At 38.3% G+C, this 72,089-nt stretch overlaps 1 pseudogene; it reads right to left on the minus strand.

The window, feature by feature from the left end:
* Positions 1-16,508: 16,508 nt before the first annotated feature.
* On the minus strand, positions 16,509-58,905 carry LOC119511723 (annotated as a pseudogene).
* Between the last annotated feature and the right edge of the window lie 13,184 nt (positions 58,906-72,089).

Here is a 72,089-nt window from a genome sequence, read left to right on the forward strand (position 1 = left end):
AGGCACAGAAGAGATTCTTCTTTACAGACTTCAGAGGCAGCCTGACCCTGCTGACACCTGAACTTCAGAACTGAGACAGTAAATTTCTGCTGTTTTTAAGCATCTGGTTTGTAGCATTTTGTTATAGCAGCCCTGGGGACCTAAGACACCTTGACAACTACTGATTTTACTGTGTCTTTAGTTTTGACTTGCCAGAATGTCATATAGTTGGACTCATACAGTCTGTAGCTTTTTCAGATTGGTTTCTTTCATCTAGAGATCTCTTTGTAGCTTGACAGCTCATCTCTTTTTATTGCTGAATAATACTCCATTGTATTGATGTATCGCTATTTATCCATTCACCTATTAAAGGACAGCTTGGTTGCTTCCAATTTTTGGAAATTATAAATAAAGCTGCTATAAACATTTGTGTGCAGCTTTTTGTGTGGATATGTTTTTAGCTCACTTGGATAAATAGCTAGGAGCTCAACTGCTGCATTGTATGGTAAGTCTTTTTTTAGCTTTGTAAGAAATTGCGAGACTGTCTTCCAAAGTGCTGTACCACTTTGCATTCCCACAGCAATGAATAAGAGTTCCTGCCACCCCACATTCTTGTCAGCATTTGATGTTGTCAGTGTTTTGGGCTTTAGCCATTCTAATAGGTGTGTAGTGGTATCTGGGATTTAAAAATATGTTCTTAAGAAATAAAACCACTAGGATGTGAGAATGGGAGAAGATAGAGCATGTGAATGCTGGAAAGCAGAAGGATGAGTGACAACTGACTTGACAGACTCCAGAAAGCCAAACAAAGCATGGAAAGCTGAGAGCCAATCAGATGTAAAATCCCCTAAAGGCTCAGGAATTCTTACTACTAGGTACCGCTGGAAATAGGAGCAAAAATTCGTAGGATGCTAAAGTAAGGAGAATTAATTAAACACTGTTTAAGAAGTGGTTAGATCCCCAGATGCCTTTTCCACAGTTTGCTGCTGGGTGACTGTCCTTTTTCAAATCCCATAAATGTTTTGAAGCTCATCCTCTGGAGAGGGTGAAATCAAGGCTCTGCACTGAGAATCCCAGGCCTAGTTGAGGGAATGGGTCCTTCACCGTCCCTGGGGATCCAGTGAACCTGGTATGCCCTGAATGCTGACATTCCCAGACCTCCTCAGCTGACTTTGGTTCCCAGAACTCTGGCAGCCTAGGTGTTACCCTCCAAGGAGGAGGTTGGAAGAGTCTTTCTCAGACAAGACCGAGAGGAAAGACTTGAAGTTTCTATATCAAAGGGTCTCCTCCAAATAAATGGATCAGCCAATCACCCTAGAGTAAAACTCATAGATTACAAATAGCACCTCTGGCAGTTTATTAATCCTCTATATGTTTTTTTTTTTAAACCCTTTATTTTACTGTGAAAGATAATGTAAATGGCAGAGTGCATTTAAACACACACACACACATATATATATCTGAAAAAATTATTTAAAGCAAATACCCCCCAAAATATTGCCAGTACTACAAAGCTCCCTTTGGGATTAGGATTATCCCTTCCTAATCCCAAAACACTCTTTTCCACTCAAGTTAACCACTATCCCAACTTTTAAGGGAATTACTTCTTTGCTTTCCTTTGCCAACTGTGGTAGATTGAATTATGTACCTAATTTAGATGATCTTGATATTAATCTGCATTCCTGTGGGGGTGAACTCATTGTAAATAGGATCTTTGGAAGATGTTATTTTTAGTTAAGGTGTGGCCCGACTGAACGAGATTGGATCTTAATCTGGGTTTCTGGTGTCCTTTATAAGCAGAAGAAATTCAAACAGGAAAAAAAAGCCATAAGGAGGAGCCGGAAGCCGGGAGTAAAGGGAATCTGGAAGAGAAAGGAGAGAACATTGCCATGTGATGTGAGGCAAGGATCGCCAGAAGCCAGCACCAGAAGGTTAAAAATTTGGTGGAAACAACACCGCCTTGCTGATGCCTTGATTGTGTGCTTCTCCAGCCTTAAAACCATGAGCAAATAAATTCCCATTGTTTAAGCCAACTCATTTGTGGAATTTGTCATAGCAGCTGGGAAATAAGACACCAACTAAATGTGGATCCCTAAAAATTATCATTTAGTGTTGCTTGCCTTTGGACTTATGGAGTGCACATTATTTTGTGTTTGGTTTTAGCTGTGAGATTCAATCACGTTGTTGTGTATAGCTGAGGTTTGTTCATTATTATTGCTACATAATATTGCAATGGTTATGAGTATTCCTCAACTTATTTAACCATTATACCATTGATGGATGCTGAGGTTGTTCATAGTTTTAGACTATTATAAATAATGCTGCTGACAGTCTTGTATGATCTTCTACTACATAAGCACATGCATTTCTTTAGGGCAGGAGTTGGAAAGTTTCTTCTGTAAAGAGCTAGATATTAAATATTTTAGGCTTTGGGGGTGGGCCATACAGTCTCTGTCACAGCTGTTCAAATCTGTAAGAAAGCAGCCATTGATAATATTTGAGTAAATGGTTGTGTTCCAATAAAACTTTATTTATAAAAACAGACAGTAGGCTATATTTGGTCTGAGAGCCCCAGTCTGCTGACCCATATTTTAGGGTATATATCTAGAAATAGAATTGTTTGTAATAAAGTAAACATTCTTCAACTTTATTAAATAATGACAAATTGTTTGTACCAATTTATATTCCCACAAGCAAACATTTCTACTTCAACTCTTGGTATTGTTAGGCATTTTAATTTTAGCCATTCTGGCGAACTTGTAGTAGTATCTCATCATGGTTTTAAATGAAATTCCCTGACCATTTTTGACAGTGAGTACCTTTACATGTTAATAGGCCAGTTGGATTTCTTCTTTTGGGAAGTGCCTGTGTACAGTTTTTTTCCTTCCCATTTTCTATTATTTTCATATTGATGTATAAAATTATTTAAATATTCCAGATATGGGACTTTTGTCAGTTATTTGCATTGAAAATACCTTCTCCAACTTCATGGTATGCTTTTATGCTCTTTTGTTTCATTTTTTTTTTTTTTATATATATATATTATTCAGATTATCCACATACCTTACAATTATCCAAAAATCAAAAGTTTACAATCAATTGCCCATGGTATCATCATACAGCTGTGCATCCATCACCACGATTAATTTTTTTTCAATTTTTAGAACATTTTCATTACTCCAGAAAAGAAATAAAGACAAAAAAAGGAAACTCAAATCCTCCCATACCCCTAACCACCCCCCTCCATTATTGATTCATGGTTTTGATATAGTACATTTGTTACTGTTGGTGAAAGAATGTTAAAATTCTACTAAATGTAGTATATCGTTTGAAACAGGTATATATATATTTTTCCTATATGCCTCTCTATTATTAACTTGTAGTTACAGTGTCGTACATTTGTTCTAGCTCATGAGAGAGAATTCTAATATTTGTACAGTTAATCACAGATGTCCACCACAAGATTCACTGTTTTATACATTCCCATCTTTTAACTTCCAACTTTCCTTCTGGTGACATACATGACTCTGAGCTTACCCTTTCCACCACATTCACACACCCTTCAGCACTTTTAGTTATTCTCACAGCATACTACCATCACCTATGTCCATTTCCACACATTTAAGTTCACCCTAGTTGAACATTCTGCTCATAGTAAGCAACTGCTCCCCATTCTTTAGCCTCATTCTATATCCTGGTAACTTATATTTCATGTCTATGAGTTTACATATTGTAATTAATTCATATCAGTGAGACTCTGCAATATTTGTGTTTATGTGCCTGTCTTATTTCACTCAGTATAATATCCTCAAGTTTTCTTCATCAACCCATTTTTTTAAAGATGGTTTTGTTCACACACCATACATTCCATCCTAAGTAAACAATCGTTGGTTCCCTGTATAGTCACGTATTTATGTATTCAGCACAATTGCCACTATCTATATCAAGACATCTCCATTTCTTCACAAAGAAGGAGGAAGAGTCAAAGAAGGCAGAGAGACAAAAGAAAAAGAAAAGAGAGAGAGAGAAACATGACAGCTAGAAAGCAACCTTTTATGCTATTTTAATGAAGGTGTTTTTTTTTTTTTTAATAAACAGATGTTCTATATTTTACTGGTACTATTTATCCAAATTTATCCAATTTCCTTTAAGGCTAGTATTTTTGTGTTCTGTTAAAAATTTTTTTTTTCCTATCACCAACTCTTAGAATAGTGAATATTTCATTTTAAACACTTAATTGTCCTGTCCTTCAAATGTAGGCATACAATCCATTTTAAATTGCTCTTTTAAAAAATATGTATTGTGAGTTTGTTGTAAAGTTTTGTTTTCCATTTGGATACCTAATTGGCTGAGCACCATTAATCAAAGATACTGTTCTTTCCACATTGCTCTGTAATGCTAATTTTATACTAAATCAGGTATCTCTCTATATATGTATAGGTCTGTCTCTGCTTTTCCTTGTCTGTTCCAAGGTCTATTTGTTATCCACGGACCAGTCCCGCACTGCCTTCACACTGCAGTTTTATAATGAGTCTTGATATCTGGCAGAACAATTCCTCTCACTTTGTGTTCCACTCACTGCTGTCTGGATCAACTGAAGGCACTCGTTTCACCTCCCGGACTGTTCTGATCTGCCCAGCTCCTGAGAGCTGAAGGTTGGCCACAGTAACTTTACAAGCAGGAAATACAGAGCACCTCCTTCCCTCTACCATATCTTTGCTGATATCCAGTACTTGGCCCATACTACATCACTGTTGTATACCTTGATTGTGGTGAGTCCTATTTTCCCCAGTATTTCCCTGTAGCCTTGCTCACAGAATTTCCCAGAAAGTGTTCTTATAAACCCTCTGGGGAAACAAAGCCAGGCTATGACCTAGGGCCTTTTAGCTTAGCTTTTCCTGGAAACCTTTATCTAATATTGCCAACAATGCCTCTTGTGTAGCTATTCTTGTGCTTGCTACTTAATTTTTATATTAAGCACCTTTCACTTTAATTATGGTATAAATAGTAATCATTACAATTATGAATATTTTATTAATAAGTTAATATTTATTGTGCAGCGCTTCTGGCCTGCTGTGCACATGGGCAGAGCAACTTTCCCTCGTTGGGATGCGGGGAGCCCTCAGGCATGGATTCAGGTACTGGTAGTTGGAAGTTAGTCCGAGTCCACTGAAAGATCCGAGGAATAGCAGAGGAGCACTAACTGCATCTGCCACACTGTACGTGCTTACAAATTCATTTATACCCTTCTTTTTTATTAATAAAATAATGATGGTTGTCCCATATCCATTCTTTCTTGGGTATAGGAATGTTTTTCTGCAATTATATATTTTTTGTATTTTTTCTATTTGTCTTTTTCTTTATTGGTAGCACCAATTATGTGTAACTTAGACCTCCTATGCTTTTCATAATTATTACTTCTCTCTATTATTTGTAAATGATTTCTCTCCATTATATTTTGCTTACTTTTAAAAATTTATGCCCTCCATATCACCTACCATATTTTATGTAGTGCATATTTTCCTATGTTTTGTTACCAGTGTAACTTTCATTTACATAACAGATTTTTGCCTTCCAATTTTTCCTGAATTCTGAGTACTCATCTTTTATCTTCTTGCTGTGTCTTCTCTGAGTCCTGCTTTAGTGCTTGTTTAAAAAAAACTATATATATATATATATATATATATATATAGTTTTTTGTCTTTATGTTTTAGAAATATAATGGGTCTTAATTCTCATCTGTGACATGCAACATGTTTCTGGTGAATTATTTTTCGCTACCAATTGTTTTGCTGCTTCTTTCCTTCATTTTTCTTGTATTATCTTTGCATAGAGACATTTCTTCTATTATTATTGTTATTATTATCATTGTTAATCTTGAAATGAGGTGAGCTCTTTCTGGACCAGTTCTTTGCAGGAGATTTGCAGGGAACAGTCTGGGGTAGGTTCACTGTATTCTCCCTGGATCTTAAGAAACTTTCTTGTGGCATAAATTTATGTGGTTAAATGAGACTTACTTATCCACAATTGATGGAGATCGATCATTATTTGACTGCTGTCCACCCAGAGGCCCTCTCCTCATTCCTGCCTAATGCACCTTCAGCAAAGCCCAAGCATCTGCTTGCCCCTGTTGAGCCCCACAGCCTCTGCTTCTCTGTGCTGCTGCATGTGATTCACAGAAGCTCCCTCCACTAGTCCCCTCAAATTCTCTTTCAGGGTAGGGGTTGTTGGATTTACCTTTCATGTTTGATCACCTAGTTTCAGAACTGTGCTCTATAGACTTTCTCTGAAATCTGGACCTACAGGTGTCTTTTTTGGTATCTTCCGACACAGCTGTTGGGCCTTTGCTGCCCTTCCTTTTACTGTGGTTACAGGGTCTCATCGGTTCATGGGTGATGGAATTTACATTTCAGCCTTTCGTTTTCATTGTTATTTTAGGATGATTACTGTAGGAAGAAGGGAGCATAAATATCTTTATTTCTGCCATTTTAAAGGTGGAATTTGATAGTTTGTTGGAAGAGAAGTCCTGCTCTTCCTCTTTTATCACAAATATTTCATCTCTACTCTAGTCCGGCACTGTCCAATACAACTTCTTTTGATGATAGAGATGTTCTATATCTGTGCTGTCCCAAATGGTAGACACATGTGGATATCAAGCACTTGAAATGTGGCTCATTTTATGGAAGAATTGAACTTTAAATTTTATTTGATTTTAATTAATTTTAAAGTAAACTTAAATAGTCAAACTCTAGTTCTTTACGTTGCCCTGAAGGTAGATGCTTTTAGAACTTCCCAGGTTCAATTTTTTCTTTTTGCTCATTGTTACATCCCTTCCCTGAGACAAAAAGCCCAGAGCCCAACTATGTGAATAGGGAGAAGGGAAAAGGGAAAATACTGGGGGAAAAAAAGAACATGGGCCAATGTCTGGGAAATACTATCTCCACAGTAGCTGATGTTCAGTTTTCCTCCTTAGATGGAGACAGAGATCCTGGATTAGAAGGAGGCATTCAGCAGCTAATCTGATGTCCAGTACCTTTCAGCCTCAGCTGCCATATTTGGTACCTAAGGCAAATACTAATACAGCTTTCTTTGAAATTTCTAATCAATCACGGAGAAGAAGTTCATGGCTGGGTTGCCAAGTCTAAAGCAGCAAAACAACAAAGGGGAGGCAAGATGCGAAGTCCACTACACTCTTACTCCTAGGAGTGGGTGGCCCACAACGCCTCACATGCAGTGTTCACTACCTCATCTCCAGTGTCCTCTCACAACTTCCTCTTTTGTTCTCTGAGATCTGCCTCCAGAGGGCGTCTTGTCTTCCACTCATTACAGGATTTTTGCGTATCTTGTTTCCTATGTCTGGAAATCCCCACCGCCCCTTTGCCATATTTCACATTTAACTCTTAGTCTTTCTTCAGCTCGTGAATATCACTTCCTCAGGGAAACCTCCTCAGTTAAGGTCAGTTTGCACTTGGATGAGTAAAGTTGTTTAGAAATCTGCCCTGGAAGGGTGACCATATTTTAGAGTTGAAGCCACAGCTGGAAACACATTCTGTCATAGGATAGAAATTTGCACCATTGTATGTGTCAAAATAGACACAATTATGGACCCACAGTTAAAGAGGTTGTATTTCTTCTTCTAGTTAACAAACGACCTCTTGTTCTTTATAAGATAAAACATTATCCAAGAGTTTCTGGCTAATGTTAGGATCAGACAGTGTATTGTAACATTTAGATGTGATGATCTGTAATGTCAATAGGGCAGGAGTTGCAAAACAACAGCTACTACCTTCTAAAACAGATTCAGGGAGAAGAGAGACTCCAGTATTTCACTCCTGGCACCACTGATTTATTTCCCTCTTGAAACATGCAAAAAATGCATGTGAAAACTTTTTATGCTGCAAAATGATATACAAAATTCTAGTCACTTGTTTGTAGAACATAATTTATAGAAAGGCATGATATTTAGGGAGATTTAGGGAGTCTGAGTATATTACCTGAAATCAAGAGAAGAAGCACATCCTGTTTTGTGGTATGGATTTTCTAGCCAAACATGGCTGGGCTAAATACTGCTAGGACCTGAGGAGGGCAATAGAACTTATGTTTCTGATGTGAGTCTTCCTAATTGGTTTCCAATCAAGAATGACATTTCAAAATTCCTCAGGAAATGTCACATAGCTGTGGCTTTTATTTGCAAATGTTTAGGATGTGCAAACATTAGAAAGGGACTGTCTCCCATTTCCTCACAGGCAGCCCATCACGGGCAGACAGAGCTCGGTGATTATTCTGATATCATGGTCACTTTCCACTGTAAACAGTTTCCTCTTCCCTTTCATGGAATTGGAAATTGGCTCAACTCCCATACTTCAGCCCCAGTAAGTGGGAAGTGGTAAACTAAGGAAAATATTAATTATGAATTTATTCAGCTGTGGTTAGCCAAGATGAGGTGAACTGGCTGGGGAAAGAGTTAGCTAAGTTACAGAGTGCTTAGTGTGATTATTTAAAATACTTGTGCCTTAGTCTGTGATGTCTTTTTTTTTTTAATTTTTGAACTTTTATTTTGAAATAATTTTAGACTTACAAAAATGTTGCAAATAGTAGAGAGAATTCCCATATGCCTTTCAACATATTCTCCAAATTTTAGCATCTTGCATAAGCCTGAGACAATTACCAAAATCAGGGAGTTCACATAAATTCTACATATGCATCTTCAGTCTTTATTCAAATTTGGTAATATTCCCATTAATGTCCTTTTTAGGGTCCAGACCAAGATTCCACCCTGCATCTAATTGCTGGATAATGACTTTTTAAGATTGCTGTAACCCCTACCCTTTTCCAGCCACCAGGAGCCTTGAGTATCTTGATGTTATAATTACAAGACAAGCTCAGTAAATTCTCCAAGCCTGTTGACTATGAATTCTTATTACTGCTTTGATGTAGGTATTCCAAGTAAAGTGGAAAGAAAAAATGCCAGAATTTTCTCAGGCATCTTCACTTTTTGCCCATTTTAAACAGGAAGTGTTATTATAGTCTTAGAGGCGGTTTGCTAAGTTAGCACTTCCCCTGGTCATCTGGGTCAGTAGCCGAATTAGAATTGTCTCCTATTTTTAAACCATCTTGACATGAGTTCCAACATCATTACTAGATTCCCAAGTTTATCCAAAATTAGCATTTGATTTATCCTTTCAAATAGCTTTTTTGCCCTTTTACTCCAATGAATAAACTTTCAAAATTTTTCAAAATTCCATTTTAAGTTAATGTGGTGGGAAGTTTTTGGTGCCAGTTGTGTGACATTATGCCAAAGAGTATAAGAATGGCTCCAGTCTGCAAGAGTTCATTCTCTTGTTAGAAAAGTAATATATATTTTGCTAAAAATTAATGAAAATATGGTATAGGGGTATGTGCCAGTTTGAATGTATTATGTCCCCCCAAACGCCATTATCTTTGATGTAATCTTGTGTGGGCAGACCTATCAGTGTTAATTAGATTGCAATTCTTTGAGTATTTCTTTGAAATGTGCCCCACCCAGCTGTGGGTGATGACTCTGATTGGATAATTTCCATGGAGTTGTTGCTCCACCCCATTCAGGGTGGGTCTAAGTTGAGTCACTGGAGCCATATAAATGAGCTGACAGACAGAGGGAACTCAGTGCAGCTGTGAGTGACATTTTGAAGAGGAGCCACAGCCAAGAGGGACAGTTTGGAGAAAGCACAGGAGCTGCAGATGAGAGACAGTTTGGAGATGGCCATTGAAAGCAGACTCTTGCTCCAGAGAAGCTAAGAGAGGACAAATACCCCAAGTGCAACTAAGAGTGACATTTTTAAGGAACTGCAGCCTAGAGAGGAATGTCTTGGGAGAAAGCCATTTTGAAATCAGAACTTTGGAGCAGACACCAGCCATGTGCCTTCCCAGCTAACCGAGGTTTTCTGGATGCCACTGGCCATCCTCCAGTGAAGGTACCCAATTGCTGATGTGTTACTTTGGACACTTTACGTCCTTAAGACTGTAACTGTGTAACCAAATAAACCCCCTTTTATAAAAGCCAATCCATCTCTGGTGTTTTGCATTCTGGCAGCATTAGCAAACTAGAACAGGGTACAAAAAAGGGAGGCCACTGTGGACTGGAATAGTGAACTTGACCTGAGCCTAAAAGTATGGGCAGTATTTGGAGAGGAGTGGAGCTGTTTAGAGAGAGGAGAAGGGATTAAGTCAAGTTGGAAGAGGTAAAAACAGTAACAAAACCCTAGAGACAAAGGCAGAGGGTTTGAGAAGAGGAGTGGTGGTAAACAGAGAAATAGAGCAGCATCTACTGTTAGAAAGTGGAACCTCAGAACAATAAGCTGAGTCATGCTATGATAGGTAACTGGGCATAATGTTAGTTTTCTTCTCTTTTTTTTTTTTGGTGGGGAATGATCTGAAAAAAGTGATAATTTTGAAGATTAATCTCATGGTATTATTAGTATGAATTTGGGTAGATTAAGGCACAAAAACTGGTTGAGAGACAGCTTTGAAAATAATTCAGGCAAGAAATGATAATATCTTAGATGGGGAGCATGTGACTAAGGAAAAGAAGATAAATCCAAGAAAAATCACAGCCACTAGTTGGCTGATGGAACAAAACGATGAAGGAAAGAAAGGATCCCAAACTTCTAATTACAACCATTTATTGACTGCTGGCTCTATGCTAGGGGTGGTGACTTATCTTACAAGACATCACAACAACTCTTAATGAGTGTTGCAAATCTCTGCAGGGTAAAATCTAAACTCTTTATTGCCTGGAAAACGGCTGTTTGTGATGGCCTAGTTTAAGTGATTAATTTCATCTCTGTCCAGAAAGGCTAACTCCAGGTTTCAGACTTTTGATCTATTCATAGATACATGCACAGGCTATCTTCTCACATTATTCTGTTTCTTTGACTGGCATGCAAACCCCTAGTTTGTTCCCTTGAAATATTACTTATCTTTCAAATTTCAGTATAAACATTACTTTCTCTGGGATGCCTTCCTGGCATCCTTCACCCTGGCTGAAGTGCCCTTGGATGCTGTCTCACTCACTGGACTACTGGATATGTGAAAAGTGGGGCTGTGCTTTTCACGTTCTATTCCTGGGTTCTATCAGTGTCTGCTAAAGTAGGGTTGCTAGGTAACTATTGCTGGTGGATTAACTACTGAATGAATGATGTGTGTGTTGGTTAGCATAACACCATGAGCTCCTGTGCTGGTTTGGATGTATTGTGTCCACCAAAGCACCATAATCTTTGATGCTGTCTTGTGTGGGCAGATGTATTGGTGTTTATCAGATTGTAATTCTTTGATTGAGTCTTTCGGTGGAGATGTGACCCACTCAACTGTAGGTGATAACTCTGCTTGGATGGTTTCCACGGAGGTGTGGCCCTGCCCATTCAGCATGGGCCTTGATTAGTTTACTAGAGCACTATATAAGCTCAGACAGAAGGAGCGAGCTTGTCACAGAGAAGATGGACACTTTAAAGAATGCACAGGAGCTGAGAGAGGAACTGCAGTTTACAGAGACATTTTGGAGATGGTCTTTGAAAGCAGACTTTTGCTCCAGAGAAGCTAAGAGAGGACAAATGCCCCAAGAACAACTGAGAGTGACATTTTGGAGAGAAGCTGCAGCCTAGAGAGGAATGTCCTGGGAGAAAGCCTTTTTGAAATCAGAACTCTGGAGCAGTCACCAGCCATGTGCCTTCCCAGCTAACAGAGGTTTTCTGGACACCACTGGCCATCCTTCAGTGAAGGTACCCAATTGTTGATGTGTTACCTTGGACACTTTATGTCCTTAAGACTGTAACTTTGTAACCAAATAAACCCCCTTTATAACAGTCAATCCACTTCTGGTATTTTGCATAATGGGCAGCATTAGCAAACTAGAACAGCTCCCCACTCAATGATTTAGTAAGTTAAGTGCTTAAGCCACTTTCTTCCAATTTTTTTCTTTTTTCTAATCTACAAATCATCTTCATTTTCCCCATCAATCTTCTCTTGTTTGTAAGCACCACTCCAAATTCTATCTGGAGTAACTGTATTACTGACAAAATATCTCCCTCCCCCACTACCTCACTGTCAACTTGGACACGTTCTTCTGTTTGGCTTCTACCTTTTGTCATCAGAGTTGAGAATGAGAATTTATCCCCCTTCAAGACTTTTTGTTAAGGAGGAGTTTATCTTAAAATTTCTGTGTTCTTCATTATCCAGAGATGGTAAATTTTGAAACATTATGTCAGAACAATTTTCTCCATCTTTTCCATAACAGCAGTTGTCATTTATTGAGCTCCTATTGTATAATGTTTTCCCATTTTTATTTATTCTCTAAATATTTATTGAGTATATACGATATGCTAAATACTGTTTTAATTGCTAAAATTGTTTTAATTTCAGTGAAGTGAAGAAAATGGCCCCAAATTTACATGTTCTCTATTTTGCGCATATTGCTTTACATGCAGTAGAGTCATAGAATCCTCATAATAGCAATTTGAATCCAGGAATATCTTGCTCCAAAGCTAATACTCTCCTCTATTGCATGAACCTCCTTAGTATGACGTGGAAATGCTCTGGACTCATGATCAGAAGACCAGGGGAGCAGAATCCCAGCTCAGTCACTTGCTGTGTGCATGACTTTGGACGTACAATCATTAGACTTCCCTTGATTTTGGTTTCCTCCTCTGGGTAATAATAAAACTCTGACTCACAGTGCTATTGTGAAGATGAAAGAGAATGTTCTACATGAAAACCCTTTGCACAATTCCTGACACAATGTAAGAACCCAGTAAATGTTGATTTGCTTTTATTACAAGTACAAAGAAAATTACAATGTTTTTATTTCATGTTTAAAATTCCTTTTTTAAGGGTAAATTAAGGTAAATCATTTTCAAGATCTGTTCAATGAATCAAATTTATTGGGTAGTCACTCCTGATAACATGTTCCTTTATAAAATGAATCAATGGGGGAACTCTGGGAGGGCAGAAAAATGTCAGTGATATTACCAGAGACCAACTCAGCTCCCTCAGCAATGGAATGGCTATCTCCTATGTGAAGCCATTAGCAGGTCAAATGGCTGCCTCGAGGCTGCTGGGAGTGTCCTTCCAGCCCACTTTGCCGCCAAGGATCCCCTCTGCAGAGCTGTACAATCTGGAGTTCTGTCACTGGTTCTCTTCTTTGCATCGTGACATACCTACTACTAATGTAAATATACTGCTTTTATTGAACCTACTGCTGTCATCCCTTTTGCTTACAATCCTAGAAATCTCGCTGAAAAATGAAAAGACGTTGGGAGTCAGGGAGCAGTGTGATTATGGGAAAGTCACTTAGCTGATCTAGGTTCCTATTTTCTGAAAAGTAAAGGATACAGAGATGATCTCTTAGATTTCCTCTAGTTCTATGATTCTATGACCATTTCCTCTTCTTTCATCTCTTCTTCCTTGCCTATTCTGACTTTTGTCAGCTCTCCCACCTGCACATGAATAGATACTGCTTGTGAGTGACAGATCACTCGTCTTCCCTCAGAGCAGCCTGGCCAATCCGTGTGTCAGAGAAAGACCCCTGTGATCACTGTCCTCCCTGTTCACACCGGCTTTGTTGTGAGTGTTTAGGGTTTGATTAACCACAAAGAGATTCTTTTTTGGGGGGCTGGGAAAGAGTTGGCCAAAAGTTTTCTGGAGCATGGGGATTCTATAAGATTAATCTCTAGAAATATACTGTTTTACTATAATGACAGTAACAAACAAAGTATTTTTGAAAGCAGTTTTTGTTCCATCTTAGAAAGTGAAAAATTATTTGTAAGACAAAGAATGAATGGATGAATGTGGTAAATTCTATATGAGATTGTAAGGTGGCATTTTTCTCAAGCTTCTGTGGAGGAATTTTAAAGATATTGGAGTGATCCCCTTACTCCTTGAAGTGAAGTGGTTAACAAGACCCACAAACTGGGACTGAGCAAAATTTTTAACATGACTATAAATTTTTAAAAAGTGGCCATATATATCATTTTAAGGTGGGATCTGATTTATTCCTTATTATCTAGGTTTTCATCACACACATTAATGCAATTTTAATTTTTCTTTAAGACGAGCTTGTTGAATGCATAATAAGGGAAATAGGCTTGACTAATAAAAGCCACAGTGTTTTCTATGATGAGCACATAGGAGGTGACTGGAGGAGCTCAACTGTCAAGGATCATTTAAAACCAATGAATTAAAAATCAGGAGGTCAGGGAGAGCCGTACAAAGATGATAAGGTTCTCTGTATTTGTCTTAACAAAGAACTATTAAACCAGAGTGATTTCCTCCTTCATTCTTTTTCCCCCACCCCAGGGAATTGTGAAATTCAATTTTACCCTTGGTTGAGAAGGTACTAATTTGTTTGACAGGTTGTTTGAATCTGAGGATGCTCAAGGTATCCCTGATGTCTCAAACCTTCATGCTGAGTGAAGCATGCCTCCAGTGTGTCAATGTTTAGGAGATATTCTTTATCTCATTAGGCAAGAACAATATAAACCACATGCATGCAAATGGGTTGGGAACCTGTCCCCTGTCAAAGGAACGAACCTTCAACTTGTTATAACTGAGGTAATTTTTGAATCTCTCTCATTCGGCTAAACATTCGATCAGAAATTAACTTTATGCTTTTATATCCTAGAGGACATAAATGAACTTTTTTCCCACTGGCTTCCTATTTCTTGGGAGGCATGAGCTTCAAATCTTTTCCTTTATTGATTGCACTATCAGTGAGTATTTATCAGGAAGGCTCTTGAGCGAGATGGCAATATAAGTATGAAAACTCTAATTCCTTTTCTTTTTAATTGTGTATTTATTGATTTTTTCCCATATACTTTCTAAAGCCAAGAATTAGCTGTATGAATGAACTTTGCACATTAACTAAACCCCAGCTGGTAAACTGATGCATTGTTGAAAGCAAAGATCTGATAAAGGGAAAAAATTCTTCCTATGTACACTGTTCACCTCCAGTTATGTTGTTGATTATAATGGCTGACACTTAAATAGCTGTTACTATGGTCAAATTCAGGCTGTATGGCTTTAGAGTCCATTTCCTAACTCATATGCTGTGTTGCTTTTTCTCATTGACGGATGTTCATTTAGGGGTGATGGAAGGGCTAGATAGAGCTGCCACTGTGCAGTGCTGGGAAAATGCTACTGTACTGGATAAAACCTTCCTTGGGATCTGCTTTCAGCTGAGTTTTCTGAAAGATGAAATTATGAAATAAAACTTAACATTTGCAATAGCATTTACTTGATTACTTTTTTGACCAGCATTTTATATATATATATATGAAAGACTCGAGCTCTTGATACACTCCTCCTAAAATAATAGGAACTATTATTTATTGAGTCATACTCAATAAATTCATTTTACACTCATCTCATTGTATCTTCATAACAACTCTCCTAAGTGGGTATTATTATTCCCATTTTTCACAGAGCAATACACAATTCAGGAAGGTTAAGTAATATGCTAAAGGCCCCATGTCACAGAAAATGTTGGTTGTTTCCCAGTATTCATTCTTTCCTACTTCATCAATAATAATTCCTCCAGACTCTTAGCTGTTTATAAAACTACCTGGAATGAAGACACATTTAGAGCCTTCCTTGCTGCTAGGTATTCCACATGACTGAGTTCTGGTTAAAGGAGTGTAAGCAGATATGTGCAACTTCCCAACATAAACTTTCTTCTTTCTGCTGGCAGGACTGTAGATATGATGGCTGGGTCTCAGACAGTCTTGTTAGATTGTGAGTAGAAAACTATTGCTAAGAATCAAAAAGTCCTGACAGTGTAGAGTCTATAGCATTGAGCATAATATCTGCTCTGGACCACCTACCTCTGGAGTTCTTCTGCATGAATGAGAAATATAAACTTTTATACTATTTAAGTGTCTATTATTTTGAGGTTTCTTTCACATGCAGCTGAACCTAACCCTAAGTAATATACTCCATATCTGTAAGTCAGTGCTTCTCAAACTGTCATGAGCATCCAGATCACCCACAGTTCTTGCTAAAATATTCATTCTGATTCAGTAGGTCTGGGGAAAAATGTGAGAATTTGCACTTCTAAGAAGTTCCCAAGTGTTGTCAGTGCTGCTTGCTTGTCAGTGGACCACACTTTTTGTAGCAATGGAGGAATGTGATGGTATCAGAATTAGTACCTAAGATTTGCAGATACCAAAATCAGTGATCTTTTCTTCCAAGTCTGGCTACCTCCATTAGCATTTTCACTTTTATAACCCCTCCTTATACCCAAACTATCATCAGAGTAATATAGGCATGTTAATATCTTAATAGCATGTTTTCTTAGTACCTTTTAAAATTTTTATATGCAAACTATTTAATGAACTATTATACTAAAAATAGTACTCTTTAAAAAATTATAAGGCCAAAAATTATAGCACTGAGAAATTTTAAGTAAAAGTTTCAAGGGTAAACATTTTTTTTTCGGCCATTTTTGAACTAGGTTTAGCAGAAAGAGGCTACTTGAACAGAGACTTGCAGTCGAAGTAGACTCAGCTTCTGCTAGTGCTATGCAGAGCATCCGGGATCGTTTTATTGTATTCTGCAATCTGCTTGGTCACATTCTTCAGAACTGGCCAGTAATTACTCTTTTTACTCTTGGTTGCTATGAATTCTTTTATCACAGAGTTATTTTGCTGATGGTTGCCACTTCTTCGACAAATTTGTAAGCTGAGCATCTGTCTCATTTTCTTGCAATTGTGTTTTTAGTGTCTCATATACTGTGTTTAGCCTCTCCATGATTTTCTTAAAGGCCTTTCTGTGTATTGATAATACTCTTTTCTCCTGATTTCGTTTCTTTTTCTTCCCTTCACCTGATGATTTCAAAGCAGGTAAATCATTATGTCTCCAGATCAGTTGTTATTTGTTTAATTTTACTTTTAAGAGAATGTCATCTTACTTTCCAGAAGCTCCATTTTCTGTAGAGCTATCTGTAGAAGTTGAACATCTGAAGTCAAATTCGTAGCTGTACTTCCTGATTTCTGCATTTCAGTAGATTTAAAATTGAGATCATCCTATATCCTTCAGCTCTTGATTGGTGACAAACAATATCTGTTTCTATGGAAACATTTCAAATACAATGCTTCAAAAGGGCAACAATGTTGGCTTCAGTTTCCAGTTCCTGATTCTTAGTTTCCTTAAAAGTCTCAATAAAAGTGTCCATATATTCCTCCTTTTTTTTTTAAGGTCCTTGTACTTCTGATTCATTTCGCCATGGTGCTACCCTAAATCCATGGTAAGTTGTCTAATTTCTTTATTAAAGTGATCTATTTTTTTCTTTTATTTCCATAAGCTCTTTTTTTAATTTACTCTTGTAAATTCTTTATGCTCTTCTAGGGTCTTCTTGATGTCTTTTATATGCTGAGCCATGATCTTGTTGTTTGTGATTACTTCTTTGATTAATTATTCCAGGTTCTTTGTCTCCTCTGGTTTTTTGATTTGGACATTTGGGTTATCCATATCTTCTGGTTTCTCCATATGCTTTAAAATTTTCTGTTGTTTTTGGCCTCTTGGCATTTGCTTATCTTGATGGGGTTCTTTTAGGGTATGCAGGCTTATTTGAACAATTATCTATAATTTGACAGCCCTACAGCTTGGTGGAGGCACTTGCCCTGATCTACCAGCAGGTGGCACTCCCCAACCACCTATTACCCTCAAGCCAGTTCTCCCCAACGTCCTCTGTGCAGTGAGTGGGGGTCCAAACCTTATGGAGGTCCAATCAGTGCACCAATTTTCCATTTGCAGTTAGCACTGCCAACACTGAGGGTGGGGGTGTGTGCCCTGTACAGTTAGGCAGGACAGACAGCTTTCAAGACCCAGAACTCCCAGCCGTTCCCAGGGCCGTGACTGGAAAACCTTGGGGCTGTTGCGTGAGTCCAGCCCTTCAGCTAAGATTCCCCACAGTTTCTCTCTGCCGGGGCTCACAAGTCCCTGGGATTGGTGTAGGGCTCTTCGCCTTCCGTGTGGGACCCCACCTCTAAACTGTGCACCCCGTGGGCGTCTGTGGAGGAAGACTGCACAATGTCACAAGCTAGCGGAATCCCCAAGAGGAGCTCTTGGTCACGGTGCTGTGAAGGGGCGTCTCCCAGCCTGCTGAAAAGATGGCTGTATGGTGTGTGGTAACTTCCCACTTCCGCGGTCCTCTGCCTGCTACAGCGGCCCATTCCTGGCTCTGGGACAATTAGCTGCAGGTGTGCGAAAGGCTATCACCCACGCCAGATACTGAGGCGGGTGCCCAGGGCACAGAAGCACTCCCCACTGTGCTCGGTTGCGTGGCTCTCGCTGCTGGATCTGCAGCCATCCTCAGGGTTTTCAAACTAACCCGCCTCCAAATGCTTACCCTAGGTTTCTCCCCACTGTGTCTGCCAAGCACTGTTTCCCCAGCAGCTCAAACACTCACTAGATTATGAATGCAGACTCTTGGTTTCACCAAGTGCACAGTCACTGTGGATGTCGCTGACACTGTCCTGACAGTAGAACCCTGGCACTGCTATTCTGGAGCACTTTCTGTCTTTTACCTAGTGTTTTTCATGGAGGAGTATTTTACTCCATCTCTCCTAACCCACCGTCTTGGATCCCCTCCTCTGTTGCCTATTTTTTCTTTTGTATCTGTTAACTGTCTGTCCATGCTGGTTATTTCCTGATTATCTTCTTTAACCTGCTTAAGCAATCTCTCTCTTTTCCATGGAGATTGCATGCTTTTGTCTTCTGCAATCATTTGATCTTGATGGGACTCCAATTCCTAACATTTTACTGCAGCAATACAGCCTTCTGTTTTACCTGGAAGTGTTCTATTTCAGCTTTTAGACCCCCCTTTGTTCATGTTTAGTGAATCGAGTTTGTTGCTGAAGTATATCTAATTCCTGTAACAATTTCTCATTTGTAGTTTTCATCTCTATGTACTTGATTTATTTTGCAGGAGACCTATTTTTGAAAAATGTCACCTTGTTTTTCCTGTTCAATTTCTTCTTCTACCCTTCTAATTTGTTTTTCTGTTGCTTGTCTTCCAGTAAATATGATATCCATACTTTGTGTTTCTTGATCATTTTGAGCTTTAAGCATGTTGTAGTCATTTGTTACTTCTTCTATTCCAGTATTGGTATTAAGTTTATCTACTAACATGTTGTAGTCTGCTCATTGTCCTTAAAATGGAAGTTTAGGCTTGCCACGTAAAATATAATTGCTTGACTCAGATCTTGTTGGCATGGAGTGAAAACAAAGGGAAGGTGGCAAGGTTCATGTAGTAATTTTGATTCGTTCAATGATTCAGCTGTGTAACTATGCAGTTACCTGTCTTAAGACTGACCGCGATGAGGACTAAATGTCATATTGAGTTAACAAGAACAGTATGATCATACTGTAAAAGTTCGATAGCTAGAAGACCACCTATGAGTCATCATGATAGATTAAGTCAGTGGCTCTTAACTTTGGCTGCACCTTAGATTCTCCTGGGCAATGTCTAAAACTTCTGATGCCCAGGATGTCTCCCAGACCAGACAGAAAAGCACCTCTGTAGGTGGGTCCCAGGCATCAGTATTTTTTTTTTAAAGCTCTCCAGGTGATTTCAATGTATAACCAAGTTTGTAAACCTCTGATCTAAATGGAAGTTTTCATGTGAATCTCAATATTTATTTCAAAAACCTTTGAACCATTAAAATAAACAGCAAGTGATTTATTTTTCCTGTAGTCTCCCTTGCCTGAATCAGGGGTTACAACATTATTACTTTGAACGTCCTAGTACCTGGCGTGTATAAGAGCCACTCATTAAGGTATTCACTAAGTTCAAGTGATCCTGTGTAATAATCTAAAAGATGCAATATAAATCAGGGGTATCTCCTCATATTTTGATGATTATTCAAACTATAAATTCCTGAAAAATTGACAATGGTTACACATGTGCAGAGCATATTTTAAAATGTCCATGTACTGGATATCTTCCTTTTGTCCTTCCAGACACTTCCATCATCCTTCTCCACTTTGCTGACCTACAGGGACAACAAAAATGAGACCCATGCCCTCTGGTTCTTGTTGGATTCGGTCAATGGGAAGTCTCATCTCCCAACACTAGATATAAATGGTGGGAGGAAAATAAGATATTTAGTCCCTCTTGACTCCTTTTGCGGTTTCTGCAAACTGACTGTGTTCCTCAACTGAAGGCCACTGCCACCTTCAAGGTCACCTTCTCTATTGACTCTCGCACCTTATCTCCCTCCCCTCCCCTCCTCATGCCTTTATGCTGAGGGGAGGAAAGACTTCCTTGCTGTGAGCCCCAGGTTCTTGCCCTACGCCTGGTGGTCACCCCACAACACAGGCACAGCTTCATACTAATTCCTTGAAAGCACACCCTCCCCAAACCATCCCATTTTTTCAGTGCCGTTTTGTTTCCTGTTTGGACCTTGACTGATACAGGGCATGATTAAAACTGAGGTAATAAACTCTGTCCTAAGGTCATACCAGCGATGAAGACAGTGACTGGCAGATTTTGGACTGCTGTGTCAACAATATACAGCAGAATCAAAGCCCAATGTGGAAAGTGTAGGTAGTAAATTTTTAAAACATGTTCTCTGTTCTTACAGGCAAATTGCAAGTTAAATTATTTTAGCCAGTTCACATTGTTAATTATGTTATTTAATAACAGCACTTCAAAGATTCCACGAGTAACAAAATCTACATGGTGTGACCTTGATTTATCACTGCTCTCAACCATGATTTCCTCAGACAATTTACTAATCTCAATATTTTCCCTGTGTTTTCTTATATCTATGTCTTAGCTCCTCCTGTTATCTCCTCTTCAAATTTAAGGTATAGATCAAATGTCCTCTCTGCCATAAAGTCTTCTCTGATTCTTCTGAACTGAAAGGAAATATTTTCTTCTATGAAATCTGCCCTTTATCTGTACTTCTTATGGCACTTTCTCCTTTGCTTTGTATCTCTGATCCACCCTTTCATAGCTGGCTGTCCTTGAGCAAGCAACTATACTTTCCTCTATGTTGCTTTTCTTGTCTATAAAATGAGGATAACAATAGTACCTGCCCTGGTGAGTTGTGAGATTTATATTAAGGTAGATAAAGCATTGCAATACAGTGTCTGGAATATAATGGGCAATAAATGTTAGCTACATTATTCTAATTATTACCATTATAGTGAAGCTGTTTGTGCACATGCCATTATTCTGTGAGATATAAGAATTGGGACAATGAGAGATTCATCTTCATATTTCTCACACCATGCAAAGAGGCTGGCACAGAGTTGGTGAGTGGTGGGTGGGTGGTTCATTCCCTTGTTCATTTAATGAAAAAAAAAAGCAAAATGTTACAGCGGTTAAACTCACAGGCATGGAGAAATATTGCCTGGGTTCAAGAATTTCCACAACTCAATATCGTATGACTGAAAGCAAATCACTTAATCTCACTTTGCATCAGCGTCCTCAACTATAAAGTAGAGCTAATAACATAACTCTACACTCTTAGGGTTGTTGAAGTTTAAATGAGCTAATTATACAAATCATTTAAAATAGTATGTTAGCCTAGCATGTTGTAAGCATTCAATAAATGTTAGTATTATTAAAGTATTATTAATTTAGTAATATAATTTAATAATTATAATGTTAAGAATAGTAAGTAAATACTTTCTCACTTGGAAAGTAGTCCAGGTGAGAAATCATACATGAGGCAAAAGTGTTTCAGTTTAATGATTATTGTATTAAAGGCCCAATACTTTGAAAAAGTTAACAGTGAAAAAAATGTATTCCTGATAAATAAGGAAAGAATTTTGAAGTTGAGAATTATGTCAGGACAGGGTATCCTTGTATAAAAGTGCTCTAGTGATAGGAAAAAGATTCATAAAGTCTGTCTCTTGCCAAAGGCTATGTCACATATGAGATTTACACTTCCTAAGGATTGTGGATTGTGATACATGCCATTTATTTGCATGTCAGTAACTATAATCATTCCCATGGAGGACCCATTCACTTCTCACTGACCTCCCCTTTCCACTCTGTACATTCCTCATTACATACCAGATGTACACGCTGATGTATGGCCCAAAATCTAGGCGAATCAAGAGCGACGGCGTAGAATAGACAGGAGCTGCATCTTGCGGTGATTCATTCTAATTACACCAAGATCTAACTAATGGAGAAGTCAGTCCAGCTGGAAAAGGGAGAGGAATGTGGCTTCTCTTTCTGCCTTTTTTTTTTTCCAGAGATGGACCCCAGTGAACTGCTGGAACTTGATAGCCATAATCAATAGCTTGTGAAACAATAAGGTCAGCATTGTAAAGATTCAGATTTTCTGCCTCTAAATGTAATGGAAACAAGACTGGTGTGCTGAGCCATTGAGGTGAGTCTGACCTTAGCTGACTGACTGATAAAAGACCCAGAGCAAAGGAAGAGATAAAAGAATAATACACGGAAGATGCGGTTGTAAATATAATATCCACACAATCCTTGCTTTTACTCTGGGAACATGCTGAATTGTTATTTTACTATTATTTTGAAAGTAGAAAATCCCAGCTTTGGTAAAATAGCAGAATGGTTAAGGAGGCTCAAAAATGTGATGCCAAGCTGCATATGGGTGTCATCTATTTAAGATACCTCAATTGGTACATTTCTAATATTTTTATATGGTTCAGTTAATTGCATTAGTTCACCCACATTTCCTAATGGCCAAGGTCACCTAAAATTACTTTTTAAAGAGCAAAGATTGGTAATGTTTATCTCAGAATTCTAACTTGAACTGTCTTCCAGAGGGCAGGTTTTTCTAGATTTCAAATGCATACTGAAGGGGCATTAGAGATCTACATATTACTGAATCAAGCTACTTTCTAAATAGTAGACATTGCCATGGTATCTCTTCAAAAAGTTTTAGAATTTGATTTGAAATATGGAGGAAAGAAATTGCCTGGTAGCTGAAATAAATGCTTGTTTCCAAGTTTAGAGTTTATTCAAATAGCTGGTAGATGAATATGAGCTGATATTTTAGATACCATGTCAGATAATTCAGATAAAAAGCAATTTCCTATATTAAAAATATCTTTAAAAGTTTTCTGAAAATGTATCAATGACAAAAAGCTTTCCTGATGATCAAATAACCTTCACTAATTTTTCTCCTTGTGATTTAAGGGTAAACAAGTTAGGCACCTATGAACTACATTTCTCGCTCAAAGAAATGTGGACTTAAAAGTTAGAAGAATAAAATCTTAGCATGTGGTATGCATTTGTTGAAGCCAGATCATTTGAGAAATAGTTCAGTATGTTCACTGAAGCTAGGACAGTCAGATGTGCCATTTGAAGTTTAAGCCTATGAGGTTGTAATAACACCCCAGGAAGCAGAGGCTCTAACTTAGGTGAAAAATAAGCAAACAACGTGGAAAATGAATCTTGCATTAAACACAATTAACGTTGAATTTATAGTAAAGTCCTGCTCAGTATTACATGATTGGAGTTTATTTTCTGAAGTGAATAGATGCTAGTCCCAATCTATCTCTACAAAGCCAAAAATGCTCTCTTTCTCTTGTTGGGTAACTTCTGGGTTTCAATTTTAAGTGAATAATCAAGGACTCCTGATAGCTGTGACAGCTTGTGATATAACCTGCCGTGACAGATAGTGATTATTGCCTTCCATAATACTCTTTATGTCTCTAGAATTATTGATATACATGCTGGGAACAGTGATACAGTTAGTGTTAATTTCTCTGACTTGTGGTGGTGTTGGTAGACTAGTAGTTAGCCTAGGCATGTTTTCATCTAAAAAAGTAGTTATTCAATGTCTGCCCTTCACATTCTACTTTTTTGCTATTCCAGTTATCTATTTTGGCATCAAGGATGGAATCCTGGTAAAAAAAAAAAAAGCTCAAGAAAATAGAAATTACAAGTTCATTAATGCATTTTTAACCAGAAATTGAATATAATCTCCACTCTGAAACTTTTGGGACTCAGTGCTTAAAATATTTGGTTTATGTGTGTGGCTGAAGTGATTGAGGCTTATCCTGCTTCCTAGATTTACATGTTGAGAAGTTTTCTATCAAAAGGAGATAAAATAGGAGTCATGAACAGAAGAACTTTGTGGTGCTCAGTGATGTGGGGGCCCTAAAATCTAAGGCATTAGACACTTGTGATATAATTGAAATGATACATATCACTAGCATCATGTTTCATTGCTCACATCTTATAATTGTTATTAAGAGCTTTATGAGAATGCTATTACTTGTAAGAGATGGGCATTTCTAATTGGGGGATTTTAAAAAATGTTACCTTGCCCAGTTGTCATTATGTGAACTTGAAATTGATACTCTTCAATAATCTCTCTATACTGAACTGAATATAACATTTTAAAGGACCAGAGAAAGGTTTAGTTAGTGACCTTTATGGGACAGTAATTAAAAGAGTAACTGCTAATAGAAATTTTGGTCACATCATATATAACATACCATAATACAAAAGGGCCAGCACAATACCAGAAGAGCATGCACCAGAATATCTGCAGATCAGATGCTCCTTCGTGGGCAGGTCTTGTAGAGTTACCACAGTGACTGCTTTAAATATTTAAGAAAATGAGCTAAAGATTCTACAAGAATGAAGACCACCTAGAGAGACTGTGCACAAAAAGTCATTAGCATAATTTTTATTACCTGTCTGCCACAGCAGCTCACATCATTGCCATTAGATGATCTTGAGCATTCACAGGAAATTGAAGCCCAGTAATTTTATCATATTATGAGGCTTTAACTAAAGAGACCCAGGATACCAAAATGTTTGGAATAGTACTCATACATACCTATATGTATGAAATAGACTCTGATTATAAGTTAGTAGTTCCATTATACTGTCTCGCAAGGACAATCGAATGTATCAAGACTTCCGTGGATTTCTCAAGATTATAAAAGCATCAATGATGTTGCTGAAATATACAGTGTATCTTCTCTAATAAGAAGCTTGCCTTTGATTCCCAATTTAATAAGCAAAAAGCCCTTTGAGAAGAAATACAAAGAATCCTTATACAAAAGATTATGGTATTAGAAAAGTCTAATTTCTGGAAACTCTTGGAAGGTTTCCTGAGGTTTTATCTAGTCTTCTGAAGCAATGGTGGTTTCCAGAGAACTGGGATCATTCTATCTGAATTTGGTCATTGTACAAATTCACTTGAAATGGAAATATTCCTTTTATTTTGTCAGGAAAAATATAGAAAACCTTGATCAAACCAAACAGGCTTTCTTCAGAAAAATTGCGTGATCACTGTGCTGACTGCTGGTCTTGAAATCTAGTGAGTAAGGTAAAACTAAGTGCTAAACACTTTAAAAAAAAAAAGAAAACTTTTCATTTTGGCATAATTTTGGACTTATTGTAAGGTTGCAAAAATAATACAGAGAGTTTCTGTATACCTTTACCCAGATTCCTCTAATGTTAACATGTAAGCTTTGTACAATTATCAAAACTAAGAAATTAACCTTGGTACAACACTATTAACTAAACTATGGACTTTATTCAGGTATCACCAGTTTTTCCACTAGTGTCCTTTTTTCTGTCCCAGGATCCAATCCAGGACCCCACATTACATTTAGTTATCATGTCTCCTTAGTTTCCTACAGTCTGAGTTGGCTCTGCAGTCCTTTCTTGTCTTTCATGACCTTGACACTTGAAAAATACTGGTCAAGTATTATGTAAATGATCTTTCCATTGGGTATCTGATGTTTTTCCATGATTAGATTTATGTACGCATTTTTGACAAGAATACCACAGATGTGCTGTGCCCTTCCCAGCAAATCTATTGGGAGATACACACGTACACAATGAGATTATTATTGCTGATGTTCATTGGTTAGAGTTGGTAGTCCATCATAGATTCCCCCCAATTCTTGGTTGACTTTTTTGTGTGATTTCTATACAGTAAAGTCACTCTTTGTGGTGCATAATTCTATAGATTTTGATGAGTGCAGAATTGTGTTTCCACCACAGTCATGATATAGAATATTTTCATTGTTCCTGTCTCTCATTCTGCCTCTTTGTAATCAACCCTTCCCCGCAACACATACCTGGTGAACACTGATTTCTTTGCAGTCCCTATAGTTTTGTTTTAGTTATAAGATACAGTTAAGACTCATCCATGCTTTTGTGTGAATCAAGTTTGTCCTATTTTATTGTTGAATAGTATTCTATCGTATCGATGTATACAGTTTGTTCATCTGTTAATCAGTTGTTTTTTGGGGATTGTGAATAAAGCTGCTCTAAATATTTGCATAAAGCTAATAGGTCAAGGCATTTCAAAAAAAAAAAAAAAAAAGGGAGACCAATTTTTCCAGTACCACAGAATTGCCTTTGCACCTTTTTAAAAATCAGTTGACTGTATTTGGGCGGGTCTGTTTCTGGACTTTCATTCTATTGATCATGTATCTATCTTTTCACCAATACTACCTGGTCTTTATTACCATCAGTTTATAGTAAAGTCTTGAAATTGAGTAGAGTGAGTCTTGCATTTTGTTCTTTGTCAAAATGAGTTTTGGCTATTCTAGTTCCTTTGTCTTCCTATATATGTTTTACAATCACCTTAGCAATATCTACCAAACAACAACAAAAAAATCCTGCTTGGATTTTGATTGGGATTACAAAGAATCCATAGATCAAATTTAATTTTTGGTTTAATTTCATTGTGATATCACAGCATGGTATTTTCTATTCTTTTAAATTTGTTAAGGTGTATTTTATGGCCCAGGATGTGTTCTATCTTGGTGAATGTTCCATGTGTGCTTGAGTCGAATGTGTATCTGCTGTTTTTGATGAATTATTTTATAAATGTCCATTAGATCCAGTTGATGGTGCTGGATCTGCCAATTACTGATAGAGATGGTGCTGAAGTCTCCAACTATATTAGTGATTGTGTCTATTTCTCCTTACAGTTTTGGCCTCATGTATTTTGATGCTCTGTTGTCAGGCACATGCACATATAGGATTGTTGTATGTTCTTGGAAAATTGACCCTGTTATCATTTTTGAAATGTCTTTCTTTATCTCTTGAGAATTTTCCTTGATCTGAAATCTGCTTTGTCTGAAATTAATATAGCTACTCTAGCTTTCTTTTGATTAGTGTTAGCATGGTATATCTTCTCCATCCCTTTATTTATTTATTTATTTTCCTTTGCTTGCAGTATATATTTTTTTTTTTTTCCTTAGTAACCTTTTATTTTTTTTATTTTTTTTTTAATCATCATTTTATTGAGATATATTCACATACCACGCAGTCATACAAAACAAATTGTACTTTCGATTGTTTACAGTACCATTACATAGTTGTACATTCATCACCTAAATCAATCCCTGACACCTTCATTAGCACACACACAAAAATAACAAGAATAATAATTAGAGTGAAAAAGAGCAATTGAAGTAAAAAAGAACACTAGGTACCTTTGTCTGTTTGTTTGCTTCCCCTACTTTTCTACACATCCATCCATAAACTAGACAAAGTGGAGTTTGGTCCTTATGGCATTCCCAATCCCACTGTCACCCCTCATAAGCTACATTTTCATACAACTGTCTTCGAGATTCATGGGTTCTGGGTTGTAGTTTAATAGTTTCAGGTATCCACCACCAGCTACCCCAATTCTTTAGAACCTAAAAAAGGTTGTCTAAAGTGTGCGTAAGAGTGCCCACCAGAGTGATCTCTCGGCTCGTTTTGGAATCTCTCTGCCACTGAAGCTTATTTCATTTCCTTTCACATCCCCCTTTTGGTCAAGAAGATGTTCTCCATCCCACGATGCCGGGTCTACATTCCTCCCCGGGAGTCATATTCCACGTTGCCAGGGAGATTCACTTCCCTGGGTGTCTGATCCCACGTAGGGGGGAGGACAGTGATTTCACCTTTCAAGTTGGCTTAGCCAGAGAGAGAGGGCCACATCTGAGCAACAAAGAGGCATTCAGGAGGAGACTCTTAGGCACAAATACAGGGAGGCCTAGCCTCTCCTTTGCAGCAACCGTATTCCCAAGGGTAAAACTTATGGTAGAGGGCTCAGCCCATCAAACCACCAGTCCCCTATGTCTGTGGTCATGTTAGCAACCATGGAGGTGGGGTAGGCGAATACCCCTGCATTCTCCACAGGCTCCTCAAGGGGGCACTACATCTTTTTTTTTTTTTCCTTGTTTGTCTTTTTTCTTTTCTTTTTTTTTTTTTTAACTTTCCCTTCTTTTTTCAAATCAACTGTATGAAAAAAAAAGTTAAAAAGAAAACAAACATACAATAAAAGAACATTTCAAAGAGACCATAGCAAGGGAGTAAGAAAAAGACAACTAACCTAAGATAACTGCTTAACTTCCAACATGTTCCTACTTTACCCCAAGAAAGTTACATAATATAGGAACATTTCAGTGAACTTGTTCCTACTACATCCATCAGAAATTAACAGACCATAGTCATTTCTGGGCATCCCCAGAACGTTAAATAGCTTATCTGTTCTTCTTGGATTATTGTTCCCCCTTCCTTAATTGCTCTCTACTGCTAGTCCCCCTACATTCTACATTATAAACCATTTGTTTTACATTTTTCAAAGTTCACATTAGAGGTAGCATATAATATTTCTCTTTTTGTGCCTGGCTTATTTCGCTCAGCATTATGTCTTCAAGGTTCATCCATGTTGTCATATGTTTCACCAGATCGTTTCTTCTTACTGCCGCGTAGTATTCCATCGTGTGTATATACCACATTTTATTTATCCACTCATCTGTTGAAGGACATTTGGGTTGTTTCCATCTCTTGGCAATTGTGAATAATGCTGCTATGAACATTGGCGTGCAGATATCTGTTCGAGTCACTGCTTTCCGATCTTCCGGGTATATACCGAGAAGTGCAATCGCTGGATCGAATGGTAGCTCTATATCTAGTTTTCTAAGGAACTGCCAGACTGACTTCCAGAGTGGCTGAACCATTATACAGTCCCACCAACAGTGAATAAGAGTTCCAATTTCTCCACATCCCCTCCAGCATTTGTAGTTTCCTGTTTGTTTAATGGCAGCCATTCTAACCGGTGTTAGATGGTATCTCATTGTGGTCTTAATTTGCATCTCTCTAATAGCTAGTGAAGCTGAACATTTTTTCATGTGTTTCTTGGCCATTTGTATTTCCTCTTCAGAGAACTGTCTTTTCATATCTTTTGCCCATTTTATAATTGGGCTGTCTGTACTATTGTCATTGAGTTGTAGGATTTCTTTGTATATGCAAGATATCAGTCTTTTGTCAGATACATGGTTTCCAAAAATTTTTTCCCATTGAGTTGGCTGCCTCTTTACCTTTTTGAGAAATTCCTTTGAGGTGCAGAAACTTCTAAGCTTGAGGAGTTCCCATTTATCTATTTTCTCTTTTGTTGCTTGTGCTTTGGGTGTAAAGTCTAGGAAGTGGCCTCCTAATACAAGGTCTTGAAGATGTTTTCCTACATTATCTTCTAGGAGTTTTATGGTACTTTCTTTTATATTGAGATCTTTCATCCATTTTGAGTTAATTTTTGTGTAGGGGGTGAGGTAGGGGTCCTCTTTCATTCTTTTGGATATGGATATCCAACTCTCCCAGCCCCATTTGTTGAAAAGAACATTATGGCTCAGTTCGGTGACTTTGGGGGCCTTATCAAAGATCAGTCGGCCATAGATCTGAGGGTCTATCTCTGAATTCTCAATTCGATTCCATTGATCTATATGTCTATCTTTGTGCCAGTACCATGCTGTTTTGGCAACTGTGGCTTTATAATAAGCTTCAAAGTCAGGGAGTGTAAGTCCTCCCACTTCGTTTTTCTTTTTTAGAGTGTCTTTAGCAATTTGAGGCATCTTCCCTTTCCAAATAAATTTGATAACTAGCTTTTCCAAGTCTGCAAAGTAGGTTGTTGGAATTTTGATTGGGATTGCATTGAATCTGTAGATGAGTTTGGGTAGAATTGACATCTTAATGACATTTAGCCTTCCTATCCATGAACATGGAATATTTTTCCATCTTTTAAGGTCCCCTTCTATTTCTTTTAGTAGAGTTATGTAGTTTTCTTTGTATAGGTCTTTTACATCTTTGGTTAAGTTGATTCCTAGGTACTTGATTTTTTTAGTTGCTATTGAAAATGGTATCTTTTTCTTGAGTGTCTCTTCAGTTTGTTCATTTCTAGCATATAGAAACATTACTGACTTATGTGCATTAACCTTGTATCCCGCTACTTTGCTAAATTTGTTTATTAGCTCTAGTAGCTGTATTGTCGATTTCTCGGGGTTTTCTAGATATAAGATCATATCATCTGCAAACAATGACAGTTTTACTTCTTCTTTTCCAATTTGGATGCCTTTTATTTCTTTGTCTTGCCGGATTGCCCTGGCTAGCACTTCCAGCACAATGTTGAATAACAGTGGTGACAGCGGGCATCCTTGTCTTGTTCCTGATCTTAGAGGGAAGGCTTTCAGTCTCTCACCATTGAGTACTATGCTGGCTGTGGGTTTTTCATATATGCTCTTTATCATGTTGAGGAAGTTTCCTTCAATTCCTACCTTTTGAAGTGTTTTTATCAAAAAGGGATGTTGGATTTTGTCAAATGCTTTTTCAGCATCTATTGAGATGATCAATTGATTTTTCCCTTTCGAGTTTTTAATGTGTTGTAATACATTGATTGTTTTTCTTATGTTGAACCATCCTTGCATGCCTGGAATGAACCCCACTTGGTCACGGTGTATGATTTTTTTAATGTGTCTTTGGATTCGATTTGCAAGTATCTTGTTGAGGATTTTTGCATCTATATTCATTAGGGAGATTGGCCGGTAGTTTTCCTTTTTTGTAGCATCTTTGCCTGGTTTTGGTATTAGATTGATGTTAGCTTCATAAAATGAGTTAGGTAGTGTTCCATTTTTTTCAATGTTTTGAAAGAGTTTGAGTAAGATTGGTGTCAGTTCTTTCTGGAAAGTTTGGTAGAATTCCCCTGTGAAGCAATCTGGCCCTGGGCATTTATTTGTGGGAAGATTTTTGATGACTGATTGGATCTCTTTGCTTGTGATGGGTTGGTTGAGGTCTTCTATTTCTTCTCTGGTCAGTCTAGGTTGTTCATATGTTTCCAGGAAATTGTCCATTTCTTCTACATTATCCAGTTTGTTGCCATACAGTTGTTCATAATATCCTCTTATAAGTTTTTTTAATTTCTTCAGGATCTGCAGTTATGTCACCTTTTTCATTCATTATTTTGTTTATATGGGTCTTCTCTCTTTTTGATTTTGTCAGTCTAGCTAGGGGCTTGTCAATCTTGTTGATCTTCTCAAAGAACCAACTTTTGGTGATATTTATCCTCTCTATTGTTTTCTTGTTCTCTATGTCATTTATTTCTGCTTTAATCCTTGTTATTTCTTTTCTTGTACTTGGTTTAGGATTGGTTTGCTGTTCATTTTCTAGCTTCTTCAGTTGATCCATTAGTTCTTTGATTTTGGCTCTTTCTTCCTTTTTAATATATGCGTTTAGTGCTATAAATTTCCCCCTTAGCACTGCTTTTGCTGCATCCCATAGGTTTTGGTATGTTGTGTTCTCATTTTCATTCGTCTCTATATATTTAGGAATTTCTCTTGCTATTTCTTCTTTAACCCACTGATTGTTTAGGAGTGTGTTGTTTAACCTCCAGGTATTTCTGAATTTTCTAAGTCTCTGATGGTTATTGACTTCTAATTGTATTCCATTATGGTCAGAGAATGTGCTTTGAATAATTTCAATCTTTTTAAATTTATTGAGGCTTGTTTTATGTCCCAGCATATGATCTATTCTGGAGAAAGTTCCGTGAGCACTAGAAAAGTATGTGTATCCTGGTGATTTGGGATGTAATGTCCTGTAGATGTCTGTTAAATCTAATTCATTTATCAGATTGTTTAGGTTTTCAATTTCCTTATTGGTCTTCTGTCTGGTTGATCTATCTATAGGAGAGAGTGATGTGTTGAAGTCTCCCACAATTATTGTGGAAACATCAATTGCTTCCTTTAGTTTTGCCAGTGTTTCTCTCATGTATTTTGTGGCACCTTGATTGGGTGCATAGACATTTACGATTGTTATTTCTTCTTGCTGAATTGCCCCTTTTATTAGTATGTAGTGGCCTTCTTTGTCTCTCAAAACATCCCTGCATTTGAAGTCTATTTTATCTGAGATTAATATTGCTACACCTGCTTTCTTTTGGCTGTAGCTTGCATGAAATATTTTTTTCCATCCTTTCACTTTCAGTTTCTTTGTGTCCCTGTGTCTAAGATGAGTCTCTTGTATGCAACATATTGATGGTTCATTTTTTTTGATCCATTCTGCGAATCTATATCTTTTAATTGGGGAGTTTAATCCATTTACATTCAACGTTAAAACCGTGAAGGCATTTCTTGAATCGGCCATCTTATCCTTTGGATTATGTTTGCCATATTTTTCCCTCTCTCTATTAATATCCTTTATTGTACCCATACCGAATCTCTTTAGTACTGAACCTTTCTCCAAGTCTCTCTGTCCTGTCTTTGTTTCTCTGTCTGTAGGGCTCCCTTTAGTATCTCCAGTAGGGCAGGTCTCTTGTTAGCAAATTCTCTCAGCATTTGTTTGTCTGTGAAAAATTTAAGCTCTCCCTCAAATTTGAAGGAGAGCTTTGCTGGATAAAGTATTCTTGGCTGGAAATTCCTCTCACTCAGAATTTTAAATATATCGTGCCACTGCCTTCTCGCCTCCATGGTGGCTGCTGAGTAGTCACTACTTAGTCTTATGCTGTTTCCTTTGTATGTGGTGAATTGCTTTTCTCTTGCTGCTTTCAGAACTTGCTCCTTCTCTTCTATGTTTGACAGTGTGATCAGTATATGTCTCGGAGTGGGTTTTTTTTGGATTTATTCTATTTGGAGTTCGCTGAGCATTTATGATTTGTGTATTTATGTTGTTTAGCAGATTTGGGAAGTTTTCCCCAACAATTTCTTTGAATACTCTTCCTAGACCTTTACCCTTTTCTTCCCCTTCTGGGACACCAATGAGTCTTATATTCGGACGTTTCATATTATCTATCATATCCCTGAGGTCCATTTCGAGTTTTTCAATTTTTTTCCCCATTCTTTCTTTTATGCTTTCATTTTCCATTCTGTCATCTTCCAGGTCACTGATTCGTTGTTCAACTTCCTCTAGTCTTGTACTATGAGTGTCCAGAATCTTTTTAATTTGGTCAACAGTTTCTTTAATTTCCATAAGATCATCCATTTTTTTATTTAGTCTTGCAATGTCTTCTTTATGCTCTTCTAGGGTCTTCTTGATTTCCTTCATATCCCGTACTATGGTCTCATTGTTCATCTTTAGTTCTTTGAGTAGCTGCTCTAGGTGTGTCTCTTCTGGTCTTTTGATTTGGGTGCTTGGGCTTGGGTTATCCATGTCGTCTGGTTTTTTCATATGCTTTATAATTTTCTGTTGTTTTTGGCCTCGTGGCATTTGCTGAACTTGATAGGGTTCTTTTAGGGTTTGTAGACCAGTTGAAGTCCTTATCTCTAATTTATCAGATCTACAGCTTCGTGGAGTACACTTTCTCTAACTAACCAGCAGGTGGCGTCCACGAGCCACCTGTTCTCCACAAGCCAGATCTCCCCTGCTTAGCCTTTTTGGTGAGTGGGGGAGTGAGTCTTGTGGGGCCCAATTGGTGTACCAAGCTTGCGTGTGTAGTTGGTGTTGCCTGCCCTGTATGTGGGGCGTGTTTCTGGGCAGTTGGGGAGGGGGGGGTGGCCCTAACAATCAAATCTCCCTGATGATCCTAGAGTTTTAAAGCTACTGCAATAGTCTAATCCTTCAGTTCAGTCCTGCCACAGTTTGTCTCTGCCACTGACACACAAGTCTTTGGTATTGGCGTATGGCTCCTGAGACTTGCAAGTGGGCCCCTCTTCCAGGCCGTGCACCCCGGGTCCTCTGTTGAGGGATGACTGTGCTATGTCACAGGTGAGTGCCGTCCCCCCAGGGCAGTTCTGGGCTGCTGGGCTGTGTTGGGAGGCTCCCAGTCTGCTCAAATGATGGCTGAATGGGGCTCTGTTAATTCACACTGCTCCCCCTTCCCAGCTCTGGGACATTCAGCTGAGGTTGCAGGGAAGGCTAATGTCCACGCCCAGTTTTGTGGTGTGTGCCTGTTATTTGAAGCACTTCCGTCACACTGGGTTGTCTGGGGCAGCTCTGGGCTATGGGGCTGGCGATGGGCAGGAGTGTTTCCTGTCCACCAGGATGGTGGCTGTGAGCGGACACCCCCCTTTTCTTGGGAAGTTGTGTTGTTTAGTGAATTTTCTCAGCCACTGGATTATTGCCTTTTGTCTCAGAGCTCTCTTAGTTCTGCTCTTGACTTGACGTGCCCAAATTTCAATTCTTTGAAGCTTTCTGTATTGAGCTTCTTAGAGTAATTGTTTTAGAAAAAGCAAAAAGGATTTAAAAAAAAAAAAAAACAAAAAAAACAAAAAAAAAACGGCCCTCCTCAGAGATCTAATGGGTTATTGAAATGCTAATAGACAAAGCAACCAGGGCCATTAAGGAAAGGTGCACAGGGCAGAGAGATCAGCCTTGCTTCGGGATTTGCATATGCGCCTCAAGGCCTGATCTCCGCCCTTCCCCTTTCTGTGTTCACCAGAACTCCAAAAATCCTCTGCTTTTATTTTGGAGTTTTTCGTGTTGTTTTTTTTCTATGCCTGTCTCCTCTCTGGTGGGCTGGCTGCTCTCAGAGTCTCTGGTGTCTGGTCTCAGTCTATCTATGGTTGGAGTTTGAATCAGTAGAATGAGTTTCCGATAAGAGCAGCCACTGCAATTCTCCCTTCTCCTTCCTGGAGCTGACAGCCCCTCCTCCCCCGGGACTGAGCCTGGCAGGGAGGGGCGCGGGTCCCCTGGCCGCAAAAACTTACAGATTTCGCTGATCTCAGCAGTTCCACGTTTTCATGAGTGTTGTATGAAGTATGCCGAAAGACAGATTGCTCTGTGGTGTCCAGTCCACGCAGTTCCTGGCTTTTTACCTACTTTCCTGGAGGAGTAACTAAAACATACAGCTCACCAGTCTGCCATCTTACCCCGCCTCCCCCTTAGTACTCTTTTAAAGTATATTTAACAAAACAAAATAAATCAAAATGGTCTGCTGCTGCTTAAAATGCAAACAATTTTTGTTTTGCTTTTTTTGTATTTTTCACCCGCATCCTAGAGGACAGCATTTTCTCTGTGGTGCCTCTGAATAGCAGAACAAAGTCTTGAAGTATATTTTTGAGCAGGAGTGAGGGACAGAAGAGTGAAATGGAATGAGGGAGAGCCAATACAAGGGTGTATATTACATTATTCATTCAGTGGGTGAATGGTACTCAGACTGCAGAACCTTCTGAAAAGTCTTATAAAGTTTCAAAACTGCTTGAACAGAAAATGAAAGGGGGAAGCATTTATCCATAGAATTCTGATCCCAGTCAAGGATGGACCACACTTCAGGACTGTACATGTGTGAGTGCAGAGCGAGTTACTATGGGTGTCCCATGCATCCCTTTCCTTTTTTTTTTTTTTATTTTTTTTTTAATTTTTATTTATTTATTTATTTATTTATTTATTTATTTATTTTTAATCATCATTTCATTGAGATATATTCACATACCACTCAGTCATACAAAACAAATCGTACTTTCGATTGTTTACAGTACCATTACATAGTTGTACATTCATCACCTAAATCAATCCCTGACACCTTCATTAGCACACATACAAAAATAACAAGAATAATAATTAGAGTGAAAAAGAGCAATTGAAGTAAAAAAGAACACTGGGTACCTTTGTCTGTTTGTTTCCTTCCCCTATTTTTCTACTCATCCATCCATAAACTAGACAAAGTGGAGTGTGGTCCTTATGGCATTCCCAATCCCATTGTCACCCCTCATAAGCTACATTTTTATACAACTGTCTTTGAGGTTCATGGGTTCTGGGTTGTAGTTTGATAGTTTCAGGTATCCACCACCAGCTACCCCAATTCTTTAGAACCTAAAAAGGGTTGTCTAAAGTGTGCATAAGAGTGCCCTCCAGAGTGACCTCTCGGCTCGTTTTGGAATCTCTCTGCCACTGAAGCTTATTTCATTTCCTTTCACATCCCCCTTTTGGTCAAGAAGATGTTCTCTGTCCCACGATGCCGGGTCTACATTCCTCCCCGGGAGTCATATTCTACGTTGCCAGGGAGATTCACTCTCCTGGGTGTCTGATCCCACGTAGGGGGGAGGGCAGTGATTTCACCTTTCAAGTTGGCTTAGCCAGAGAGAGAGGGCCACATCTGAGCAACAAAGAGGCATTCAGGAGGAGACTCTTAGGCACAAATATAGGGAGGCCTAGCCTCTCCTTTGCAGCAACCATCTTCCCAAGGGTAAAACTTATGGTAGAGGGCTCAACCCATCAAACCACCAGTCCCCTATGTCTGTGGTCATGTTAGCAACCATGGAGGTCGGGTAGGCGAATACCCCTGCACTCTCCACAGGCTCCTCAAGGGGGCACTACATCTTTTTTTTTTTTCCTTGTTTTTCTTTCTTTTTTTTAACTTTCCCTTCTTTTTAAAATCAACTGTATGAAAAAAAAAGTTAAAAAGAAAACAAACATACAATAAAAGAACATTTCAAAGAGACCATAACAAGGGAGTAAGAAAAAGACAACTAACCTAAGATAACTGCTTAACTTCCAACATGTTCCTACTTTACCCAAAGAAAGTTACATAATATAGCAACATTTCTGTGAACTTGTTCCTACTATATCCATCAGAATTTAACAGACCATAGTCATTTCTGGGCATCCCCAGAACGTTAAATAGCTTATCTGTTCTTCTTGGATTATTGTTCCCCCTTCCTTAATTGCTCTCTACTGCTAGTTCCCCTACATTCTACATTATAAACCATTTGTTTTACATTTTTCAAAGTTCACATTAGTGGTAGCATATAATATTTCTCTTTTTGTGCCAGGCTTATTTCGCTCAGCATTATGTCTTCAAGGTTCATCCATGTTGTCATATGTTTCACGAGATCGTTCCTTCTTACTGCCGCGTAGTATTCCATCGTGTGTATATACCACATTTTATTTATCCACTCATCTGTTGAAGGACATTTGGGTTGTTTCCATCTCTTGGCAATTGTGAATAATGCTGCTATGAACATTGGCGTGCAGATATCTGTTCGTGTCACTGCTTTCCGATCTTCCGGGTATATACCGAGGAGTGCAATCGCTGGATCGAATGGTAGCTCTATATCTAGTTTTCTAAGGAACTGCCAGACTGAGTTCCAGAGTGGCTGAACCATTATACAGTCCCACCAACAATGAATAAGAGTTCCAATTTCTCCACATCCCCTCCAGCATTTGTAGTTTCCTGTTTGTTTAATGGCAGCCATTCTAACCGGTGTTAGATGGTATCTCATTGTGGTTTTAATTTGCATCTCTCTAATAGCTAGTGAAGCGGAACATTTTTTCATGTGTTTCTTGGCCATTTGTATTTCCTCTTCAGAGAACTGTCTTTTCATATCTTTTGCCCATTTTATAATTGGGCTGTCTGTACTATTGTCATTGAGTTGTAGGATTTCTTTGTATATGCAAGATATCAGTCTTTTGTCAGATACATGGTTTCCGAAAATTTTTTCCCATTGAGTTGGCTGCCTCTTTACCTTTTTGAGAAATTCCTTTGAGGTGCAGAAACTTCTAAGCTTGAGGAGTTCCCATTTATCTATTTTTTCTTTTTTTGCTTGTGCTTTGGGTGTAAAGTCTAGGAAGTGGCCGCCTAATACAAGGTCTTGAAGATGTTTTCCTGCGTTATCTTCTAGGAGTTTTATGGTACTTTCTTTTATATTGAGATCTTTGGTCCATTTTGAGTTAATTTTTGTGTAGGGGGTGAGGTAGGGGTCCTCTTTCATTCTTTTGGATATGGATATCCAACTCTCCCAGCCCCATTTGTTGAAAAGAACATTATGGCTCAGTTCAGTGACTTTGGGGGCCTTATCTAAGATCAGTCGGCCATAGATCTGAGGGTCTATCTCTGAATTCTCAATTCAATTCCATTGATCTATATGTCTATCTTTGTGCCAGTACCATGCTGTTTGGCAACTGTGGCTTTATAATAAGCTTCAAAGTCAGGGAGTGTAAGTCCTCCCACTTCGTTTTTCTTTTTTAGAGTGTCTTTAGCAATTCGAGGCATCTTCCCTTTCCAAATAAATTTGATAACTAGCTTTTCCAAGTCTGCAAAGTAGGTTGTTGGAATTTTGATTGGGATTGCATTGAATCTGTAGATGAGTTTGGGTAGAATTGACATCTTAATGACATTTAGCTTTCCTATCCATGAACATGGAATATTTTTCCATCTTTTAAGGTCCCCTTCTATTTCTTTTAGTAGAGTTATGTAGTTTTCTTTGTATAGGTCTTTTACATCTTTGGTTAAGTTTATTCCTAGGTACTTGATTTTTTTAGTTGCTATTGAAAATGGTATCTTTTTCTTGAGTGTCTCTTCAGTTTGTTCATTTCTAGCATATAGAAACATTACTGACTTATGTGCATTAACCTTGTATCCCGCTACTTTGCTAAATTTGTTTATTAGCTCTAGTAGCTGTATCGTCGATTTCTCAGGGTTTTCTAGATATAAGATCATATCATCTGCAAACAATGACAGTTTTACTTCTTCTTTTCCAATTTGGATGCCTTTTATTTCTTTGTCTTGCCGGATTGCCCTGGCTAGCACTTCCAGCACAATGTTGAATAACAGTGGTGACAGCGGGCATCCTTGTCTTGTTCCTGATCTTAGAGGGAAGGCTTTCAGTCTCTCACCATTGAGTACTATGCTGGCTGTGGGTTTTTCATATATGCTCTTTATCATGTTGAGGAAGTTTCCTTCAATTCCTACCTTTTGAAGTGTTTTTATCAAAAAGGGATGTTGGATTTTGTCAAATGCTTTTTCAGCATCTATTGAGATGATCAATTGATTTTTCCCTTTCGAGTTTTTAATGTGTTGTAATACATTGATTGTTTTTCTTATGTTGAACCATCCTTGCATGCCTGGAATGAACCCCACTTGGTCACGGTGTATGATTTTTTTAATGTGTCTTTGGATTCGATTTGCAAGTATTTTGTTGAGGATTTTTGCATCTATATTCATTAGAGAGATTGGCCGGTAGTTTTCCTTTTTTGTAGCATCTTTGCCTGGTTTTGGTATTAGATTGATGTTAGCTTCATAAAATGAGTTAGGTAGTGTTCCATTTTCTTCAATGTTTTGAAAGAGTTTGAGTAAGATTGGTGTCAGTTCTTTCTGGAAAGTTTGGTAGAATTCCCCTGTGAAGCCATCTGGCCCTGGGCATTTATTTGTGGGAAGATTTTTGATGACTGATTGGATCTCTTTGCTTGTGATGGGTTGGTTGAGGTCTTCTATTTCTTCTCTGGTCAGTCTAGGTTGTTCATATGTTTCCAGGAAATTGTCCATTTCCTCTATATTATCCAGTTTGTTGCCATACAGTTGTTCATAGTATCCTCTTATAATTTTTTTAATTTCTTCAGGATCTGCAGTTATGTCACCTTTTTCATTCATTATTTTGTTTATATGGGTCTTCTCTCTTTTTGATTTTGTCAGTCCAGCTAGGGGCTTGTCAATCTTGTTGATCTTCTCAAAGAACCAACTTTTGGTGATATTTATCCTCTCTATTGTTTTTTTGCTCTCTATGTCATTTATTTCTGCTTTAATCCTTGTTATTTCTTTTCTTGTACTTGGTTTAGGATTGGTTTGCTGTTCATTTTCTAGCTTCTTCAGTTGATCCATTAGTTCTTTGATTTTGGCTCTTTCTTCCTTTTTAATATATGCGTTTAGTGCTATAAATTTCCCCCTTAGCACTGCTTTTGCTGCATCCCATAGATTTTGGTATGTTGTGTTCTCATTTTCATTCATCTCTATATATTTAGCAATTTTTCTTGCTATTTCTTCTTTAACCCACTGATTGTTTAGGAGTGTGTTGTTTAACCTCCAGGTATTTCTGAATTTTCTAAGTCTCTGATGGTTATTGACTTCTAATTGTATTCCATTGTGGTCAGAGAATGTGCTTTGAATAATTTCAATCTTTTTAAATTTATTGAGGCTTGTTTTATGTCCCAGCATATGATCTATTCTGGAGAAAGTTCCGTGAGCACTAGAAAAGTACGTGTATCCTGGTGATTTGGGATGTAATGTCCTGTATATGTCTGTTAAATCTAATTCATTTATCAGATTGTTTAGGTTTTCAATTTCCTTATTGGTCTTCTGTCTGGTTGATCTATCTATAGGAGAGAGTGATGTGTTGAAGTCTCCCACAATTATTGTGGAAACATCAATTGCTTCCTTTAGTTTTGCCAGTGTTTCTCTCATGTATTTTGTGGCACCTTGATTGGGTGCATAGACATTTACGATTGTTATTTCTTCTTGCTGAATTGCCCCTTTTATTAGTATGTAGTGGCCTTCTTTGTCTCTCAAAACATCCCTGCATTTGAAGTCTATTTTATCTGAGATTAATATTGCTACACCTGCTTTCTTTTGGCTGTAGCTTACATGAAATATTTTTTTCCATCCTTTCACTTTCAGTTTCTTTGTGTCCCTGTGTCTAAGATGAGTCTCTTGTATGCAACATATTGATGGTTCATTTTTTTTGATCCATTCTGCGAATCTATATCTTTTAATTGGGGAGTTTAATCCATTTACATTCAACGTTAAAACCGTGAAGGCATTTCGTGAATCGGCCATGTTATCCTTTGGTTTATGTTTGTCATATTTTTCCCTCTCTCTATTAATATCCTTTATTGTACCCATACTGAGTCTCTTTAGTACTGAACCTTTCTCCAAGTCTCTCTGTCCTTTCTTTGTTTCTCTGTCTGTAGGGCTCCCTTTAGTATCTCCAGTAGGGCAGGTCTCTTGTTAGCAAATTCTCTCAGCATTTGTTTGTCTGTGAAAAATTTAAGCTCTCCGTCAAATTTGAAGGAGAGCTTTGCTGGATAAAGTATTCTTGGCTGGAAATTTTTCTCACTCAGAATTTTAAATATATCATGCCACTGCCTTCTTGCCTCCATGGTGGCTGCTGAGTAGTCACTACTTAGTCTTATGCTGTTTCCTTTGTATGTGGTGAATTGCTTTTCTCTTGGTGCTTTCAGAACTTGCTCCTTCTCTTCTGTGTTTGACAGTGTGATCAGTATATGTCTCGGAGTGGGTTTATTTGGATTTATTCTATTTGGAGTTCACTGAGCATTTATGATTTGTGTATTTATGTTGTTTAGAAGATTTGGGAAGTTTTCCCCAACAATTTCTTTGAATACTCTTCCTAGACCTTTACCCTTTTCTTCCCCTTCTGGGACACCAATGAGTCTTATATTCGGATGTTTCATATTATCTATCATATCCCTGAGGTCCATTTCGATTTTTTCAATTTTTTTCCCCATTCTTTCTTTTATGCTTTCATTTTCCATTCTGTCATCTTCCAGGTCACTGATTTGTTGTTCAACTTCCTCTAGTCTTGTACTATGAGTGTCCAGAGTCTTTTTAATTTGGTCAACAGTTTCTTTAATTTCCATAAGATCATCCATTTTTTTATTTACTCTTGCAATGTCTTCTTTATGCTCTTCTAGAGTCTTCTTGATTTCCTTCATATCCCGTACTATGGTCTCATTGTTCATCTTTAGTTCTTTGAGTAGCTGCTCTAGGTGCTGTGTCTCTTCTGGTCTTTTGATTTGGGTGCTTGGGCTTGGGTTATCCATATCGTCTGGTTTTTTCATATGCTTTATAATTTTCTGTTGTTTTTGGCCTCGTGGCATTTGCTGAACTTGATAGGTTTCTTTTAGGGTTTGTAGACCTATTGAAGTCCTTATCTCTAATTTATCAGATCTACAGCTTCGTGGAGTACACTTTCTCTAACTAACCAGCAGGTGGCGTCCACGAACCACCTGTTCTCCACAAGCCAGTTCTCCCCTGCTTAGCCTTTTTGGTGAGTGGGTGAGTGAGTCTTGTGGGGTCCAATTGGTGTACCAAGCTTGCGTGTGTAGTTGGTGTTGCCTGCCCTGTATGTGGGGCGTGTTTCTGGGCAGTCGGGGAGGGGGGGTGGCCCTAACAATCAAATCTCCCTGGTGATCCTAGAGTTTTAAAGCTGCTGCAATAGTCTAATCCTTCAGTTCAGTCCTGCCACAGTTTGTCTCTGCCACTGACCCACAAGTCCTTGGTATTGGCGTATGGCTCCTGAGACTTGCAAGTGGGCCCCTCTTCCAGGGTGTGCACCCCGGGTCCTCTGTTGAGGGATGACTGTGCTATGTCACAGGTGAGTGCCGTCCCCCCAGGGCAGTTCTGGGCTGCTGGGCTGTGTAGGGAGGCTCCCAGTCTGCTCAAATGATGGCTGAGTGGGGCTTTGTTAATTCACACTGCTCCACCTTCCCAACTCTGGGACATTCAGCTGAGGTTGCAGGGAAGGCTAATGTCCACGCCCAGTTTTGTGGTGTGTGCCTGTTATTTGAAGCACTTCCGTCACACTGGGTTGTCTGGGGCAGCTCTGGGCTATGGGGCTGGCGATGGGCAGGAGTGTTTCCTGTCCACCAGGATGGTGGCTGTGAGCGGACACCCCCCTTTTCTTGGGAAGTTGTGGTGTTTAGTGAATTTTCTCAGCCACTGGATTATTGCCTTTTGTCTCAGAGCTCTCTTAGTTCTGCTCTTGACTTGACGTGCCCAAATTGCAATTCTTTGAAGCTTTCTGTATTGGGCTTCTTAGAGTAATTGTTTTAGAAAAAGAAAAAAGGATTAAAAAAAAAAAAAAAAAGGGCCCTCCTTAGAGATCTAATGGGTTATTGAAATGCTAATAGACAAAGCAACCAGGGCCATTAAGGAAAGGTCCACAGGGCAGAGAGATCAGCTGTTCTTTGGGATTTGCATATGCGCCTCAAGGCCTGAACTCCGCCCTTCCCCTTTCTGTGTTCACCAGAACTCCAAAAATCCTCTGCTTTTATTTTGGAATTTTTTGTGTTTTTTTTTTTTTTCTATGCCTGTCTCCTCTCTGCTGGGCTGGCTGCTCTCAGATTCTCTGGTGTCTGGTCTCAGTCTATCTATGGTTGGAGTTTGGATCAGTAGAATGAGTTTCCGATAAGGGCTGCCACTGCAGTTCTCCCTTCTCCTTCCCGGAGCTGACAGCCCCTCCTCCCCCGGGACTGAGCCTGGCAGGGAGGGGCGCGGGTCCCCTGGCCGCAAAAACTTACAGATTTCGCTGATCTCAGCAGTTCGACATTTTCATGAGTGTTGTATGAAGTATGCCCAAAGACAGAATGCTCTGTGGTGTCCAGTCCACACAGTTCCTGGCTTTCTACCTACTTTCCTGGAGGAGTAACTAAAACATACAGCTCACCAGTCTGCCATCTTGCCCCGCCTCATCTCTTTACTTTTAATTTATCTGTGTCTTTGTATTTAAAGCGGGTTTCTTCATGACTCCCAGGGATGAGCCTGGCCTTGGCATCATGAGATTGAGAATGCCGTCTTGACCAAAAGGGAGAAAATGAATGAAACAAAATAAAGCTTCAGTGGCTGAGAGATCTCAAATAGAGTCGAGGGGTCAATCTGGAAGCTATTCTTACTCATTATATAGATATCCCTTTTCAGTTTTTAGTGTACCAGAATAACTAGAAAGAAATACCTGAAACTGTTGAACTGCCATCCAATATCCTTGATTCTTGAAGATGATTGTATAACTATATAGCTTAAACAGTGTGACTGTGATTGTGAAAACATTGTGGCTCACACTCCCTTTGTCCAGTGTGAGCCACTAATTGTATACTCTGGATGGATTATATGGTGTGTGAGTATATCTCAATAAAATTGCATTAAAAAATAAAGTGGGATTCTTAATAATGTATTTAGACCACTCAAGTTTAAAGTGATTATTGATATAGTTGGAATAATATCTACCATAGTTATACTATTTTATATTCATTGCCCGTGTTATTTGTTTCTCCTTTTTGGCTTTCACTCTTTTTTATGTCTTTTCTGGTTTAATTGAGCATTTTATATGATTCCATTTTCTACCCTTTCTTAGAATATCAGTTATACTTATATGTATAATTTTTAATGGTTGCTGTTTTAGTTTGCCAATGCTGCCAAATATAAAACACCAGAGACAGATAGGCTTTTATAAAATGGGGGTTTATTTGGCTATGCAGTTACAGTCTTAAGGCCATAAAGTGTCCAAGGTAACACATCATAATTGGTTACCTTCACTGGAGGATGGCCAATGGCATCCGGAAGACCTCTGTTAGCTGGGAAGGCACGTGGCTGGCGTCTGCTCCAAGGTTCTGGTTGCAAAATGGCTTTCTCCCAGGACGTTCCTCTGTAGCAAGCTTGCTCCTCTTCAAAACATCACTCACAGCTGCACTCTGTTCAGTCTCTTTGAGTCAGCATGTTTTATATGGCTCCACTGATCAAAGCCCACCCTGAATGGGTGGGGTCACATCTCCATGGGAGTATCCCACCAAAGTCACCACCCACAGCTGGGTGGGGCACATTCCAAGCAAATCTAACCAGCACCAAAACATCTGTCCCACAAGACCACAAAGATAATGGCATTTGGGGGACACAATACATTCAAACCGGCACATTCCACCCCCTGGACCCCAAAATGACATTATCTTTCCAAATACAAAATATATTCATTTCATCACAATATCACAAAAACTTAAACCATTTCAGTGACAAAAGTTAAGTACAAAATCCCATCAAAATCAAATATAGGCGTGGTCAGTCCTAAGGCATACTTTTTCTTTAGCTTGGATCTGTGGACTTAGAACAAGTTACATGCTTGCAATATACAAAGGAGGGACATTCATAGGATAAACATTCCCATTGCCATAAGGAGAAACAGTGAGGAAAACAGGGTTAACAGGACCAAAGCAGTTCCTAAAACCTGCAGGACAAACTCCATTAGATTTCAAAGTCTGAGAGTCATTTACAGAACAATGTTGCATCCTTGGGGCTTGAGAGAGCGGGAGCCTAACCCTTCCTAAGTGCCTTTGTGGCAGCAGTTTTCTCTCCAAATGCTTGAGTGAGTGCTCCAACATTTCCACACATTGGGGAGACCACCTTCTCGGCCCCACCGTCCTCAAACATTGGGGCAGCTCCCGGATTCCCTTCCATCTGCGGGGCACACGCTCAACCCCTTCAGAACAGTGTAATGGCAGCCAGGCTCTCCCCAATTCCCTGGGAATGTGCTCCAACCTCTTTGGGACCTGAGGTGGCAAAACTTTTCCAGAGCATCGAGGTGGAATGCCCATCCTCGACCTCCAGGGCAAACTCACCCTTTCCATGCATGTGGGCTGCTCCGCTCTCCCAGCCCAAGACCTCTTGACTCCAGACCTCAACCTCCATGGCTCTGTCTTTGAAGAAATTTTTCCTTTAAGTTTTTCCTTGTCTGTCTCCTCCAGTCCAGACTGGCAATGGCTCTGTCTATAAACATCTCACAAAAATTCTGTTGACTTTGCATGAAGCATACAGGGGTCAAAGCCATCAGACAATAGGACTTTCCACAAATCCTTTCTGGATAATTCCATCTCCAATCTTGGCTTGTACTGAAATGGTGGCTGGGTTCCATGTTTGGTTACATCCTCACGTTGGGCTGTAGCTTCTGGGATTCCACCCCCTGGAAGCTCACAATTTTCCAAGCGATTAGCTTCTGGTCTCTTTGAACCCAAGAGTTCAGTTCTAAGTTTATCTCTCTCCGCTTGCATTTTACTATAAGCTGCAAGGAGAAGCCAGGGTATATCCTCCACAGGTAGTCTGGAGATCTCCTCAGCTAAGTATTCCAGGTTATTGCTTCCAGATTCTTCCTTCCATCTGACACCAGGACTCAATTTTTCCAAATTCTGTGCCACTTTAAAACAAGGATCGCCTTTCTTCCAGTTTACAACAACACATTCATCATTTCTGCTCAGGGCCTCGTCAGAAGTATCTTTAGAGTCTATATTTCCATAAACAGTCTCTTTAAAGCAGTTTTGGCCTTTTCTGTCAAGCTCCTCACAACTCTTCCAGAAACTCCCCATTATCCATTTAAAAAGCCGTTCCAACATGTTTGGTATTTGCAAACTCAGCAGCAAAAGCACCCCACTCTCGGTACCAAAATCTGTTTTAGTTTGCTAATGCTGCCAAATATAAAACACCAGAGACGGATAGGCTTTTATAAAATGGGGGTTTATTTGGCTATACAGTTACAGTCTTAAGGCCATAAAGTGTCCAAGGTAACACATCAGTAATTGGTTACCTTCACTGGAGGATGGCCAATGGCATCTGGAAGACCTCTGTTAGCTGGGAAGGCATGTGGCTGGCATCTGCTCCAAGGTTCTGGTTGCAAAATGGCTTTCTCCCAGGACGTTCCTCTCTAGCAAGCTTGCTCCTCTTCAAAACATCACTCACAGCTGCACTCTGTTCAGTCTCTTTGAGTCAGCATGCTTTATATGGCTCCACTGATCAAGGCCCACCCTGAATGGGTGGGGTCACATCTCCATGGGAGTATCCCACCAAAGTCACCACCCACAGCTGGGTGGGGCACATTCCAAGCAAATCTAACCAGCACCAAAACATCTGTCCCACAAGACCACAAAGATAATGGCATTTGGGGGACACAGTATATTCAAACCGGCACAGTTGCCTGACAGTTTTTAATACACATTTACAATTAATCTAAGTCCACTTTCAAATATTAATCTACCACTTAACTGGTAGTACAAGTACCTTACAACAGAGTATTCCCAATTCTTCCTTCCCATCCCTTATAATATTGCTTTCATTCATTTCATTTATCCATAAGATATAATCTGATTATTGTTGCTATTATTATTTTGTTATCTGTTAGCTCAGTTAAGAGTAAGAAAAAGAAAAGATGTTATTTTACCTTAATTTATTCCTTCTCAAATATGCTTCTTTTCTTTATAGAGTTCTGAGATTCTGACCTATATAATTTTCCTTCTCTCTGGAAAATTTCTTTTAAATTTCTTGCAAGACATTTCTACTTGAGTCAAATTCACTCATTTTTGTTTGTCTGAGAAAGTACTTTTCCTTTACTTTTGAAGGATGATTTCACTAGATATAGAATTCTAGGTTTATTTTTTTCCTACAACACTTTAAATATTGCACTCCACTCTCTTCTGGCTTACATGATTTTTGAAGGGAAATCTGATGTCATTATTACCCTTGCTCCTCTGTAGGTAAGGTGGTTTTTTTTTTGTTTTTTTTTTTTTTTTTGCCTCTGATTTCTTTTATGATTTTCTCTTTGTCTTTGATTTTCTGTAGTTTGAATATGATATGCCTAGGTGTAGATTTTTGGTATTAATCCTCCCTGGTGTTCTTTGAGCTTAAGGTATCAGAGAATAAAATTTCCTCTGCTGTCCTTGTTTGTCTCCTCTGTTGGCTTTGTGTTTCCCTAGAGACTTCTTTAATAAAGTCTGAGCCTTGCAGATCTTTCAGTTGTAACCTCATGTTACTATACAGGAACTTTATTGATGTGGTGGAAAGGGGTATGGGGAGGGAAAGTGCCCTATAATGCCGTGATTATGACTTAGTCCTTCAGTGAGCCTGTGCCCTTGAGCTGTGACCTTCACAAATGCTTATAACTGCCACCCCCTTTGGTGAGACAGGAAGACTAAAGGGGGCTGGAGTTGGGTTTTTCCCTCCCCCCACCTCAGTTAGGCTCTTCTAAAATCTAGGTTGGTTAGACTTTGGCATAATAGTTTCCCTATGTGCAGGTCTTTATTAAGGAGAACAGATGCTTTGGGGGTATTTCGAAATGGTTACTTATCCCTTCTCCTGCTGAAGCATCAGGTTATTTTCCTACAGTCCTCACCGTGGAAACCTAGTGGGGATCCTGGAGGTAAAACACAAGAGTGTTTGGGGGTCCTGCTAAGACTGGGCCCTGGAACTTTCAATTCTCAGGCTAATTCATGTTAAGCATCCAAGCATTCATCAGTTACAATTTAAGTGTTCCTACTGGTGCTGTCTCCAGCAAAGGGCTTCTGCACCAGGGATTCCGCTCCAGGTAAGCTGTGATTATCTGTATGTACTTCTCTCTTTAGTTTTCAGGGTAGCAGATTGGTGTATCTAAAAAGAATTAGGGTTTTTCAGATTTTTCTTTCCAGTTTTTTTTTCTTGTTGTTAGAACAGGGGTGACAACTTCTAAGCTCTTTACATGTTGGAGTAGAAAACAGAAATCTATAGGTCAATTCTGAGTCTTTACAATATCGTACAATATTATAATATTATATAATTACAATAAACTACAATATACTTGCAATATAATACAATATACTTACAATACAATGACAACAATTTTACACTATTACAATTCAATGATATGCCAGTGAGTTTTCCAATCCATGAAGATGCTCAGATTATAGATATAGCTCTCCATTAATTTATATTTTCTTTGATTTCTTTCTTCAGTGTTTTGTAGTTTTCAGCATATAGATACTGCACATATTTTGTTAGATTTATACCTTAGTATTTCCTTCATTTTAGTGTGTTCTATTATTGTAAATGGTGCATTTAAAATTAATTTTGAATTCCTGTTATTCATTGCCGTAATAATGAAATACAATTTGTTTTTGTAAATTGACCTCATATCTTGTGACTTAAACTCTTTTATTAGTTCTATTAAGTTTTTGCAATTCATTATCCTTCATATAAATTTCCTGTTTTGATTGCTAGTATTTTGTTTACAATTTTGTATGTAAGCTTATGAAGAATATTGGCCTGTAATTTTCTTTTTTTTAGTTTCTTCATCTGGTATTGGTATTCAGATAATGCTGGTTTCATAAAATGAATTAGGAAGTCACTTCTTTTTTCTGGAAGATGTTATCCAAAATTGGCACTACTTTTTCCTTAAATGTTTCAGTACTGGTGACTCTATTCAGGCTTAGAGTTTTCTTTTCTGGAAGGTGTTTAACTAAAACTCAATATCATAAATAGACATAGGAATAATCAGCTGATCTATTTCTTCTTGAGTGATTTTCTAGTTTGTGTTTTTCAAGGAATCGGCCTTTTTAATATAAGTTGCTGAATTTATGGGCATAAAGTTGTTTGTGGTATTCCCTTATTAATGTTTTAGTGTCTGCAGAGTTTGTAGTGATGTCCCCTCTTTCATTCCTTACGTTAGTAATTTGAGTCTTCTCTTATTTCATTGCCAGTTTGGCTAGAGGTTTGTCAATTTTATTGATCTTTCCAAAGAAACAATTTATGGTTTCATTGGCTTTCTCTATTATTTTCCTGTTTCCTACTTGTTTTTATATTATTTATAAAATTTATATTATTTCTTTCCTTCTGCTTTTTTTGATTTTTCTTTTAATTTCCTTTGAGATTTCCTCTGTGGCTTATAAGATTTTTAGAAGTGTGTTATTTAATATCCAAATATTTTAGAGTTTTCCAGCTACCTTTCTGTTATTGATTTATAGTTTAATTCCACTATTGTTTGAGAACATACTTTGTAGGATTTCTATTCTTTTATATTTTTTGTATGTTTTAGGATCCAGAATATGGTCTGTCTTGGTGAATGGTCTTCCTTGTGTACTTGAAAATAATATATATCACAACCCTATTGGATTGAGTGTTCTATAAATGTCACCCAGGGCAAATAATCCTGCAAAAAACATGAATAATAAAATGTATTTATATACTTAGGGAAGTTTTCCACAAGGTAAATCCTTAGAGCATATTTGAATGTTGTTGGATATTTCCAAATTTTTCTCCAGAAAGTTATGCAATTTACATTACCAACAGAGTGTCTGTGCCTACTCAACACCTTTTTCAAACATTGTGCTCACCTGGAGTTTATTCCAAAATGGTATGATACCAAATCCTTTTGTATTGTCATGGGAAAAACGAATGCAGTATTTGAAGAATATTGGTTTGGCATTACCATTGGAAGAAGAGATGCAGATGAGTGAATTCCATTACATGGAGACAGAGGATTTAAGATTCAGTTCCTGCAAGTAGCAGCAGGAGTGGAAAGAAGGGATCAATGTTTCAAAGAAAATGAAATAGGCATTGTTTTGGTTTGGATGTGAAACCTGAATTTGGAGTTAGAAGACTTGGAGTTGTTACTAACCTAGTGTTCTTGGTCGAATTTTCCAGTTTTAATTTTCATTGTCTCCAAACATGTTTACTATAATAATTCAATGATGCAATTTATATGACAGCAATTTTTAAACTCTTAAGCCTGATAGAAATTTTGCATGAGAAGTGAAGGTGAGGAGGAGAGAATTAACAATTATTCCAATATTTGAGTCAGGGAGCCCAAGAGATGATGGGTTATTGGAAGGTAGAGATGATTAAATGAGACCATGGTGGGTTCAGTTTTGGAAGAGCTGGGTTTGAAGTAACTACAGAGCTTCCACTTTGAAATATTCAATAGTTAGTGGGCACAGTTGAATTCGAATTAGGAAGATAAAGATTTGAGATGTTTCCTCTGACCACTCAGTGTCCCTCCCTCCATATTTTGAGCAAGGGTAATTGAGAAGTTGACCATCCCTCACTTTACTCCTGTTCTTCCAGAAAGAGTTGGAGTGGCCTATGATGACTTCCTGTCAGGTGGAACCTGGCTTGTTAGCAGCATCTTACTAAATTGTGCTTGTGATCATGGATGGAGGTTAAAGCTCACTGTGTGTGGGCTTGGAAAGAAGACATCATCTGTTTTATCCTGAATTCCCAAAAGATCAGGAAATTATCTAAAAGATGATAGTTGAAGTCAAAGGAATTAAAACTGCATGTAATTGAATTGCTTGCCTACTAGCTGATAGATCTTGGTAGGTAATGATGAAAGAGAAATCATTCCTGCCCTCAAGAGCTTTGAGTATGGTAGGAAGAGAACTGGCATCTAAGTGTAATAAAATATAACTGGTGTTCTGTTAGGACCGGGCAATAGACACAGTGAGGAGGAAAGACAAAAGAGGAAATGGTCAAGTCTACATTTTTTTGGGAAGGAGGCCAGTGTTTCAGAAAATTCTAGAAGGATGTTGGTTGAACTGGATCTAGAAAGATAGTGTTTGTGGGTACACAATAGAAAATTACATTTAAGGAAGAAAGAAGAGGAAGACCAAGTGTATGGATGTGATAAACATTTGGTAGCATCCAGTTGTGATGGGTCCTACAAGTGGTTCATTATGACTAGAGCCAGGTGGGTGGTGAGGTGGAGCAGGCTGCATGGGCAGGGGCCATGTTGGAAACATGCCCTTGCTATGATGGTGGTCTCTACTCTGTAGTCCCTCCTCCAAAATTCTGCTCACCCCATTCACAGCTTTTCCTTCATTCTAATGTTCTCTCCCTTCATTCTGTACCACCCTCTCCTTCCTTCCAACCCACCCCTAAACCTGAGATGATTTGAAGCCAAATCACGATTTGAGGGATTATAGCATTGGTTCATATTGACCTTGTTGTGATGTATTATACAACGATAGTTGTGTTCCCAGTTTATTTTGATACAGTGAATAAAATGAGGTCTTCTGAGCTTTGGTATTTACAGACTTAAAAGAAATAGGAAAAAATATTTTAACCTCTAGAAAATATTTTTCTACCTCCTCCACACGCAGTGTAACATGACTTATGTGATACTATCACCAAATGAAGCCTGAAGTGATTGAAAATATGTATGTTGCATAATCATTCAGATGTCTTGCTTGTTTATGGTAGCCCCAAAGGCTAAAAACCTCCTCAAGAGAAAAGAACCAGTCCAGTTTTCAGCACCTGCTAGTCATGACCTGGATGCTGGAGGGCCAGCAGCTGCTCCATTGTCTCTATTTTAAATTTCTTTTCCCCAGCTGATTTGTAGTTTTTTATTTTTTCTTTCTTTCAGTGCATTTCTCTCTCCCTTATTTTTTGGCCTCAGTTTTCTTGCATTGAGGTTAAGATGCTCTTTTAACTTGTCAAGACTCAAGTTTGCCATTCTTTCTCCTTTCACCCAAAGCAAATATCATTTGCTGCTTATGAAAATTATTCTGACTTCATGGCCTCATAAAAACATGTATTTGAAATTGGAATATAGTCTGGTCTCTCAGAAATATATAGACTGCCTTTTAATACTTTTTATTTAAATAAAACAAGAACACAAAATATTTTATCTTTAGAGCATCAGTAAGCGTCAAGCATTCTGAGCTACCTGTTCATATAAGGTCTTTAAACAAGATAGCTTTTTTTCCTGATCCAGGTTCTAGATCATCGCTTCCATGTTTTAACTGAATGTGAACATTTCCCCTGGGACACCTCATTCTTTGGGGCAGGTTGGAGTGGTGGCAGCTCCTTTTCTCATGTCTCACATAGTTCTGGCCTAGGGCATGGAGTGGCAGCTTCCAGGTCACTGCTCTACATTCACTCCATCCCATTGTCTGTCCTAACTTCACCCAGTATGCACACTAAGTGTGTTTGCTGAATACTTGCCAAAGGCAAAGGAGGTGGCTGTTATATTAGAAGGTGTGGTGGTTTGAAGCTGCTTGTACCCCAGAAAAACATGTTCTCAAATTTAATCCATTCCTATGGGTGTGAACCCATTGTAAGTAGAACTTTTGATGAAGCTACTTCAGTTAAGGTGTGACCCACCTCAATCAGGATGGGTCTTAATCCTATTAGTGGAGACCTTTATAAGTGGATTGAAGTTCAGACAGAGAGAGAAAAAGCCACAGGAAGCAAGAAGCTGGAATGGAAACTGAAGAAGGGAGAGACCAGGAGATGCCAGCATGCGCCTTACCATGTGACAAGCTAAGGATCAAAGACTGCCAGTAGCCAACTTGAGAACACCAGTCTTTGGGGAGAAAGCATTACCTTTTCACCTTGATTTGGACTTTCTTTTTGCCTCAAAACCTTAAGAGAATACATTCCCATTGTTTAAGTCAACCTGTTTCAAGGTATTTGCTTGAGCAGCCTAGGAAACTAAAACAGGGGCTGTATGCAAATGTAGTTTAGCCTTTAAGCTGTGAAGTCAGGCAGGTGTCTCACTTGTTTTATTTCAGAGTAACACCAAAATGCCTAAACATCTTCCTTCAGGGAGTTCACAGCTTCTTTTCCCTCAGGTCTTTTCTGAAATGTCCTATTCTCAGTGAAGTCTTCAAGACCACGCTATTTGAAATTGTCCTACTTCTTTCTAGAAATCCTTATTCTATTTTCTTCAATTTTTTTCTCCCTAGCACTTAACTGACACACTATAAATTTTATTGATTGAGTGATTGATTACTGGTTTGTGTTGGGCAGGTGCTTACATCTCTTCACTCTTCTTACTGTCTAAAATTGTGTTTGACACATGGTCGGCACTATAACAAATACATTTTGAATGAATAAATGAATTTAAAAGGTCATCTTTCTTCATTCTCTGTTTTCTTCTCTTTTCTCTAGTTTGGCTTTCTCCATGTCTCAAATCCACACAGAACCCACTGTTCTACAGCTTGCCTTTTCCACAGCATTGTCCCAACTATACTCTGAGGCTGAGTAGTTGTCTCTCAGTCTTGATACCAAAATCCCAGGAGAGAAAATAATATGGGCACAGCTTGTATCAGTCATGTGCCTTGGTCCAATTTGCTGCCACAGCCTAGGGGTCAAGGACACAATGAATGTACTCAGATTGTTGCTAGGACCCACTTCTCTGAAAGATGGAAGTAATTCCAAGAAAAAGTTAATTGTGCCCTGAGGGCACCAGGTAGCCTTTGTAGTTCATAAAGATCTGACGGATACTTCCAAATTATTTTAAATTTCCCAATTATTTAATATCGGTTCATAGAAGGGTGTCTTATTCATTGTTGTATCCCCAACACCTAGCTAGCAAAATTTCCAGGGGCAGATATTTTGAATTGACTTTATGCATTATCTAATGGTCTAAGATGTTGAGTAACATCTTTGCTGTGTTGTTGATGATGGGGGAAATGAGTAAAAATTGGAAACTTTGGCTATTTGATAAGGATATAGTGAAATAGAGGGATATCAGGGCATTTATGGGTAAATAATTTTATAAAGGTGGTAATAGTGGGGGGATTTAGGATTTGTCTTAGGAGAGAGCAATCCTATATTAAAATGCATGAGAGTACTTGGTGAGCTAATGTGTTTGATGCACCTCCAAGCAAGAGCTTGGCTTTAAGATAATAGCTTACAAGTTGTCCCTTGCTGTTTGGTAATGTTAATGGACAGGAAGTGAGTAATGATTTATAAAGTGATGTTGCAGCTGTAGTTAACAAGCCTTCCCTCACCACAGTGCAAGGTGCAGAAGGAAGCAGCAGTGTACAGTTCAAAGGAGGAAAGGGGCTTTCCTTGGTAATCTTTATTGTTCAATTTTAAACTCTTGCCTCCCTCCCCCCCTTTTTTGTTTTTCTTTTTCTTTTCCATTTGTTTTCCTTTCTTTTTTCCCCTTCTCTTCTCTTTCCTTTTCTTTCTTTCCCTTCCCTTCCCTTTCTTCTTTTTTCTTTCATTTTTTCTTTCAACAATACAAAGCCCGCAGGAGCCTTTACAGCTAGGTTGCCAGATAAAATACAGGATGCCCAATTAAATTTGAATTTCAGATAAACAAGAAATACTTTTTTAAATATTAGTGTGTTCCAAGTATTACATGAGAAAAAGATACTGAAAAATTATTCATTGTTTATCAGAAATTCAAATTTAACTGTATGTCTAGTATTACTATTTGCTAAAAATCTGGCAACTCTTACAGTTCACACTGTTTCAAAAGAATTTATCAACTTACCTAGATGGAAAAGTTCCTTTAATTCATTGTTAGCAACATGGTAGGTGGTGGGGGGTGTCACACAGGACTGTCAAAGAATAGAGGCAAATTCAGGTGGTAAAAATTCTGTTGTTATTAAATATTCAGATGATGTTTGGTAGTTTAAAAGAATGAAACTATTTATGAGACTGTGTTGGGGATTTTAAAAAACAATTTCACTGTACATTTAGAAGGAGAAACTTCCTTACCCACAAAATGAACCAGCCAGAAGGAAACTTAAAGATCCTGTAGTTCATTCCCCATCATTTTACAGAAAAGAGAATCAAAATAGATAGTGGAAATAAAGTCTTGGTGTCTATAAAGATAAACACCAAATTACTCACTTAGTAATTGGGGAAACAGGCAAGTGACTTAGCTCGCTGAGCTTTAGTTTCCTGGTTCCAGTAAAGCGGAGACTTAATATCTACATTATAGAATTCTAGTGGGGATTAAATGAGTTAACATAAAGCATCCAGAGCTGCTTTTGAGGTTGTCAGTGCACATTGGCACCCAGTTCTCCACTCCCAGGATTTGACTGTTCTCCTGACACCACCCCACACTCCATCACTTGCCTGTGGATGATGATAACTTGAGTCATTGTCTGCCTCTGTCTATCACCAAATTAGGGTTTGCAATCAGAGGGACCTGTACAGAGTAATTTACCTCTGTGGGATAAATTGCAAGCTTTAACTTTGACCCTATTAACCAAAAAATACATGTAAGAGAAATAAACAATGCTCATCTTAAAACAAACAAACATACAAAAAAACCTAAAATGAAGAGGAAAAAAAGAAGAAAAAAGCCCAGAGAGACCCTTTTGCTGGGACAGGAGGTATACACTTTTACTCTGGGAGCCCTGCCTAAGTAATACAGACACCATTTGTGGAGAAGAGATCTCCTTTGGTGGTATTTCCCCCAAATTTTGATTTTTTTAATATGAGATGTTGTTTATCTTATTGTGCCCATTATTTTCCTCAAACAGCTCATTTTCACTACCCCTAAATGGGTGGGTCTCAAAATGTGGTCCCTGAACCAACACCAGAAGCAGCAGCAGCTCCTGGGACCTTCTTATAAATGCAAATTCTTGGGCCTCAACCCAGACCTCCTCAATCAGAAACTCTGGGGGTGGGGTCCAGTAACCTGGGTTTTAACAACACAAGGGCGGATTTTGATGCTCAGTAAGTCTGAGAACCACCACTTTAGAGTTTGGACTCCTTCAAGCCCTCAGATGAGTCTGCGTCTTATCAGTGTGTAACAGTGTTGTACCAGTTAGGCCTCTGCATCTTTGCTGCTGTATCTAATTACAATTTGAGGACTCTCAGTTGTTAAATAACAATATAGGAATGAGGGACATTTACATTCATTGAATGTCAGGTACTATGCTAGATACTTTGTATACATTATCCCCTTTAATACTCAAAGGACCCCTATGAAGTTGATTTTATTCCTCCACTTCATAAATAATGAAACAGAAGTTCAGAGAAGTCAAGTAATTTGTCTAGACTCACACAGCTGCAAAATGGTAGAGCAGAGATTTAAGCCCAGGTTGACATTCAAAGCTCTTTCAACCTTAAAAAGATATGAAAGAGTCTCATTTTTCTACTAGGATCTACATAAAATTTAAAGGACCAAAGACTTGCAATGATTAGGGAGACCTGAGGTAAGTTTCTCAAGCTTGTTAGGTTATAGAAGGAACTACGGGATGGTAGGGGCAGCTATCAGGGGAGCCACAGCTGCCAGCAGATTCTGCATTGACACTCTGGGTGGGGGAAGGGTGGAATATACATACACACTTCTCATAGCCAAGTTTAAAACAACTTAAATGAAGCAAAGTATTCAATTAGGGATGCTTGAGGAAACCAGGCACGTAGTACTGTGTCAGCAGTGAAGAAGAAAACATTTAGCCTTTGCAAGCTGTGACCACTTCAGCACTGCGTGATGGTGTTGCCTCACGGAAGAGCAAAAGAATACATCAAATACCTTAGAGAGATTAATTTCCCTAGGGAAAAAAAAATAAAACAAAGGAAGATCCTCTGATTACATTTAAATATTTCCTTGCCAATGCTTGGGGGAATTCTAGCATTCTTCACTTGCAGAGGAAAGCTTTTGTGCCTGGGAAAAAGGTGATTAGGGCTCCATGCCTGGGAGGATAGAGGCAGAGGGAGGGGGTAGAAGGGAGGAAGGGGTGTTTCAATAGCTGCACAGGTGCAACAGTTTGGAGTGAGTGATGGCCTTACAAATGACCCTGGCACAGAGCAGAGGAAACCCAAGGAGAAGGTTAATTGAATTACAGCTACAGTATGTGTGAGTTTTATTTCTGCTATGGACACTAAATGGATTGTGGGCTTGGCTGACCAGATGGGGTAAGGTCAGAATATTGAGGAAATGGGAGGGGACATAGATGAACAATTTTCCTGATGGGGAACAATCCTTAGGTTGCTTGCTTCTGGATAAAGCATTTTTGGGGTCTGAAGGGGCTCACTCTGTAATCTCCTTTATCTAAGAGCAATCTAATTATTTTTCATGCCAGGATATGACCAGCACCAGAGGCATTCACTTTATGACAATGGAAGGCAAATTGGGATAAGGAGTAACATATTTGCTTTATAACATAATGTTTCATTTTCTAAGAGACTTGATGGTAGGCTTCTTTTTTTTTCCTTTGGGCACCAAAAATATAATCTAATTTTTAAGAAAAGTTAATATGCATTCATGTCTTATACAGCAATATATATTGCCAAAATATTTTCTTTGTGAATAGATTTTATTGCACATGCAAATATTTCTAACATTGTCAATATACTTTCCCATCTTTTTGTAAAATTAATCAAATTAATTGAGGGATATTGATACCCAAATATTTGCCTAATCTCCCCAAAGCACTGGTTTATTTATAGGTAATTTGTAGAGTAGATAATTCAATTGATCAATGTTTTATTTAGGTATTTTGGCATTTATCTATTTAGTTCTATTCATGTAACATCTTTTGTCTGTGTATACCATAATTTTTCAATTAAGTATTTTAATGTTTTCCCCAACACCTCATTGGATAACTTTGCAGGAAGCAACCTCATTGGGGTAGTTTGGAGCCATATGTACCCCCAGAAAGACATGTTCTTAAACTGAGTACATTCATGTGTGTGTAAACCCATTTTTAAGTAGGACTTTTCAATGAGGTTACTTCAGTTAAGATGTGGCCGAACCCAATCAGGATGGGTCTTCATCCTGTTGTTGGGATACTTTATAAGCAGAATGAAATTCACGAAGAGAGAGAGAAAGCCACAGAAAGCAAGAAGCTGAACTTCAACAGAATCCGGAAGAGAACAGGGAGGCCAGGAGAGGCTGCCGTGGGCATTGGCATGTGCCAGAAGCTCCAAGGATTGCTGACAACTAGTCCCTGGATGCCAGTCTTCTGGAAGAAAGTATTGCCTAGATGATGCCTTGATATCGGCTTTCACTTAGCCTCAAAACTGCGAGCAAGTCAATTCCCATTGTTTAACCCAATCTGTTTCATGGTATTTGCTTGAGCAGCCAAGGAAAGGAAAACGCATATCTGAAGGTCTAGTAAGCATGGTTCCAATTTAGAAAATGCACATTAAGCAACATACAAAAGGTGGAGAGAGATACTATGGAATAAGCATAAAGGATAATCGTATTAGGATGGGCGGCAACATGAAATGATTCATGAACTTTTGAATAAGACAGACTCAAATTCACATTAGGCTTTATCTCTTCCCACGGCCAGGTAACCCTGGATAAATTAAGTTCTGAGACTCAGTTTCTTCATCTGTAAAACAGAGATCATAATAATAATATCTTGCAGAGTTGTTCTGAGAATTAAATGAGATAATGCAAGCACGGCACCTAGAATGGTTCCTGAACATAGTAGGCCTTTCATAAAGGCTAACCTGCCCACTCCTTCCCCTACTTAATGATTGTTTAAGAGAAAATAGGGTATATTGGGAAGACTATTAAACTGGGTGCCTAGAGTAACTGGGAGTCTAATCTAGCTTAATCTAGCTTTAAGTAGGCTTCAATCAGTTTAACCTCTCAGAGACTGGCTCATCGGTATCTAATACCTCCTCCACCTGCCTTCCAAGAGTTTCCCTCATTTGGAAATTCCTCTCCTTCCTGTTCTTTCTGACCTCCTTCGTGGTCGCTGATACTGTGGTCCGATGTGTTCTTGTAGACTAACTCCAATAGCATCCCACTCCTCTTTCATAGCTGTTTACATAATTCATGAAGCTGTTTACATAATTCATAATTCATAATTCATTGTGATCTCGATGACCCACATCCAGAGATCACAAAAAGACCTATATCTGTCCTGCCTCCTTAACAAGGTTATTGTGAGGAAAGCCACTGATAAGTGTAAATTGCTAGACAAATGGTCATTAAACCTCTGAACCTTTATTCCTGTAGCCCTGAATACTTTGCCCTTTCAAAAAGCTCAAATTACCTTGTGCATTTTACTTCGTTTAGTCCCACCAATCCCTCTAAAGTAAATGGCTAATTGCTGGGTTTGTTTAACTTCTCCCTTCTGACAGTCTATTAGCTATTTTGTCTTTTATAAATTGTGCAAAGGGACAGCAAGGTTGGCTTTGTGGACTTCCTGGGTTTTCTACTTAGTCTTTCCTAGGGAGTCTAACATCAAAAGTATGAAGGAGGAAGGGGATGGGCTTTCTTTTCAGTTCTCTCTTCTCGTGCAGTTGGTAACACACTTTGATAAGGTTTTTGAGGGAATAGATCTGAAATTAATAATGAAAACAGTGGGTTAGAATCTGTTCCCTGAGCAGTCTGTTCCTTAGGTTTCATCCAGGTCCCAGATCATAAAATTCCCCAGATTTCTAAAGTAGTAACTGAACAAAGGGATTCTCTACTAGGATCCCAGTACATGCACCTGAGACTCTGTGGAACTATAGCTCTGGGATTTACATTACAGTCATCCTGCTGTTTAGGACATACTACTTGGGAGAACATACATGCCTGCTCTGCACAGCATTATGGTTTTATATATGTATATATTGGTAGCTATACTGTTTGCAGTATTGCAACTATAATAGCCTAATTCTTCCAATGATTTTATTCCCATATCATTTACTTAGAACCCTATGTGCTTTGATTTATCACTATCCTCTACTAGACTTTAAATTATTTGGGGCAGACTGCATCTGCCTATTTTACAGCTTCAATTCCGATTCTCAGCAGAGTGCTTGGAAAAGAGTGGGCAGACAAATATTTGTTAGAAAACAGAATAAATACATGATTATGCAAGCAGGATGCATAGAAATTGGATGATACTCAGAATGAGGGCATGACTGTGATCCATGCATCTCAAAATTCCAATTTCTACTTCTTGTTCCTATTAGCATGTACAAAATGCAGATTGTGTGCTTTTGTGTTTGTTAGTTGTGAAATCAAATGAGTGTTGTAGATTTCATCCTTTCAGGAGTGTTAACATACTGAAGGTATCATATGCTGCTCCTAATACAATGGAAACATACTGTAAATATGAATTCTCATGACACTGATTTTCTCTGCAGCAGAATTTAGACAGTGTAGGATCTCATCAACTCACCAACTTAGTATTTCTTCAAAGAGGATCCTGTGTGGTGTGGGAAGGCAGGAATGGGGGGGATGAGTTGGGGTTGGGGGATAAGAAATGGGAGTAGAGGCAGCAGAAAGAGAACTCTGAAAAAGAAATCCTTGACTCGTATTGAGTGTGAGAGGTAAAAGAAATTGTAAACTTTTAGGCCACAAAAGCCAGGGATCAAAGTTATTGATGAGTAATGTAATCGGTAATGGATATTTACATTTGTCTACCTTTAACAATAACTAACACATTATAGCTAGTAATCAGAAAAATATTTCCATTTTTTGAGGAAAAGAATGTGTTGTATCACAGAATCAGAAAACGGAAGGACAATTTAATCCAATCTTTTAATTTTACAATATATGAAACTGAGACTTTCCCAAAGATCTTTATGGGCCTTTTAAAAGTTTTGTCTCCCACTTTTCTTAGGAATTACGTGGAATGCTTGGCATGACGGTGAGACTGGCCATACAGCAAGGAATTCAAGCATGGTCCATGTTGACAACATGTTGAATTAGACTGAAACTTTCTTATAAATGGATAAGAAATGGTACACACCTCGTATAATACATTTCTAGGAGAATCCTTAGGAGCTTCTTCTGTAAACCTCACTCTCTATTTCACTGAGGAGTACATCAGGTAACTGACAACACAGAACTAATTCCTGATTTTGGTGGTAACAACCCAAGATGTTTTGTCTTCTTAAATCAACTTCGGCAAGAATGTTTTATTCTGAGTATAATCCACATCCATGTTGGGAGGTGGAGGGGTTCTTTGAAATATTGTAAATTTCACACACATATGAAATATTCTGCTCCCTGCTTCACTGTTTCCACAAGCTAAGTCTTTCAAAACACTGCTCTCTGAAACAATAGCACATCTCCCCCTGTTGTCAATTGATTAGTCACCACAAGTGCTCCCAGCACAATTGTCCTCAGCTAACAATGGCACTTGGAAAAATCCTACATTTCATTGAGGGCTAGAGTCCAAACTAGAGCAAAAAATCAGTTGTTAAAAATTTTTTTATTTTATTTTTTAGGAATAAGACATTAATTTCCACTGTGTAAAATTCTACGTGTCTCTATGGTATATTCAACCTAAATCAGGGTTAGATTTCATAAAATTTCTGTCTGTGCCCTTCATGACTAAGACTGTAAATTGATGCTAACTGCATGAGTGACATCTAGTGGCTGTATGCCAGTGGTGCATAACTGTGTTCCCTACTGTTTTTCCCTTTGGCAGTCTGGATGCACCAAGTTCCTTTGGAATAATATCCATATGTGGAAAAAAATCACACTTGAAGAAATCATTGTCTTTAATACAGAGTCTATCACTGGATAGTAGTGATAAGATAGGAATGGGATCCATCTATAAATGAAGAGTTATTTTATAGAGACTGGAAAGAATTGCTGTAGCTTGGAGGGAAAAAATAAGACCAAATGCCGTAATTTAGATTTATTTAGCTTATGGAAAGGATTGAAATACAATGACATGATAACATAAGCTTGTGGAATATACAAATATCCACACAGAATTGAAAGACTTATCATTTCTTATTTGGGATTTCTTTTTTATATTAGTTTATGTGCTTGAGAGGGACACTGAAAATGATCTGATTGAATTTATTTGGATCTGAAATATCCATTTTTGATTATAATAAACTTGTTTGAAATTGTGCTACTGTTCTAAGATACAAATATTGATAATCAACAGTAGGATTAATTTTGAAGTATTTTTATATAATTTTTGACTCCAGGAAAATTTTTTTTTTACTGTTAAAAATGTACAGAAAAGTTCACCATACCAAAAAGAAAATTTAAGCACAAAGTATGTTTTCTGTTTGGGAAACATAATTAAGATTTTAGAATCTAAACAAATATGGAAATGTACTATAGGAACTCAAATCTTATTTTTCGAAAAAAGTCCTGGACATTTTTACTCAAGGAGTTATTAGACATAGAGAAACAGACTGAACTATGTGATAACGTAGTAGTTTGTTTTGCAGAATGCCATTCTGGATCAAAGTAGTTTTTAATTGCCAGTAATAAAAGATATTTGTAGACTTTTAAATGCAAGTTTCCTTGCAGAAATTTTTCACAGAGGGAATCACTGTCCTCCCCATTCCACTCCTCCTCTTAAGGTATGTGAAATTTCAAGCAAAGATATGAGCATTGTTTTAAAGGGCATCTTGTCTGTGAGAGCACCATAGCTTTGTAAATTGCATTGCGTGTGTAATAGTGGTATTTCATAACAAGGAAAAGTCACGTGGCTTATCACTCAGGGCAGATGGCTTACGTTTCTCTTCATAATATCAGGAGATCAGATAGAGCTTATTCCTGATTCTTTTGATCATTGTTTACTCTAGGAATATTTAGAGTGGAGCTGGCCATGGATGGAAATCCTGCTAGTAGGTGTAAAGAAGTGGCAAAAGTAAAAAGAATTTTACCAGTAATTTCACACTTCCTGGGAAGAAGAAGACCCAAAGTTTGTCACCTGTGTCTTTTACATACATTTAAGCATTGACATGGAGGAAAGCTTCCTTGATGTTGATGGGAAAAAGCTGATTATTATAATTAAAGCTAAATTATAAAGCTAGGCCATTATTTTTCCTTTAACATTTTTTTAAATTGAGGTCTCATTTATACACAGTTGAAATGCAGTGTTACAGTTAAATGAGTTTTAACAAATGTATATACCCATGTGACCCAGATCAAAATTCAAAATATTTTCATCTGCCCAGGGAGTTCCTTGGAGTCACTTTCCAGGCAATCCCTTACTCTCTTACCATGCAAAACAACTCCCACCCCTGCAACCACAATTCTGATTCTTTCACCATATATTAGTTTTGCCTGTTCTAGAATTTAATATAAATGGAGTCACAGAATATCCAGTTTTTAATATAAGGTTTACACATAGCATAGTGTTTTTGATATTCACTCATACTGTGATTGAGATGTATCAATCATTATATTGCTGAGTGATATTCCATTGTATGGATATGCCACAGTTTTTCTTCCTCAACAAGAGTGCTGGACCTTAGGTCATTCATTCCTACAAAACACATAAATAGTTCCAGAACTGTTACAACAGTACCATGCTGTGCAGGTGTCCACATGCACACGGACACACACACACACACACACACACACAAACTTATCATTAAAAAGACTAAGATCTGTTTGCAATTGCACCTCCACCTCTGCCTGTGAGTATGTACTCAAAGTACTGTGTTCAAAAGTTACTTGAATTAGTTTATTCTCTTTAGTACAGTTGTTATTCATTTTACATTTGAATTCTTTCTCTTTGCATCTAGTTTTTGTTTTCATTTTTTCCTTCTCTTTCAATCCCTGCCATTTTTGAATATTTAGAACCTTAACTGCCTTCCAAATAAAAAAAACAAAAGCCCAACACTTTAAAAGGTATGTTTAGAATAGGCTCACTTCTTCCCACTTCCCCTATACTTCCACCTGTTTCCCATTTCCCCTACTTCTTATAAGCAACAAACCTCATTGTTTTCTGGTTTATCCAACTTGTGTTTCTATTTTGCCAAAACAGGCAGTTATATGTATATTCAAATATTTCCCCTTGTCACAAAGATATAGCAAACTGTAATAATCTTTTGTATTTAGATTTTCTCTGCCAAACAGAATATCCTGAAATCACGTCAATCAGTTCATGGATATCTTTATTCTTTTATTCAGCTGCATAGTGCTTCATTTTGTATGTTTATAACTTCTTTCTTTTTCTTGATTTAATTAGCTAGTGGTTTGCTTGTTTTATTGGTTGTTTTCAAAGAGCCAGGATTTCTATTTTTTAATTTGAGCTACTGATTTTCTGTTTTCTACCTCATTAATTTCTGTTTTATGTTTATTATATTCTTCCTGATGCTTTATTTGGGTTTATGGTGTTCTTTTTACAGCTCTTTTGTCATGAAATTCAATTCAGTTAATTTTTATTCTTTCATATTTGCTGACATAGGATTTTAGGCCCATGATTTAATATGTTCCATAGATTCTGATATATCTTATTTTCATTAATATTTTTCTGAAATTTTGTAATTTCTGTTTGAATTTCTCTTTTCATACCCCAAATTGTTTAATAGAAGTGTTTTCTTTAAAAAAGATTATTTAATTTTGAAGTAGAAGAGTCTTTTTTGGTTTCATTTATTTATTTATTTATTTATTTTTTAATCATCATTTTATTGAGATATATTCACATACCACGCAGTCATACAAAACAAATTGTACTTTCGATTGTTTACAGTACCATTACATAGTTGTACATTCATCACCTAAATCAATCCCTGACACCTTCATTAGCACACACACAAAAAACACAAGAATAATAATTAGAGTGAAAAAGAGCAATTGAAGTAAAAAAGAACACTGGGTACCTTTGTCTGTTTGTTTCCTTCCCCTACTTTTCTACACATCCATCCATAAACTAGACAAAGTGGAGTTTGGTCCTTATGGCATTCCCAATCCCATTGTTACCCCTCATAAGCTACATTTTTATACAACTGTCTTCGAGATTCATGGGTTCTGGGTTGTAGTTTAATAGTTTCAGGTATCCACCACCAGCTACCCCAATTCTTTAGAACCTAAAAAAGGTTGTCTAAAGTGTGCGTAAGAGTGCCCACCAGAGTGATCTCTCGGCTCGTTTTGGAATCTCTCTGCCACTGAAGCTTATTTCATTTCCTTTCACATCCCCCTTTTGGTCAAGAAGATGTTCTCCATCCCACGATGCTGGGTCTACATTCCTCTCCGGGAGTCATATTCCACGTTGCCAGGGAGATTCACTCCCCTGGGTGTCTGATCCCACGTAAGGGGGAGGGCAGTGATTTCACCTTTCAAGTTGGCTTAGCCAGAGAGAGAGGGCCACATCTGAGCAACAAAGAGGCATTCAGGAGGAGACTCTTAGGCACAAATATAGGGAGGCCTAGCCTCTCCTTTGCAGCAACCGTCTTCCCAAGGGTAAAACTTATGTAGAGGGCTCAACCCATCAAACCACCAGTCCCCTATGTCTGTGGTCATGTTAGCAACCATGGAAGTGGGGTAGGCGAATACCCCTGCATTCTCCACAGGCTCCTCAAGGGGGCACTACATCTTTTTTTTTTTTTTTTCCTTGTTTGTCTTTTTTCTTTTTTTTTTTTTTTAACTTTCCCTTCTTTTTTAAATCAACTGTATGAAAAAAAAAAGTTAAAAAGAAAACAAACATACAATAAAAGAACATTTCAAAGAGACCATAATAAGGGAGTAAGAAAAAGACAACTAACCTAAGATAACTGCTTAACTTCCAACATGTTCCTACTTTACCCCAAGAAAGTTACATAATATAGCAACATTTCAGTGAACTTGTTCCTACTACATCCATCAGAAATTAACAGACCCTAGTCATTTCTGGGCATCCCCAGAACGTTAAATAGCTTATCTGTTCTTCTTGGATTATTGTTCCCCCTTCCTTAATTGCTCTCTACTGCTAGTTCCCCTACATTCTACATTATAAACCATTTGTTTTACATTTTTCAAAGTTCACATTAGTGGTAGCATATAATATTTCTCTTTTTGTGCCTGGCTTATTTCGCTCAGCATTATGTCTTCAAGGTTCATCCATGTTGTCATATGTTTCACCAGATTGTTCCTTCTTACTGCCGCGTAGTATTCCATCGTGTGTATATACCACATTTTATTTATCCACTCATCTGTTGAAGGACATTTGGGTTGTTTCCATCTCTTGGCAATTGTGAATAATGCTGCTAAGACCAATGGCGTGCAGATGTCTGTTCGTGTCACTGCTTTCCGATCTTCCGGGTATATACCGAGAAGTGCAATCGCTGGATCGAATGGTAGCTCTATATCTAGTTTTCTAAGGAACTGCCAGACTGACTTCCAGAGTGGCTGAACCATTATACAGTCCCACCAACAATGAATAAGAGTTCCAATTTCTCCACATCCCCTCCAGCATTTGTAGTTTCCTGTTTGTTTAATGGCAGCCATTCTAACCGGTGTTAGATGGTATCTCATTGTGGTCTTAATTTGCATCTCTCTGATAGCTAGTGAAGCTGAACATTTTTTCATGTGTTTCTTGGCCATTTGTATTTCCTCTTCAGAGAACTGTCTTTTCATATCTTTTGCCCATTTTATAATTGGGCTGTCTGTACTATTGTCATTGAGTTGTAGGATTTCTTTGTATATGCAAGATATCAGTCTTTTGTCAGATACATGGTTTCCAAAAATTTTTTCCCATTGAGTTGGCTGCCTCTTTACCTTTTTGAGAAATTCCTTTGAGGTGCAGAAACTTCTAAGCTTGAGGAGTTCCCATTTATCTATATTCTCTTTTGTTGCTTGTGCTTTGGGTGTAAAGTCTAGGAAGTGGCCTCCTAATACAAGGTCTTGAAGATGTTTTCCTACATTATCTTCTAGGAGTTTTATGGTACTTTCTTTTATATTGAGATCTTTGGTCCATTTTGAGTTAATTTTTGTGTAGGGGGTGAGGTAGGGGTCCTCTTTCATTCTTTTGGATATGGATATCCAACTCTCCCAGCCCCATTTGTTGAAAAGACCATTATGGCTCAGTTTGGTGACTTTGGGGGCCTTATCAAAGATCAGTCGGCCATAGATCTGAGGGTCTATCTCTGAATTCTCAATTCGATTCCATTGATCTATATGTCTATCTTTGTGCCAGTACCATGCTGTTTTGGCAACTGTGGCTTTATAATAAGCTTCAAAGTCAGGGAGTGTAAGTCCTCCCACTTCGTTTTTCTTTTTTAGAGTGTCTTTAGCAATTCGAGGCATCTTTCCTTTCCAAATAAATTTGATAACTAGCTTTTCCAAGTCTGCAAAGTAGGTTGTTGGAATTTTGATTGGGATTGCATTGAATCTGTAGATGAGTTTGGGTAGAATTGACATCTTAATGACATTTAGCCTTCCTATCCATGAACATGGAATATTTTTCCATCTTTTAAGGTCCCCTTCTATTTCTTTTAGTAGAGTTATGTAGTTTTCTTTGTATAGGTCTTTTACATCTTTGGTTAAGTTTATTCCTAGGTACTTGATTTTTTTAGTTGCTATTGAAAATGGTATCTTTTTCTTGAGTGTCACTTCAGTTTGTTCATTTCTAGCATATAGAAACATTACTGACTTATGTGCATTAATCTTGTATCCCGCTACTTTGCTAAATTTGTTTATTAGCTCTAGTAGGTGTATCGTTGATTTCTCAGGGTTTTCTAGATATAAGATCATATCATCTGGAAACAATGACAGTTTTACTTCTTCTTTTCCAATTTGGATGCCTTTTATTTTTTTGTTTTGCCGGATTGCCCTGGCTAGCAGTTCCAGCACAATGTTGAATAACAGTGGTGACAGCGGGCATCCTTGTCTTGTTCCTGATCTTAGAGGGAAGGCTTTCAGTCTCTCACCATTGAGTACTATGCTGGCTGTGGGTTTTTCATATATGCTCTTTATCATGTTGAGGAAGTTTCCTTCAATTCCTACCTTTTGAAGTGTTTTTATCAAAAAGGGATGTTGGATTTTGTCAAATGCTTTTTCAGCATCTATTGAGATGATCAATTGATTTTTCCCTTTCGAGTTTTTAATGTGTTGTAATACATTGATTGTTTTTCTTATGTTGAACCATCCTTGCATGCCTGGAATGAACCCCACTTGGTCATGGTGTATGATTTTTTTAATGTGTCTTTGGATTCGATTTGCAAGTATTTTGTTGAGGATTTTTGCATCTGTATTCATTAGGGAGATTGGCCGGTAGTTTTCCTTTTTTGTAGCATCTTTGCCTGGTTTTGGTATTAGATTGATGTTAGCTTCATAAAATGAGTTAGGTAGTGTTCCATTTTTTTCAATGTTTTGAAAGAGTTTGAGTAAGATTGGTGTCAGTTCTTTCTGGAAAGTTTGGTAGAATTCCCCTGTGAAGCCATCTGGCCCTGGGCATTTATTTGTGGGAAGATTTTTGATGACTGATTGGATCTCTTTGCTTGTGATGGGTTGGTTGATGTCTTCTATTTCTTCTCTGGTCAGTCTAGGTTGTTCATATGTTTCCAGGAAATTGTCCATTTCTTCTACATTATCCAGTTTGTTGCCATACAGTTGTTCATAATATCCTCTTATAATTTTTTTAATTTCTTCAGGATCTGCAGTTATGTCACCTTTTTCATTCATTATTTTGTTTATATGGGTCTTCTCTCTTTTTGATTTTGCCAGTCTAGCTAGGGGCTTGTCAAACTTGTTGATCTTCTCAAAGAACCAACTTTTGGTGATATTTATCCTCTCTATTGTTTTTTTGTTCTCTATGTCATTTATTTCTGCTTTAATCCTTGTTATTTCTTTTCTTCTACTTGGTTTAGGATTGGTTTGCTGTTCATTTTCTAGCTTCTTCAATTGATCCATTAGTTCTTTGATTTTGGCTCTTTCTTCCTTTTTAATATATGCGTTTAGTGCTATAAATTTCCCCCTTAGCACTGCTTTTGCTGCATCCCATAGGTTTTGGTATGTTGTGTTCTCATTTTCATTCGTCTCTATATATTTAGCAATTTCTCTTGCTATTTCTTCTTTAACCCACTGATTGTTTAGGAGTGTGTTGTTTAACCTCCAGGTATTTGTGAATTTTCAAAGTCTCTGATGGTTATTGACTTCTAATTGTATTCCATTGTGGTCAGAGAATGTGCTTTGAATAATTTCAATCTTTTTAAATTTATTGAGGCTTGTTTTATGTCCCAGCATATGATCTATTCTGGAGAAAGTTCCGTGAGCACTAGAAAAGTATGTGTATCCTGGTGATTTGGATGTAATGTCCTGTAGATGTCTGTTAAATCTAATTCATTTATCAGATTGTTTAGGTTTTCAATTTCCTTATTGGTCTTCTGTCTGGTTGATCTATCTATAGGAGAGAGTGATGTGTTGAAGTCTCCCACAATTATTGTGGAAACATCAATTGCTTCCTTTAGTTTTGCCAGTGTTTCTCTCATGTATTTTGTGGCACCTTGATTGGGTGCATAGACATTTACGATTGTTATTTCTTCTTGCTGAATTGCCCCTTTTATTAGTATGTAGTGGCCTTCTTTGTCTCTCAAAACATCCCTGCATTTGAAGTCTATTTTGTCTGAGATTAATATTGCTACACCTGCTTTCTTTTGGCTGTAGCTTGCATGAAATATTTTTTTCCATCCTTTCACTTTCAGTTTCTTTGTGTCCCTGTGTCTAAGATGAGTCTCTTGTATGCAACATATTGATGGTTCATTTTTTTTGATCCATTCTGCGAATCTATATCTTTTAATTGGGGAGTTTAATCCATTTACATTCAACGTTAAAACCGTGAAGGCATTTCTTGAATCAGCCATCTTATCCTTTGGTTTATGTTTGTCATATTTTTCCCTCTCTCTATTAATATCCTTTATTGTACCCATACCAAATCTCTTTAGTACTGAACCTTTCTCCAAATCTCTCTGTCCTGTCTTTGTTTCTCTGTCTGTAGGGCTCCCTTGAGTATCTCCAGTAGGGCAGGTCTCTTGTTAGCAAATTCTCTCAGCATTTGTTTGTCTGTGAAAAATTTAAGCTCTCCCTCAAATTTGAAGGAGAGCTTTGCTGGATAAAGTATTCTTGGCTGGAAATTCCTCTCACTCAGAATTTTAAATATATCGTGCCACTGCCTTCTTGCCTCCATGGTGGCTGCTGAGTAGTCGCTACTTAGTCTTATGCTGTTTCCTTTGTATGTGGTGAATTGCTTTTCTCTTGCTGCTTTCAGAACTTGCTCCTTCTCTTCTATGTTTGACAGTGTGATCAGTATATGTCTCGGAGTGGGTTTTTTTGGATTTATTCTATTTGGAGTTCGCTGAGCATTTATGATTTGTGTATTTATGTTGTTTAGAAGATTTGGGAAGTTTTCCCCAACAATTTCTTTGAATACTCTTCCTAGACCTTTACCCTTTTCTTCCCCTTCTGGGACACCAATGAGTCTTATATTTGGACGTTTCATATTATCTATCATATCCCTGAGGTCCATTTCGATTTTTTCAATTTTTTTCCCCATTCTTTCTTTTATGCTTTCATTTTCCATTCTGTCATCTTCCAGGTCACTGATTCGTTGTTCAACTTCCTCTAGTCTTGTACTATGAGTGTCCAGAATCTTTTTAATTTGGTCAACAGTTTCTTTAATTTCCATAAGATCATCCATTTTTTTATTTAGTCTTGCAATGTCTTCTTTATGCTCTTCTAGGGTCTTCTTGATTTCCTTCATATCCCGTACTATGGTCTCATTGTTCATCTTTAGTTCTTTGAGTAGCTGCTCTAGGTGCTGTGTCTCTTCTGGTCTTTTGATTTGGGTGCTTGGGCTTGGGTTATCCATATCGTCTGGTTTTTTCATATGCTTTATAATTTTCTGTTGTTTTTGGCCTCGTGGCATTTGCTGAACTTGATAGGGTTCTTTTAGGGTTTGTAGACCTATTGAAGTCCTTATCTCTAATTTATCAGATCTGCAGCTTCGTGGAGTACACTTTCTCTAACTAACCAGCAGGTGGCGTCCACGAGCCACCTGTTCTCCACAAGCCAGTTCTCCCCTGCTTAGCCTTTTTGGTGAGTGGGGGAGTGAGTCTTGTGGGGCCCAATTGGTGTACCAAGCTTGCGTGTGTAGTTGGTGTTGCCTGCCCTGTATGTGGGGCGTGTTTCTGGGCAGTCGGGGAGGGGGGGTGGCCCTAACAATCAAATCTCCCTGATGATCCTAGAGTTTTAAAGCTGCTGCAATAGTCTAATCCTTCAGTTCAGTCCTGCCACAGTTTGTCTCTGCCATTGACCCACAAGTCTTTGGTATTGGCGTATGGCTCCTGAGACTTGCAAGTGGGCCCCTCTTCCAGGCCGTGCACCCTGGGTCCTCTGTTGAGGGATGACTGTGCTATGTCACAGGTGAGTGCCGTCCCCCCAGGGCAGTTCTGGGCTGCTGGGCTGTGTAGGGAGGCTCCCAGTCTGCTCAAATGATGGCTGAATGGGGCTTTGTTAATTCACACTGCTCCACCTTCCCAGCTCTGGGACATTCAGCTGAGGTTGCAGGGAAGGCTAATGTCCACGCCCAGTTTTGTGGTGTGTGCCTGTTATTTGAAGCACTTCCGTCACACTGGGTTGTCTGGGGCAGCTCTGGGCTATGGGGCTGGCGATGGGCAGGAGTGTTTCCTGTCCACCAGGATGGTGACTGTGAGCGGACACCCCCCTTTTCTTGGGAAGTTGTGGTGTTTAGTGAATTTTCTCAGCCACTGGATTATTGCCTTTTGTCTCAGAGCTCTCTTAGTTCTGCTCTTGACTTGACGTGCCCAAATTGAAATTCTTTGAAGCTTTCTGTATTGGGCTTCTTAGAGTAATTGTTTTAGAAAAAGAAAAAAGGATTTAAAAAAAAAAAAAAAGAAACGGCCCTCCTCAGAGATCTAATGGGTTATTGAAATGCTAAGAGACAAAGCAACCAGGGCCATTAAGGAAAGGTCCACAGGGCAGAGAGATCAGCTTTTCTTCGGGATTTGCATATGCGCCTCAAGGCCTGAGCTCCGCCTTTCCCCTTTCTGTGTTCACCAGAACTCCAAAAATCCTCTGCTTTTATTTTGGAAGTTTTTCGTGTTGTTTTTTTTCTATGCCTGTGTCCTCTCTGCTGGGCTGGCTGCTCTCAGAGTCTCTGGTGTCTGGTCTCAGTCTATCTATGGTTGGAGTTTGAATCAGTAGAATGAGTTTCCGATAAGAGCAGCCACTGCAGTTCTCCCTTCTCCTTCCCGGAGCTGACAGCCCCTCCTCCCCCGGGACTGAGCCTGGCA

This window comes from Choloepus didactylus, chromosome 2 (assembly GCF_015220235.1).
Source record: "Choloepus didactylus isolate mChoDid1 chromosome 2, mChoDid1.pri, whole genome shotgun sequence".
NCBI classification, from domain to species: domain Eukaryota; kingdom Metazoa; phylum Chordata; class Mammalia; order Pilosa; family Megalonychidae; genus Choloepus; species Choloepus didactylus.